The sequence below is a fragment of the Scardinius erythrophthalmus genome, assembly GCF_964197995.2.
Source record: "Scardinius erythrophthalmus genome assembly, chromosome: 19".
Classification (NCBI taxonomy): Eukaryota; Metazoa; Chordata; class Actinopteri; order Cypriniformes; family Leuciscidae; genus Scardinius; species Scardinius erythrophthalmus.
This window is the reverse complement of record NC_138239.1, coordinates 36353154-36425242: the sequence shown is the minus strand read 5'-3', so window position 1 is coordinate 36425242 and position 72089 is coordinate 36353154. Positions and strand designations below refer to the sequence as shown.

Here is a 72089-nt window from a genome sequence, read left to right as displayed (position 1 = left end):
AGCCGCAACAATGGAGAATATGAGGAAAATAATCAACATTCAAGCATGAAAACTTGATAACAGAAGACTGAATGAGGTCTAGTTTGTAAACCATGTGCATTTTTTTTCCCCAGGTATGATGAATATTATTACTACGGCCCACCGCATATGCATGCCCCAACAAGAGTGAGAGGCCGAGGCGCTCGAGGTTATTCCTATCCTCATGACTATTACAGCTATGAAGATTATTACGATTACTATGGCTATGACTATCACAACTACCGAGGCGGATACGACGATCCCTACTACGGCTACGATGACTTTCAAGCTCACGTTAGAGGAAGAGGCAACAGAGGATCCCGTGGCCCCACACTGTCCAGAGGCCGGGGCTCGAGCGCTCCCCGAGGACGGGCCAGCTTCTCCCCGCGCCCGGTTCTGGGCTCCAGCCGAGCCCGAGGATCCCGAGGAGTCCAGCAGAGATGTCGAGTGGTACGTGATGTGTGGGTGGAGCACTCCTGCAGTGTTGGCAGGAGGTTTTGAAACCCTGTAGGCTAGATTTTTTTTTTTTTTAGTCTTTTTAAAGTAGACTTTATCATGAAAAAGGACGTAGTGATCAAAACACATGTTTTGGCGTTTGTTTTTGCTTCCCCTCCTTTTCATATTGCTTACATATGCAAGGCACCTTGTGGACGAAACGGACCAAAGGTTTGCACTTTCCTTTCATTTATGGAAACTTAATTCACAGCACTTAAGTACACTGGTTTGTGTTAGTCTGCTGCATATGCAAATTGTCTTCAAGTACTCCCGAGTAATGAGGACTGGGCAATATAGCTAGAATATCATTGTTCTTCAGCTTTTTTATATTTTTATTTTTGCGCTAGTTATGCAACGAAACTCCAGCAGCGAAACAAATTCGGCTGAAAATGAATTTTCAGTTTCAGCTGAAATTGTTTGAAAGGGTTGATGAGGTCGATTTATCGTTCGTTTTGATGAACGGAGATCTTTTAGTCTGTTTTCAGCACACCGTTTTAATGTTTATATTTCAACAAAATGGAGTAGAAACATAATTAAACCAAAAAGTTGTATAAAAAACTGACTTGTGAATTTTTTTTTTTGAGTGTTGATTAAATAAACTTGATGAATTGATTAAGTAACTTATTTTTGGTTTTCGGCTAAATCAGAACTTTAATATTGGTGCTCTGAAATGGCTTTGGGTGCTTTCCCTTAAGAACCATTTCAGCAAAGTAGGTTCTCCAAAATGTAAAGTAAAACACTAAAAATCAAGTTAAAAACCAACCCTGCATGTTTTTTACTTAAACAAATGAAAGAATATTCAATCATCATGTAAATTTACCATTTAAACAAAAGTAAATCAAACTTACAAACTGTTTTTGCTCCTGAAGTTTAAATTAGAGGCTTTTAAAATGGCTGTATTAACACACTCATACGCTCAAAGACAAAGGAGGATTGTAAAACTAGTCAAAAGATTGACTCTTTATGAAGCTTAATGAGCAAAATTTATTGCTGCGATACTGTAAATGATCTTGCCTTTCAGCCTCCGCTCTAATGCATCTTAAATTGAATGATTTAATTGTAAGAGTAACAGGTGCAGTCCTGCCGCTGAACTGAACTGCTTTAGCACACGGACTCATATCGACAGAGATATTGGGTTACACTTCATTTTAAGGTGTCATTGTTATAATGTAATTATACATTTAAGTACATGTACTTACTATAGGGTTAGGGTAGGATTAGGTTGAGGGTTAGTTGCATGTAATTATGCATTACTATGGTAAGTGCATGCAACACATGTAACAAGGACACTGTAAAATAAAGGATTTAGCCACTGATGTCTTCATATAATGTTCCTTTTAAAATGCTCTGGTAACTGGATTTTTCCGAGACTTTGGATAACCATCTCCTGTGCTTTTGTTGTGAAGGTCCTGCATGAACCGGACTAATTATATACCGTTACTTGTGTTTGCATAAATAAAGCATGCGTGTCTTTTGTTCCACCAGGGAAAGGGGGTCGAGGCTGGTCCTGACCAGGTAGTATGAAGACTGACTTGTTGTATGGGGTTACACCGGATGCTACCAGTGTTCATAAGGTTAAAGCAAACTCAATGATATTCCAGCCTGTATTGAAGCATATCTCCAGTACTGCCACTCCCAACAAACCAATAAGAGTTCAAAAAAATCCCCAACTTGCCGTTTTCTCATTCGGAGCCCTTCTAAATAAATGAACTCGCAATTACATAGTCAACGCCTAAGCATGCCACATTTTGGGACTGAAGTTCAGACTCTCAAGGATACCAATACGTCAGATGTGTTTTGCACTTTTTCTTTTTTACTCCTGCGTTTGAAGTGGCTCAAAGGAGCTTGATGCTGATGTATATTTTTGTGCTAACTACATTTTTTTTTTTTGTGGGAATGTCCATGTCAACCTTAAACGTTTGGATTCTGGTAGAGAACATCTGTGGGGTTTTGGTGTAACCACCTCACATGGACAAGTCAGGCATTCCAGGAACGTGGTTCTTTTCAGAACTTGTCTTTTTAAGGGTCGGTTAACTACCTCAGTAGAGAGGATTCAACTACCCTGCCTGTACTGTAAATAGGGACACTTAAAAACAAAAAAAAAAAGCATAGGAGCAGGGCTTGTTTCTTATGAAATATGCACAAGGGCAGCAGCTCAGAAGATATTCTTAATGTAATATAGTCAATCCGCTGCTGCTCTGACATTGCAAACAGTAAAACTGGGCATGCAAATGAATCTCATATGATGAGCTGGAACAAGCCCTGCTCTTATCCTCCTTTCAACTGAATTAGCTGCCTTGCTTCTTCAGATTATGTAGTTACTGGGTGTATGATTGTATGATAGTTTGGAATAAAATGTTACTTTTGTATTGGCTTAAACATCACAAATGCACCCGCTGCATTTGCTAAGCCCTGCAGTGTCCTTTTTTTCCGGTCAGTTCTTGCGAACGCCAGTTCAATGAATTATGTAGGTTTTATAATCAATCATGACTATTGTCGAACGATCAATATTTTCAGTGGCTGCGATCACAAGCATGAGATGAATTTGTTTCTGAAGAAAAAGGGACACTGCAGCTTCAGTTTATATTCCATATATAGCAAGCAGGTGACCGAACCATTCAACCGGTTTTGTACACAGTTAACTCCCTCTCGATAAAGCTGTAACATTGCAACCTTTTGAAAAGATGTGAGCAGTTTTAAACTATTGTTGGTGGCCAACAATGTTTTTGCATTCCAGCAAATAAATTGTTTTATACTGTAAAATGAGGTGAGTGTAACTTATTTTTGTAATAAAGGTTTTGAATTCTATCTTAAAACCTGTTCACTGTCGTCATCTTGTTGTCTGGAAAGATATTTACATGCAGTTTGTGGAAGTGTTTGGTCATTTTGGGTCATGTAGAGTGAACTAATAGTACATTACACATATTTTTTGTATGACATACAAATGGCAATCCACTCCAAGAATCTCTGTGGAAAAATTAGGTATTTTTGTACAGTTTTGCTACATTATTTTCCTCTGCACTAAAAAAAAAAGTCGTAGAGATCTCAAATTTGCTGGGATGGGTATGAATCCCACCCACACATCTGTCCGACACTAGGTGGCTGTATAATGCATAACATATGATTAATTATTAAAGCAACATCAAAGATTCTTTTGTACCTTAAAATATTGTTTCCAAAATCGTTTCAGTGGTTCATCAACTCGTAACAGGGTGAACGGCACTTCTGCATTCGCTTTGCGACCCTCCATCGGCTATAACCGCACTATGCAAGTTTGCCAGATCGGGTAGCGGATCTGTAGTTCAAATGAGTCATAAACTACAAATTTGACTTGCTTTACGGCAAGCGTTACTATAGCCGATAGGTGGAGCCTATATAAAAAAATTGCCATTTCTGATGTCGCAATACATCATACTTTCATAAAATCATGCAACATACTCTACTTTGTCTGTGGACATCAGTAATTTCCAAAAACAAATAGTGTGCGTGTGACGGTAGGCTAAATTATTTACGACAGCGGTAATGGACAATTCCGCTTCCAACCTGTAGGGGGACCAAAGAAGAAAAATGCTTTGGTCTTGCTTTAAAATATTTGCTTTTTGTTCAGAATTCTCAAACTATCTAATGTTATCAAAAAGACCTTTTTAAAAGTTTTTTCAAATATCAATGCAGATATTTAAGCCAATTAATTGGCCTGGCGTCACCCATTTAATCTTATATTTGTTTGACGCATTGTCCGATCTTAATGAAACTTGATACACATGGACAGGAGGGCATTCTGAGGATGCATGCCAAATTGTGTCTAATTCTGCCCATGGATGGCACTACAATTAAAAGCCTGACACTGTCCGCAACAGTTGTTCAAAGACAGTTTGATGTATATCTTTAGGGCAAGTGTTAACCAAGCCATGAAAAATCAGTTGAAGAAATCAACAAAAAAGCCGCCAGCAGCCAATCACATTTCATCAAATAATAACTTGATTAAACAAGGTAACTGAGTCAATTTATGTGTATTAAATAAATTGAGAACTGGCCACAATTTGGTGTTATAAACAAAATACCCATAACTTTGGAAGTTTAATAGTAAAATGTGTCCTGCCTATAAATCCTTCAATGCTTCCAAATCACTTGTTTATAAGCATATCTGTTTCCTTATCATTTGGCAGATATGGGCTGATACATGTTTGGTTGTGGCCCATAATACTAAATTGGCCCGTATCTTGTGAGTGCATGAAGAAATGGACGACAGGACGGCTTGAGAGAACTCTTCACACAAACAAAAAAAGACTAAAGGCATTACATGACATTCATGATACTGACATGCCATTTATGCATCTTGTATAAGGCTGTCAAGTTTAGATTGAGAGAAACGTTTGTATACAATTTGGTAACCTACATGAAGAAAGTAAGTAGACATTTTGATAAAAAGGCACCATGTTTGTTACATTCACACACTTTCTGTGCATTTTGTGTCCTGGGATGTAGGGATCATGTTTCTGGCCAAAGTTATGGAGCCCATTGTTCCTCTTGAGCCCTGGGCCTTTCATCCTCCACCTTCTGGTTCATCGGCACAGCAAAGTTTGAAGATGTTGCTCCCAAGTGAAATTAGGTTTATAAACTGGATGAGACTTCAGTGCTTCCAAGTCAGTCAGGACTCATTTAAAAATATGACAGTATTAAATGATAGTTTTGAGAGAATTCATAAAAATATAAATAATAAGGCAGTTTTAAAGGGGAGTTTACATTAAAGCTGCTCTAAGCGATGTTGAGTGACGTCACTTGTTCGTCAAAGGCTCTTATTTTGTATTGTATTTTGTATTATATTTTTTACATATTGCGTATCTTTTTTTTTTATGTTTAATATTTTTTGTGGAAAATTAAATTTTTGATATTTTTTCCCCTTTTGATTAATTTAATCCGTTTCAGTCTTACCTTGTTACTTCAACTAGCTACTGTAAAAAAATATATATATATGTATATTATAGGCTATTATATTATATTATATTTTTTAAAGGCCGAAGCAGCACAAACGAAAATTTTACCGGCACAAACCAGCACAAACGAAGCACAAACGAACGAGACTATTTTGGGTGAATTTGGAACATACGGGGGGCTGAGTGACCTCAGAACGACCTAAAAATATCATTTTAATATCTAAATAAACCGAAGCAGCACAAACGAAACTTTTTACAGCACAAACCAGCACAAACGAACGAGACTATTTTGGGTGAATTTGGAGCATGTGGGGGGGCTAAGTGACCTCAGAATGACCTAAAAATATTATTTCAATATCTAAAAAACCGAAACAGCACAAACAAAAATTTTTACAGCACAAACCAGCACAAACGGAGCACAAACGATTGAGCATAGTTTGACGACGTTTTGCGTTGGGTGGGGGGCCAACTTCACGCAGGTCATTAAAGGCACACTATGTAATTTTTCGCCGCTAGAGGTCGCTTATTGAAAACGAGTACAGCTTGATGGCGTCGTGATTTTGGCTCAAGAGCAGTAGAGCTTTTATTATGCCTCAGACTCTTCCGGTCATATATGTGGGGTAACCGTTTAGATACATTTGAGTGTGTTGAAAGTTATGGTATAATGCTTCTCTGTGCTTTCACTACTATGAGACACTTGTTACACACTGCCGTGCTTAAAATTGAGATTTATGCGTCATCTGGAATCTGAATAAATAAGTTTTCCATTGATGTATGGTTTGTTAGGATATGACAATATTTGGCTGAGATACAACTATTTGAAAATCTGGAATCTGAGGGTGCAAATAAATCTAAACATTGAGAAAATCTCCTTTAAAGTTGTCCATTTATGTTGGTGCTTTTGCTGCATTCACTCACAAAAATAAATGTTTTTTATATATTTACGGTAAGAAATTTACAAAATATCTTCATGGAACATGATCTTTACTTAATATCCTAATGATTTTTTGGCATAAAAGAAAAGTCAATAATTTTGACCCATACAATGTATTGTTGGCTATTGCCACAAATATACCCGTGCGACGTGACACATATTCAGGGTCACATATTAGACATAGTAAGACATGGTGCTCAAGGTAAATCAAGAAAACGAGAGTTAAAAAGACTAACTGTGTTGAGATATATAATAATGATTAGTTTTCTGACGATGAATGTATCCCAATCAGTTGCTCACCTGTCTAATAAAACATAATATATTAAAGCATCTTTGGAGTTTCCATGGTTTCTACAACATAAAGCTGTAAATCGTGAGTATGATGACTTTGATAGGCGACACACAGACACGGTCCATGTCCTGGTTAAAACTGCTTATTTCAATGGATTTAAACATTCTTGGAAACATTTGGGATAAAGTACACAAGTCAATAAAATATATAACATTGTTCTAGTGGTTTTTGGATATTTTAATCCAAAAATCTTACATAGGGTGCCTTTATTGGTAATAACATCTCTTTTTTTTTGTTACAAACTGGATTGCTTTGGCGATTTTGTTACAAAGCTGCAGAGAACTTATGAAAGGCTAAATTGAGTTAGTTGTGTATGATAAAGTTTCTCCACTGAAATTAAAACAAGGCATTCTCTAAACTCACACCAACCTAAAAGAATGAACACAATATGTGCCAATGAAAAAGACAAGACTGTTAACTGATTTCTTCATTTTGCTAAATGCAGACATCCAAATCATGTTTCAATTAAAGCATTTCAAAAGTAGGATGTAGATTAAGCTACTAATTGGGTCTACTGTGTTCTCCTCTCAGACCCTCAGGAGTTTCTTGGCCATATAGCCAGGCACACTGTATTGTGAACAGTCCATTTTTACGTTTGTCTCATTGGTGACATGCACTTTTGGCAGGTTTAAAGCAATACTTAAAATGCCTTCATGTGTAATGGTCCACATTAGTGCTCATGCATGGACTCAAGTGTGCAAGAGTAGCCGTTCAACAAAACCTGAGTGTTGAAGCTTTAATGGAGAACAAAAATGGCTGTTCAATCTATGCTTACAAATGGTGCCTGTTTATTGCAAAATATTGAATAGACCGTAATTGCGCTCAAAGATAATTCATGATTGAATTGGTTTGAGTATATGTGCAGAAAATGTAGCATGAAAAGGTTTTCGACAACTGTTAATAAATAAAATGCAAGTTTTTTACATTTTTTTTTATTGATTTATTAGTAGCAGCCAAAGCACACATTAACACATCTTTCATTGAAGAAATGACTCCTAACAATCGGATAACCCTAGAAATGATCAGATTGATATAAAAAAAATTTACATTTCCCTTTCGAATGGGAACGCACTGCGTCCGAAGACACTTTGGTTCTGCTGAGGCCTTCGCTCATCTGAGCTCCAGCTAGACCGTGACGTGAAGCAGTAGCACCTCAATGACCAGGTCATTTCATGTGCTTTTACTGATCGGATAGCCATCTGATTTGTTAAAACGGTTCCATTTACACTTGCCCACATAACACGGATATCAATCAGATCTTCAATTCCCGTGCTATATGCAAATTTAACGGAGTTCACGTCAGCAAAAGCAACAGATATGAGCTGCATTTTATTGATCATCAGCTAATTTCAAAATCAAAGACCGCAATAGGAGAGAGAGGCAACAGCCCTGATAAGAACATTTAGTTTCTTTACTTTTAATGAAGATGATTGTGTGTTGAGCGTCTGCGACTTTGTTTTATTTGCGGCAGTTTGCGCGTTGCCTTGCTGAAGAAATACACGGATTTATCTATGGCGGTGCGTGTTGCTGTAGTAATATGTCATATAGCCTATAACACGTTCTCACACGTTTAGTTTTTAGCATTGTTGGGAGGAGTAACATTTACACATGTGGTTTCAACAACCAGATGTATTTAAACTTGTCCAGTTTCGTCTGGAAAGCGTCTCACACCTCCTCCTGAAGTGGTTTGAGCGATCGGATTTAAAACCGAATGTGAACCGTGTTTTGGAGGACGTTTACACCTGGTCTTTTCACGATCAGATAGCGATCCGATCTGATAAACACATGAAGTGACCAGGTGTAAACAGGCCCGAAGTGTTTGGCCTTCAGTGAGACCGTCTTGGTAAACTGTCTTTTAGGTTGAGTATAGTTGGCCTCCTCTTGCTATAGTCGTTCTGCCGAGGGCTTCGCTCATCTGAGCCCCAGTTAGACAGTGACATCAAGTTAGACCCATCTCGGGCCCTTTATTTTATATTTGCTCAGAGATGTTGACTTTGAGTCAGGCAGGGTTGAGCATGTCTTTTCAGCTCCCCTGGGGTCCTCAGGGGTCGAACCAGATCCCACTAGTATAGTAGTGACAGGCGAGGAGAACTTGTGTTTCTTTTTGCCAGTATTCCCTTAAAGCTACTTTCAGGAAGCCTGGCATCGCCAGACCTACTCTGTTCGCGTGCCGGTAAGGCTTCTTCCTTGCATTGGGCTTTGAGCTATAGGTTGTGGCCTTAGGGAACAGAGTCACTAGCTATGTTTACATGCAGAACTTGTTTCAATCTGACAGAATTCATTCCGATTGATGAATCTGAAAAGTAGTGTTTACATGAACGCTAAACGTGATCAGGTTGATGTACGCGTTTATATGTCCCAAGCTTCAAATCGGATTTTTTTTTTTTTTTTTTTATATACGTACACACTGCACGAATATAGAGTTTATATAGATGGGACATTGTCTGGCTCCACTTCACAGACATGCAGTGAAAGGAGAATTATAGAATGACGGGACACTCATTTATAAGACACTTTATTCAACAGGAAGAACAGCTCGTTCCTCATGCGTCATTACGCTATTTCTACGTCATTACGCTATTTCTATGTCGTTGCACATGCGCAGTCCTTTCAGTTTTGGTTTTCGATCCAGACAAGTGTTTACATGTTCTCTCGATTGGATTAGAAAAGGAATAAACCACCCCTTTCAATCCGATCGAAATTTCATTGAAGCATCAAGCTCAATCGGATCGATTAATGTCTTTACATGAAGGCTTTTCAGTCCAATTGAGCCGTCAATCTGATTACTAACAGATTATTTGGTTGTATGTAAACGTAGCCGCTGACGGTTCTGTGTTTGACCTGAGTGAGGGATTGGTCTCCTAATCCAATCCATTGTCCGTACAGCCGTCTTGTGCTTGTCGCAACCATTTAGGCAGCTATTCCCTCAGTATAGTGGAGTGGGAACTCATTCCCCAAAGTGTCTTTGGACACAGTGCAAGTTCCCATGTGAAAGGGAACATCTCAGGTTACGCATTTAACAATGGTTCCCTGAGAAGGGGAACGAGACACTGCGTCTCACTGCTGTGCTTCAGGCATACCTGGTCACGTCTCCTTCGGTCAGAGAAGTAGACGTGTACTTCAGGTGCCCTCTTGTACTCAATCGCACATGTAGCCACATCACAAGCTGTTGCCAGCCAATGACATTGTCATGTTTGATTCATGTGCTTCAGACACTGGAGGCGTTCCCCAAAGTGTCGTTGGACGCAGTGTCTCGTTCTTTTCTCAGTGAACCATTGTTATATGCGTAATCTGAAATGGTTTTTAGATTTTGTATGTTTTCTGAAACACAAACAGCTAACAACTAACAAACTATTGTTGGAAAGTAACACTTAAAATTTGAATAGCCAAAACTGCAAATGCTTTTATAGCGTTTCCCAAAACTTTGTTCTCAGTTGGGCTTTGCCCATTAAACCAGTAATGATTTTTAATAAAGTATGCATATGACTTCAACAAACAAATACATCATTCCAAGTGAAATAACATTGAAGTAAAGTGTTACTTATATGTTATTGCAGGTATTGAGAAAGCTTTTCATGCACCTAGAAGCTTTTTCACCATGTAGCCTGGCATACTGTACAGAAAAATGCCCAGCATTGCTAATATCAACAGAACCAGCACAATTTTGATGACCAGCCACCTGTATTGGTTGCAGATGAGATGGCGGATGGCCTTTAGCGGGCTAAGGAACCACAGCATTGTAATGTCAGGGCGGCTGGTGGGACAAAACCATTGAACAAGCTTTTAAAAATTGTGAACATAGACAATTTTGTACATGTTTGTCTTATTGATGACATGCACTTTTGGCAGGTTCAAAGCAATAATTAAAATGCTTTCTTGTGTAATGGTGCTCATGCATGGACTGGAAGGAAGGTGGTGCAAGGAAGTGTGCAAGAGTAGCTGTTCAACAAAACCTGAGTGTTGAATCTCTAATGGAGAACAAAGATGGCTGTTCAATCTATGCTTACAAATGGTGCCTGGTTATTGCAAAATATTGAATAAATGGTAATTGCACTCAAAGATAATTCACGGTTGGATTAGTTCGGGTAAAGGTGCAGAAAATGTAGCATGAAAAGGTTTTCGCCAACGGTTAATAAATAAAATGCACGTTTAGTTTTTTTTAATTGTTTATTTATTAGTAGCAGCCAAAGCACACAACAACACATCTTTCAGTGAAGAAATAACTTCCAACAATCTGATAACCCCAGAAACGAACAAATTGATATAAAAAAAAAAAAATTGGATATGCAGAGAAAAGACAACTACATGTTTTTAGATTTTGAATGTTTTCTGAAACACAAACCGCTAACGACTATGGAAGGAAAGTAACGCTTAAAATTTGAAAAGCTCAAACTGCAAATGCTTCTATAGTATTTCCAAAAAAAATTACTGTATGTTCTCAGTTGGGCTTTGCCCATTAAACCAATAATAAAAAAAAAAAAAAAAAAAAAAAAAAGTATGCATATTACTTCAACAAACACATACATCATTCCAAGTGAAATAACATTAAAGTAATATCAAATATTGCAGGCATGGTGAAAGCTTTTCAAGCACCTAGAAGCTTTTTCACCAAGTAACCTGGCATATTGTACAGAAACAAGCCCAGCAGTGCTATGATCAACAGAACCAGCACAATTTTGATGACCAGCCACTTGTATTGGTTGCAGATGAGATGGCGGATGGCCTTAAACGGGCTAAGGAACCACAGCATTGTAATGTCAGGGCGGCTGGTGGGACAAAACCATTGAACAAGCTTTTAAAAATTGTAAACATAGACAATTTTTACATGTTTGTCTCATTGGTGACATGCACTTTTGGCAGGTTCAAAGCAATAATTAAAATGCCTTCATGTGTAATGGTCCATATTAGTGCTCATGCATGGACTCAAGTGTGCAAGAGTAGCCGTTCAACAAAACCTGAGTGTTGAATCTCTAATTGAGAACAAAGATGGCTGTTCAATTTATGCTTACAAATGTATTTTAAACGGGCCTGTTTATTGCTAAATATTTACTAGACACAGGAATTGCGCTCAAAGATAATTCACGATTGGATTGGTTCTCGAGTATAGGTGCAGAATATGTAGCATAAAAAGTGGCAAGATTCTCGCCAACGGTTAATAAATAAAAGGCATGTTTAGTTTTTTAGATTATTATTATTATTATTGATTTATTTAAAGCACACAATAACATCATTCAGTGAAGAAATATAACTTCCAACAATCTGATAACCCCAGAAACGAACGAATTGATATAAAAAACATTTTACATCAGAATTGGATATGCAGAGAAATGAGACATCTACATTTGTTTAGATTTTGTAAGTTCTCTGAAACACAAACAGCTAACAACTATGGATGGAAAGTAACACTTCAAATTTGAAAAGCCAAAACTGCAAATGCTTTTATAACATTTCCCCAAAAATGTGCAACGGTCTCCTGTCAGCGTTTGATTAACTTTATGTTGTCAGTTGGGCTTTGCCAATTAAACCAGTTATGATTTTTAACAAAATAAGTATGCATATGACTTCAACAAACAAATACATCATTCCAGGTGAAATTGTGTTGAAGTAATATCAAATATTGCTGGCATTGAAAAAGCTTTTCAAACACCTAGAAGCTTTTTCACCATGTAGCCAGGCATACTGTACAGAAACAAGCCCAGCATTGCTAATATCAACAGCGCCACCACAATTTTGATGACCAGCCACTTGTATTGGTTGCAGACGAGATGGCGGATTGCCTTTAGCGGGCTAAGGAACCACAGGAAGGTTGTGTCAGGGCGGCTGGTGGGACAAAGAAAAACTCATGATACAAATCTGCGGCACAGCAGAGGGTGAACGTTAGCTGTCATATTTATTACGGATTTATTCTCAGTTTATTCAGACGTGCGTAACGAGGTTATATTATTTATATTATTAGAATGTTTCTGTAAATAGCATAACCAAATGGTTTATGGTTTATGTTAACACAGACAGCTCAACTTGAAATGTTCAATTCACTTACCGTGATTTAAGCGCATCAAGGCCTGGTTTCACAGACAGGGTTTCACAGAATTAGGCTTTAGTTTAATTAGGACATTTAAGCAGCTTTTATATAAAGGTGCCTTAGAAAAAACATTATTGGCGGGAATCTTGAGATGAAACAATGGCACTGATATATTTTATATTTAATATTTTAAGATATCTCAATGCAACAGCTCAAACATGCATTTTAGTCTGAGACTAGGTGTAAACCTTTACTGTGAAACCAGGGGCAATTTCTTATTTCTTTATATTCTAATTTCTTTCTGTTGGAAAAAATACGCTCAATATTTATGATGCACAGATTATTAACATTGTCCACACGTGTCATAGGAGAAATAGTCAGATATTTATTTTATAATTAATTTAATGGAAGGTATTAATGAAAGGAGAGATTCCCTTTAAATCAGGATATGCTGTGGCCATAAATATGGCTTTATGGCATTTATTTATTTATTAGAAATTTATTCTTCAATCAATCCTGGAAGCAGGAAAACTAACATATACACCGATGAGCCAAAACATTATGACCACCTGTCTAACACGCTGTTGGCTGCCAAAACAGCACCGACCCGCGAGACGTGGACTCTACAAGAGCCCTGAAGGAGTCCTGTGGTCTCTGGCTGCAGATCCTTCGAGTCCTGTAGGTTGTGAGGTGGAGCCGACTTAGATCGAACTTGAAGGTCCAGCACATCCCACTGATGCTCAACTGGACTGAGATCTGGGGAAACACCTTAAACTCTTCATCATGTTCCTCAATCCATTCCTGATCAATGTGTGCAGTGTGACGGTGCATTATCCTGCTGAAAGAGCCACTTCCACCAGGAACACCAGTGTCATGAAGGGCTGGACCTGCTCTGCAACAATCTTTAGGTAGGTGGCAATTTACATCCACATGACGTCCCAGCAGAACGTTGTTCAGAGCATCTCACTCCCTCCAGCAGCTCGTCATTATCCCACAGTGATCCTGGTGCCGTCATTTACCCAGGGAAATGGCACACACGTCCACATGATGTGAAAGAAAACGGGACTCATTGGACCAAACAACCTTCTTCCGCTGATCCAGATCCAGTTTCGGCGCTCTCGTGCCCATTGTAGGTGTTTCGATGGTGGACGGGGCTCATCATTACATTCTGATTGGTCTGCGGCTACGCATGTGTTGTGACATTCCTCCCATAACCATCATTAAAATCTTGTGTGACTTGTGCCGCAGTAGACCTTAGACCAGTAGACGCAGTGGACCAGACGGGATAGCCTTCATTGCCCTTTGTTGAGCCTTGGACACTCAACACCCTGTTGACGATTTGTGTTTGTTCCTCCTCGGACACTGTTGGTAAATTCCCACCACTGCTGACCGGGTCAGCACAAGCCTTGCTGTTTCAGAGATACTCTGACCCAGTTGTCTAACGTAACAATCTGGGCCTTGTCAAAGTCGCTCAGATCTTTATTCCTGCCCATTTATCCTCAATCCAACACACTGATGACGAGAACCAATTGTTTGCTGACCATCTAATCTAACTAGACCTTAATATATGACTTGTTAGGAGATGGTCAATGATATTCGCTTCACCTGTGATGGGTCATAATGTTTTGGCTCAATATAGCAAAATAAGTCAAAACCCATCAAACCTTTGCAATTGCAAACTCTTAAGGACTGTTTTTTGGGCTGATTTAAAAAGTATTTCTTCTAAAATATTGTATGATAGAATGTTTTCAGTATTATAAATAAATGTTTGAAAGTAATGTATAATGTGTAGTTCAACAAACAAGATGTTTTTAGTTTAAGTGAAAAAGTGTCAGTAGCAAATGACTGCAATATTGAAGGTAGATGTAAAAGTTGGTGTAAATGCTGCTCTTACTTTGGTTTCTCTAGAGGCTCTGGTTCATTGCGTCCTTCACCAACAGGACTCTTCTCGGCCTCGTCACCTGTCAGCAGGTGAAGCTCTGCTTCTACTTTTCCCTTAAAGGATAAAAAAAACCCATTAAACTAAACAACAGAGCTGAGTAAAAAAAATGCTGCAAGTGCACACTGGTGGTTTAGGAGTGACATTTTATCATTCACAGGGTTAGATCATGCAAAAAAAAAAGTAATTTACTAATTTAATTTATATGATTTTCTTTCGTTCACTGAACACAAAGCAAGATATTCTGAAGAATGTTCAAAGCACAGTTGGAAGATGATTTTCACTACCAAGCTCCAAAAATGTCCAAAAAGTACCATGAAAGTATCATTACAGTAGTCCATATGATTTGCATTTTTGTTCAGAATGCCGTGCATCATGCAACTGAGTTTGAATATGCAAAAGTGTAAGATTTGAAATTTTAAAGCATGGAGGGTAGAATTTTTCAGTTTTGGTTTGGAAAAAAGGAATATTGCACATATAGTTGTCATACTTAATGTGTATTCTACCAGCCAGCTGCCTCGTGTACAACATGGCATGAGCTGATGGGTCCTGATGTGTAATCCTTCAGCCAATGAACCTGCATGCATTTAAATAGTCTAGTGCTAGTGTAAGCTACACGTAAGTTCACTGTGTTCACATCACTTTGACCCTCCTCCTCCCCAGCACCACCTATCTATATCGTTTTACGGGGATTCATGCATGTCCGTTTGTGCAGCTAATTCGGATATATTATATAATATTCGGATGGGATTGACTTTACAAGGGTAGATGGAGTAATGTAATTTTACCACAGGACGTCTGTAATATTAATGACCCATTCTCACAGGATAAGATATCTCAGTAAAACTAGCAGAAGTGGGAGGGGTAACTCGATTTGCACATAGCTGTCATACTCCTGTCGTCATGTGTGTATTACGTTGCTTCCTGATATCACGTGCGCAAACACATATAACCTATATTTATATATATAAAACAGTTATGTGCGGTTGAACGATGTATTAATTAACTTCAGATTGGATTGGGTTGGTAATATGCACATACCTAATACTGAAAAGATGTTTCGTGCCTCTAACAAGTGCTTTCAATCTTTTTTCTGATCTGAATGGTACGTGGAAAACACTTGAGTATTGCCACAGACTCGTCCCAGCATCATGAACGCAACTGGATGCTTTTTCAAGCGTCTCCATACTTGAAAAAACGGGGAAAACTGCTTTTAAACAGGAATATTACCTGAGGTCATTTTTACGGACCTTTTTACTGCAGGTAAAAGTCACCGTAATCTTTACTGACATTGGCCACTGTCATGTTTGTGTATGTCTTGGTGTAACAGACGTAGGCCAGTAAGAGGTGTGCGAGTAAACCACTCCCCTGGCTTCAAGAGGTGCGCTGGTGACTGACGCTAGAGGCTACGGTCTTTAGCGTCCTTGTTAGCCTCCAACGCTGGAAACCCCGGGTCGAGTAGGACCAGTTACATTGGCATACAGGCTGAATTTTCAGCATCATTATTCCAGTCTTCAGTTTAACTTGATCCTTTAGAAATCATTCTAATATGCTATAATATTTGACGCTCAATTGATTTACAAAGTTTAAACCAGCAGGTGTTGCAAGCGTGTTCCCGCGTGTGGCGTTGCAAGCGCTTCGGAAAAGTTAATCATTTTGCGAAGCAATTGGTTCAATCGACTTCAAAAAGCTTTGTTTCTCTTATCACATTATTTGCAGGTCACTTACCGTAATTTCCATCTCATCATTTTCATCACGGGCCACAAACGGCCACCAGCCTTTAATTCTCTTCTGTTTGAAGAGGTTGACCATGGGCATATCTTGCTCATTTATGACCATGTCAATGGAGCACTGCTTCGCTGTCTTTGCACCTCGAGGAAATCGATTCAGGTCAAGTTCGATTGCACCTGAAACAAAAAGCAAACACACATGTGACTGTATGAATGAGGGCCATTAAGACAGAGCCTGAATCTAAAATGACTTTACAAAGTAAAACACAACAGCACACCCAGGAAGTCGTCTGCAGAGAAATGATCCGCGTCCCACACTTGCAAATTCAATCGGGCAGGAATTTTATACTCAGTCTCATCCCAAGAAAACATGGACTCTTTCTTTGAGATGACAATCTTCTCTTCGGCCTGTAGGTAATCAAAGGGATAAACAAAGCGCCAGTTGAAATTGCCCTCTCCGGTCAGCGAGTGATAGTGGACGTCTGTGTCCTGCTTGTCTTCTTGTTGGCCTTTCAGCCATCTGTTGGTCACAAGTTTCATAGTGATGGAACAGTTGGTTGGTACCCTTGTGATGACTTAAGAGATATGATCCTTAAAATTGAAAAATAAACTGTTTGTGAAAAGTGTATATCTTGAAATTCTGAGGGGAAAAAATTAGAATAGCATGAAATAAAGTCAGAATTGCTAGATATAAACTCTCCATTACAAGAAAAAAGTTCGAATTGTGAGATAAATACGTCTCTGTTACGTATGGTAACCTGGTAACCCCATGGCATGCAATAATTGCATCAGCTGCTCTGCCTCACGGCGCGAGCATATAATTATATAATCACATCTTTTTTTTCGCTGAGGAGCCAGACCTTGTGACTCTGTCGTAGAGCGAAGGTTCAGCAATTGTGGCGACGGGACATACTTCTCCGTTCCCTCCTTCGGGGAATGGGGGTTACCATACGTAGTGATCTGTTCCCCTTCAGTCGGTCACTTTCCACATATGTCAGAGGTGATCCAATGAATGGGGATATCTACCAACACGCCACTGTTGCTGGCCCTTCCACCACTCCACTTGAGTCTCCTGATCTTTCCCCTAGAGTTGGGGCGGAAGGTGGGAGCTCTTAGCTGAGAAGATCAGTCACGACTGTTCCACTCAGTGTGACTAATATGATGATACTGGGAAAGTGTGCCCTTGAAGGCTGCGGAAGCCACCTCCTACCCGAAGGAAGGTAATGTGGTGGTTAAGGACTAGCCAAGCAGGGTAGTGCAACATATGGCAGTCTCTGGGGTGGTTCCAGCCTAGCTCTAGGGGGGAAAGAACACCAACAGAGATGACAGAGCAGACTCTGTTGAGGGAAAGACACAGGCTCATCCACAGAGGAGCTGAACTGTGGACGAGTGTAGGCCTGGCATCAGACCCTCTGCAATGTCTAAGCAAGGCACGTCTTGGGATTGATACGCCAAGACAATAGCATCCACTATACAGTGGGCTAAGCTCTGCTTGGAGACAGCCTTTCCCTTCTGCTGACCTCCGTAACAGACAAATAGCTGGTCTGACGTCCTGAGGCTTATCCAGGCTGGGATCTCAGGACAACATGAGAGTTGGCCGGCCCGAATTCTAGGTATGATTTGTCAACCGAAAATGCTTGCAGGTCCCCTACTCTCTTGAAAGAAGCCTGACAGGTCTTCAGTGACAGGATCTTTAACTCTTACACTTTGAGGGTGGAAGGAGACAGCCTTCGCTCTAACCCATCTTGCAGGAAGGAAAGCAGAACACCGACAGGGCATCTTCGGGGGTCTTCCCGGTGGGGAGAACACTACTCAACGAACAGGTTCCACTTCAACACATAAAGGCGCCTCATAGACGGGGGTCTCTGGCGGAAGTGATAGTGTCCACCACCAACTGGGGTAGGCCACCTAGAACCTCCACTGTCTGTCCAGGGACCAGACATGGAGTTTCCAGAGGTCTGGACGCGGATGCAATTGAGTGCCCTGTCTCTGAGAAAGCAGGTCCTTCCTCAGACGAATGGGCCAAGGAGGGGCTGTCGCAAGGAGCATGAGTGGGGAAATGCATACTTGCAGTCGGCGGCTGCAGGGGGGCATCATCGCCGACGACTGGGTGGAGGCAGCAGCTGGTCGTTGGGGCAGGATGAGTTTTATCACCTCCGTCTGCTTATGGGCTGCGGAAAACTGCTGGGCAAAGTTTTCCACAGCATCGCCAAAGATGCCGGCCTGGCAGACTGGGGCGTTGAGGAACCGAACCTTGTCTGGCTCACACATATCTGCCAGGTTCATCAACAGGTGTCGCTCTTGGACCACTAACGCTGACATCGCCCTACCCAGGGAGCGTGCAGTGACTTTTCGTTGCCCTTGGGGAGAGGTCCATCGCTGTATGCAGTTCCTGCATAACCCCTGGGTCGGAACTACCCTTGTGCAATTCCTTGAGCGCTTTGGCCTGGTAGACCTGCAGGAGCGCCATGACATGCAGGGCGGAGGCAGCTTCTCTGCAGGCCGAGTAAGTCTTGCCTGCTAGAGCGGACAAGAACTTGCATGCCTCGGAGGCGAGAAGCGGATTACCCACCAAGAGGTAGCGGTCTTGGGACACAACTGTATCGCCACAGACTGCTCCACTGGGGGGAGCTTCACATAGCTTCAACTTTTAGCCATTCTGCCATTGAGGATAGTGAGGGGGGGAAAGGCACCAGTTTCTGGCAGAAAAAGGTGCCGTCCACGATTTAGTGACCTCATCATGCACTTCCAAGAAAGAAAGGCACTGGGGCACTGGCCGCCCCAATTGTCCAGCCACGAAGGTTCGGGACACAGTGGAGGGTTCCACTCGAGCCGGACACTTGCGGCGTCCCGGGAAAGCATAGCCGTGAGCTCTGGGTCTGACTCGGCAACGCTGCCACACCTGAAGAGGGCAGTACAGCCGAATCTTCATCCCCAGAGGACATTAGCTTAACCTCCAATGTAGTGACCGACATTTGATCATCTGGTGGAGCCCCAAAAGGACTGGCAAGGGCTAGCGTGCTCTCCTGGAAGCTCCACGCTTTGCAGCGTTAAAGAGGAGTGAGGGGCCCGGGGAGGTTGACTCGGCGGGGAAGTCCTCACTGTGATCCTCAGGTCACCAAGGCTATTAACTGAAGTAGGCTTCTTCTGGCCAGAAGAAGAACTAGATCTGGGAATATGCAAAGGGTCTCCACCTCTTTCAAGGTATTGGAGTCTCGATCGTAACGCCACGATGGTAATGTTCCCACAGTGAGAACATGAGTAATCCATGAACGCTACCTCAAGCGGGCCTATAACCCAAGCACGTGATGCAGCGATCATGACCGTCAGCCGGAGTCAGACATCGACCACATCCAGAAACACACGGTCTGACCCTGCGTCTTTTTCAAGATGTAATTCAGACCGTGTGTTTCTGGATGTGGTCGATAGAGGTGTTAGCTCTTTTAGAAAGTTGCTCTCTCTGGTGCCGAAGCACACAGGGAGATGGCCGCAGCCACACAACAGGCGATAGTGCAAGCCTGTGTGGGCATGAACTGAATGAACAGTAACTTGTTGAAGGCGCCCACTCTGACGAGCTGTGAAAACAGCTGTTTTATACTGCAGCTCTTTAGAGAGATTGCGATCACCACTGCTCACGCTGTCACACCAAGACCAACTGGTAGAGGCTTCTTCCACAAAGAGATTTGTCCAGCAGACACTCAGAAACAGATCCTTTTCAGAGCAGGAACAGCATTCACCATCTGGCTCCGAAGCGAAAGACAAAGATGCAACGCTCCTGCTGCTCATTATATGCTCGCACTGCGAGGCAGAGCAGCTGATGCAATTATCTCATTTAGCTCGTTTAGTTTACCCTCGAAGTGGATAGGTCTCTCGAGCAAGATCCCCATTCGTCGGATCACCTCTGGCATACGCCGAGAGTGACCGACTGAAGGGGAACTTGGAACTGCGTTAAAAATGTCTGAATTGTTACGTATAAACTCACAATTAGAGTTCTGACTTTATTTCTCACAATTCTGACTTTATTTTTCGCAAGCAACTTTTTTCGCACTGACTTTATTTCTTCCAATTGACTTATCTCACAATTCTGACTTTATTTCTCACAAAAAAAGTCAGAATAGCAAAAAATATTGTCAGAATTATGAGCTAAAAAGTCACAGTTAGCTCTTTTTTTATTCCATGGTGGAAACAAGCGTTCATAATATACACGTACTGTACAGAGGAACAAGTGATTTCAGTGAAAAAGATCCCATACCCTCTAACAAATATGTCACTTGATTTTTCTCCTGTGAAAATGTCATCGTCCTCCAGAACGACTTCATCTGTGTTCCACACGATCACCCTGAGCTCGAATCTGTCAATGACAAAAAGGTATTTTGAGTATGCAATGTTCATTTGTATTTGGCCAAAAGCTTTCACCAAGTGGTTCCTACTTTTTTGGCTTCCTAGGTGAAATATCAATAGCGGGTCCAGGTGCAGGCATATCCTTCGGGAACATGTCCACCCACATCTCAATTCTCCCCTACATCACAAGCACTCATATTCACTAACGGCTCATTATCGTCATTTCGTTATCTGATAGTGGTGCTTTTGGGACATTATTCCTGACCTGCTCAATCCCAGGTTTATCAGGATTCAGGAGAGGCCTCGTCTCCACATGCTCTGGAACCAGCTTGCAGCCTATTCGTGGAATATCTTCCCAGTGTTTTAGTACAGCAAGAGCCAGGTGCTCATCCGTCTGTTTCTTCAGTCCTGCCGTAGAAAAGTATGTGCATTTGTTCTGATGTGCTGCTCTCCGATGGGAACTCAGCAATTCAGAAGACCACCCTTATATTTGTTCCCTTTCGAAATGCTTTGTGAAAATGTACATACCATTTTCATCCTCAATTTCAGTTGGTCCCGTGTAAACTCTGTTTGCCACTTTCACTCTTCCTCCCGGGCCGAACTGGGGGGGATCCATTTTCCCATCTTTGCAGAGTTTGCTAAGGATTTGCGTTGGCTTCAGTGGGTCCCTCCACACATTATAGCCATGACTAAAAGAAACAGTTGGAAAAGTTTTGTCCATCCATCCTTTTTTGAAGCATTATTTAGGGGCTATTTATAAATTTTATTTTAGTAAATTTAGAATATTAATTTAAACTAAATGAAAATGATGAAAAAAAGTTATAATATTTAATTTCAAGTAATAAAATGTTACATGCAGTTACACACTTCATTTATACACTGAACACCAGGGTTATTATCGTTCACTAAAAACTATTTTAAAAAATCATTACTTGAAATAAACGTGATCTGAAATGGGAGAAAATATAAAAAAGTAACTTATTTGATTTCAGCTGATTGCAACATTTCTCATTTTCATTTAGTTTAACGTAAAGTACTAAAATAACTAAAACTGAAATAAAAGTTAGGAATGCACCGAAATGAAAAATTTAGGATGCACTTGCCTGAAAACCAAAAATAAGTAATAAATTAATACTTTATCAATATTTAGATCTGGTGACTTTGTTCAACTCGTGGACAGCATGTAAAAACAATATGACCACTTGTAGAGGGAAATCTACTCACCTTCAGTAAAAAGTTGATATATTTAACATATTTACAATATTTGGAGGGGACTTACATGTTTAAAAAGTTGTTGTTAAGCATTGACCTATTACCTTCATGTTAGAATTGTATTAATTTAATTTATACAATTTTCATAATTGGTCTGTTTTTATCCCCCAGGATACGTCGCCCCTTTAGGGGTATAAAAATAGACTATGTGGTCTATAGACTTTATACTTTGAGGCCTGTTTTAGAAAATCAGTTCAATACCTAAAGGTGGGGTAAGTGATATTTGAAAAACTATGAAGGTAAAATGATGCCATAAAGTATTGCATGCGCAGGGTAATATTTGTGAAAGTGTACATAAGATTGCAAGCGTAAATTAAATTTGCATGCGCAAGAGAAGATTTGTAAAGGTGTAAATCGCCTTTCAAGTGTAAGAAAAAAATATTTGCAGCATTTAACTGTTATTCGTAAGTGTAATTCATGTATTGTGAAGCTGCAGCTTCATGCTAACGCAAAATAAATATGATCTGCATTCCTCTGACTTCAATTTTTCCGCGCTTACACTTTTGGCACGGTTTTTGCGCTCAAATACGGCCAAAAGTATTGCAGGCCCGTGAACAGCAATTTGCGACCGAAAACAACAGAGTTAGGAACTGCAAAACAGATTCACTGCATAAAATCAAACTTTGTGTAAAAAATAAACTGTTGCAAATGTCTAAATGTGTGCATAGGGCAACAAAGTTACCGAAATAACCCGATTTGTACAGTTACGTCTTTCTTTTACCTGCGCTTCCAGTTTTGGCACGATTCTCTCACTCACTGAGTTTTGCAAGCGCGAAGAGGAGGGCGGGTCCACCTTCTTCATGTAGCCAATCAGATGAGCTTCTCGCTGACTCTAGGTTTACTCTTATCTGATTGGTTCAATAAACACGCCAGTCACCAGAACACATCTTTATCTTCATTTGGCTCAGAAACCTTCTGGTTGCCGAAATGGTACTTTTAATGCACACATACATGTTAAATAAATATATAAACAAATAAATAAACAAATAAGTCATGATTGCTTAATAAGCTGTGCACCATTAAGCTGATTAAAGCTGACTAACATTCATACTGAATTTCAAGCTGGTGTTAACGTTACTGGATTGAAATTTGATATATTATATAATCTGTTACACCACTGAGCAGATGTTAAACTTTACAATCAAAACATTTAATACCCATTCTTTATGTAATAATACAATTCTGATGCAGTGTTTTTCACATCATGTCTCTGTTCGTGGCATTTAACACTCAATTACATATTTTGAAATATGTCTTGGTCGCACTGCCAATATTGATTCTGATTTAGTGATTACTTTCGTGTGACTGATCAAGCTATTATATGTAGCTAGTATAAATAACTTAATGCTTTCTCTGTGTCCAGATTTGACTGTAATGAAAAACTGATACTAAATCAACATAAACTCAACTTTGACAAAAAGTAACTAATTATGTCTGAATAAAAACCCAGCAACCAGGGAATATACAGCATCTTGATATGTTCATATATAGGGCTATACAGCCATCTAGTGGTTACACGATGGCATTACAGGTGATAAATGGTGCATAGAGATGCTCTTAAATACACGAAAAAATATTATTGTAACATAATAGTGGAATCCTACCAATCAGTAGACAGGTGAAATTATGCATGCAGTAGTTCAGATACTATTTTTTTTTCTTAACACACCAGCTCGAAATTCAGTATGTACTCATATAGTCATCCTAATGGTGCACAGCTTATTAAGCAATCATGACTTATTTGTTTATTTATTTGTTTATCTATTTATTTAACATGTATGTGTGCATTAAAAGTACCATTTCGGCAACCAGAAGGTTTCTGAGCCAAATGAAGATAAAGATGTGTTCTGGTGACTGGCGTGTTTATTGAACCAATCAGATAAGAGTAAACCTAGAGTCAGCGAGAAGCTCATCTGATTGGCTACATGAAGAAGGTGGACCCGCCCTCTTCGCTTGCAAAACTCAGTGAGTGAGAGAATCGTGCCAAAACTGGAAGCGCAGGTAAAAGAAAGACGTAACTGTACAAATCGGGTTATTTCGGTAACTTTGTTGCCCTATGCACACATTTAGACATTTGCAACAGTTTATTTTTTACACAAAGTTTGATTTTATGCAGTGAATCTGTTTTGCAGTTCCTAACTCTGTTGTTTACGGTCGCAAATTGCTGTTCACGGGCCTGCAATACTTTTGGCCGTATTTGAGCGCAAAAACCGTGCCAAAAGTGTAAGCGCGGAAAAATTGAAGTCAGAGGAATACAGATCCTATTTATTTTGCGTTAGCATGAAGCTGCAGCTTCACAATATATGAATTACACTTATGAATAACAGTTAAATGCTGCAAATATTTTTTTCTTACACTTGAAAGGCGATTTACACCTTTACAAATCTTCTCTTGCGCATGCAAATTTAATTTACGCTTGCAATCTTATGTACACTTTCACAAATCTTACCCTGCGCATGCAATACTTTATGGCATCATTTTACCTTCATAAAAACGCTGTCTGAAAGTTGGTTGGACCGACACAACCAGACACAACAACAAACATGTAGTCAATCAGCATTAGGGGGCGTATGACGGTGGAGGAAAGAGAACGAGCAAGAGGGAGATTTGAAGAAAGACTGTAGAAAGAGAAATGGCTGAAAGACATTACAATATCACTGGAAAATGAAGGGTTATGATCAGGAAAGAGCTTTAGGACCCATGTTAATATTAGAAAAGCTTTCCAGCGCTGGAGATAGCGCCAGTTCTTTGATTCTGCTCCACACGTAAGTAACACTGGTTTTGAGTGTCATTGTTTGTCTAGAGCTGCTGTGCTGTTGGCAACCAACAACCAACTCTTGTTTGTATTTACTCTTGTGTAGGTTTGTTAATTTTTTGTGCTTCCTTGTCGTTCGTTCATCATCATTCTTCGCTTTATTTTTCAGGAAACTTTATTTTTATATTTTTACTACAATATATAGACATCAACTCTTTCAAAGACTTTGAGAAATAACATACTGCACCTTTAATACTCTTCAATTGAAAATGCAACTTTTAATAACTTTTGCAATTTCAAAATTATTCAGCCCCTTCATGGCAAACATTTTTAGTACTTAGTAGAATACCTTTTGCTGTTATGACCTGCTGCAAACGAGATGTATAACCAGACAGCAGCTTCTGGCAGCGTTTCTGAGGAATCTTAGCCCGTTCCTCATGAGCAATGGCCTCCAGTTCAGTAATTTTCTTGAGTTGGTGCTTTTTTTTATTTTCTTCTGCAACCAAGCCTTGATGGAATTTGAGGTATGCTAGGGATCATTGTCCTGTTGAAAGTTTCAATGACACCCAAGCTTCAGCTTCCTCACTGACGGCATTTTCTCCTAGGATTTCCTGACAATTCAATGAATCCATCTAGTCTTCCACATGCTACAGGTTTCCAGTGCCAGAGGATATAAATATCTGCAGCCGCAGAGCATCACCGATCCACCATGCTGAACTGTAGACAGTGTTCTTTTCAGCATATGCTTCATTCTTCTTCCTCCAGACATAACGCTGATCCATAGGGCCGAAAAGTTCCAGTTTTGTTTCATCACTCCACAGAACAGAATCCCAAAACATCTGTGGCTTATTTATATGATTTTGAGCAGTTTTCTTTCAGTTTGCTTTTGGTTCAGTAGTGGTGTAGTCTTTGAGTTCTGGCATGGAAGTCACATGCGTTTAGTGCGCGCCTTACTGGGCAGCTGAAACCTCAGTGCCTGTTGCCACCGTGCCCTGTCCAGGTAGTGTTAAAGTTCCTTTAACTTTGAACATGCAAACTACGCTTCCAACGGTGTCTTTAGGAACATTTAGTGCCTTCGCTATCTTTTTGTATCCTGTTCCTTATTTGTGAAGGGCGATGACATCTTCTCTTAACTTTTTGGACCATTCTTTTGACTTGGCCATATTTCTAACATGCAGACAAACGTGACACTCAACAAACTTAGCCAGTTCAGATATACCAGTGGTTTCCAAACCTGTCCTGGAGTACCCCCAACACACCTGATTTAACTCATCAGCTCATTATCACATGGGTTAATGAGCTTATGAGTTGGATCAGGTGTGTTTGATTAGGGAGACAAAGAAAACGTGCAGTGTTGGGGGTACTCCAGGACAGGTTTGGGAACCACTGAGTTATATCATGTGTTCTAGCTCAAGCACACCTGTTGCAACTAATGAAGCCCTTGATTAGTTACGTCAGGTGTGCTTGAGACAACACCTGTTTTGCAGATTTGTGCTGTTGTGAGGGATTCTATTCAGGGGGTTGAATAATTTTGAGACTGCAGAAGTCATTAAAAGATGCATTTTCAGTTTAATAGAATCACTTGAAACATTTGTTATGTTGGTCTATTTCAATTACTTTTGCTTGAAGTACTTTTGCATAGCAAAATTGAATAATTTTGATTACAACTCTACATTAACATGAAAAAATATTAAAAAATAACTTTTAACATTAAAAAATTATGTATGAATAATCAAGGAAACCCAAGTTACAGTCCAGTAAATGTTTATCTAACATTTACTTTATAAAATTCATTAAAGATTTCTAAGCAAAAAAATACTTTACTTGATAAAAACAAAGTCTGAACTATCAATCAGAGGACAGGAGGTATGAAGTAGATTATGTACAACAGGTTTTTCAGCAAAGTTTTGGTGATATTGATCATTTACAGGCCCTATTAATATTTGCAAATTAAATATGATACAGAAAGCTAATATACTGATAAATAGGCATTATGCTTATTGTTAAACAACATTTTACAAAGAATTTTAAGTTTAAGTTATGAGAGAATAAATGTTTTAAAAATTTGGCTAAAATGTTGTCCTGGGGAATACAAACATTAAAATAAAAAATAAAAGTAATGTTACAAACATTTAAATTGCACATAAGGCATTTTTTTATATAAAAATAAATTCTTGCTGATTAATGAGGTTATGGACATTGAATAGCTTTTTTGAGGTTAAGTGATTGTATAGCTTTGAATTTTAAAGTTCAGAGATTGCTTTATATAAAAAGTAACAAACCATAAAGCTTATTACGTTTATTGGATGACAGGCGTGCTGAAAATGTTTACTGAAGTTTTGTTCACGCTGCGCATCAACAGAAAACAGCACAGACTAAAAGATTTCAGATTTAAGAAACAATATCATTACCGATTAAAATGGAGAAATTAATATTATCAATCCAGAGCTAGTGTCCAAACAGCTGACATGTATAACTGTTGTAGCTTATCCATGTTGTTTGCATGAAATAGATGTTGAACACAGTCAAAACATGGCATCGGAGAAGTGCCAATTAAAAGTGTTTCGGTCCTTCAAAACCATTTCAGCCCGAAAACAAAAAGAGGTGTTTTCGCACGAAAAGTAGCCGATAGCCGAAATTTCAATGCATCCCTAAAAATTATAATTAAAATGACAAAAACACACAACAAAATTACTAAAACTTTAAAATTAAAACCAAAATTATAAAACTATAATAGTATATCAATGATACTAAAATAACACCACCGAACACAAACCCCATCAGGAAGTCACAAAGTGTTGATGTGTTTAAAAGAAGAATTGCATACATTGCATATTTGGAGCTGATACCACATGTTGCTCTGTGTTTGCTGTAGTAACGGTTCTCCAGGTCAATCTTGGTCTCCCCAATCAGGTCATCGGTTCCCACCAAATCCCAATCATAGATGGACACAGTGAGGGTAGAATCCATTGGGAATGTCGCTTCAATATCAAAAAACCTGGGAGTTTGAAGACAGTTGATGTTAACATTAATATTATCTAGTAATGAATGAGAAGTCTTTAATCAACAGGACTAACTTTCCAAACACAGGGTTGAGTTGCTTAGAGATATAGTTCTCTTTGTCCTTGATGTCTGAATTTCCGAGCTTGATGGCGATATATGGGTCGGCCTTCCCATTGATGTCTGCTGGATGCAGATCTGTTGCCTGAGACAAAGACATAACAATTGTACAAATGGCCAAACACAAAAAGACTCAATGCACTGCTCTAAGGTCTGTGGTACTACTACATACCCTGATGACATAGACCCGGACGAGGATGTTTATCGGATCGTTGTGTGGGATGTTCTGGAACATGCCCATGTTGGAATCAAATCCTGTTTCTCTGTACGCCTCATCCGATACAGGGACTTTGTAGATACACAAGGAACCCTACAGTAAACACAGCAAACAAACTCAGAGATAAGCTTCAGAATGTTGAATGTGTTTAATTGATTTGCGGATCATTCTTTGGTTCACATTATTTGTATGGTAGAATGTTTACGAAGTACAAATCGCACAAAAATTTGACTTTGACATTTACTGTATCAAACTGTTAAAGCACCGGTTTCATAGATTGATGATATACAGTTTCATGTTGTTGATATAAACAACTCCACAAAATTGAAATCATCTGGGGCCAGATTGACATCCTCTTACGAAAGAAGTTTAGAAAATTTTGACTCATTTTTGTAGTTGTTACTCGAATTCAGCAAAAAAGTCTCATCACATTTTTTTGGGTATAACATTAGTTAACTACATCGGTTAAAATGAACTAACAATGAACAGTACTTCTACAGCATTTATTAATCTTAGTTAATGTTAATCTCAACATTTACTAATACATTTTTAGGATCAAAAGTTGTATCTATTAACACTTGTTAACACTGTGAACTAACTTTAACAAAGGTTAATAAATGCTGTAAGAACTGCTTATTGTTGGTTTGTATTATGTTAGTAATGTAACAAATGAAACCTTATTTTAAAGTGTTACAACTAAATATTTTGTTGTTTATAAAAGTTGGTGTAAGAACTGCAATCTATTCTAGAGCAGATACTTTGATGAAGCTCAAATAAAACATTTCTTCTCATTAGATTTGGTCACTACATAATTCCATTTTGTGTTATTTAATAGTTTTGATGACATTACTATTAATCTAACATGAGGAAAACTTAAAGTGCCCCTATTATGGTTTTTCGAATATTCCCTTTCATGCAGTGTGTAATGTAGCTGTTTGTGAATGCAAACGTTCTGCAAAGTACGAGTCGTTTGTAATTATCTCGTATCTCGCTGTGTGATACTTCTACATCACTAGAAAACACATTTGCATAATGCCCGCCTATGTTGTACGATCTACGCCCGCGAACAACTTGTCCCGCTTTCAAACACATCATTTTGTAGAGTTCAATGCGGGATTCGCAAAACACTTGTTAGTATTGGAGAGAAATATGGGTCAGTACTCAGTTTATTTGGACCAACTTGCTCCTCAGAATTACAACTTGTAAGTATGATTAATTATTGTTGTATATATATTTTCTATCGGATGTTCAAAATATGTTCAAAATAAATATTTTGTGTTTTATATTGCGTAAGTTTCCGGCTGTCACGGTGGGTTGCAGGAAGGCAGACGAAGAAGAAGATCATTTCCAATACAATGTTTTAATAATAATAATCCAGAAGACAGGTAAACAGGCCGAGCAACACAAACTTACACATAACGGTGATCGGACAGAGAATGGATGTGAGGGACAAACTTATAAAGCAAACACAAACAAGGATGATTAATCAAAGACAGCTGAACCAAATGAACTCAATGATGGTGACCATGGTAACAAAGGAGTGGCGGGAAATTTGAACAAAGGAAAACATGTGACTAATGAAAACAAACTGTGACACCGGCTAACCGCCTAACTCACGTTATTACTGTCTCACTGAAATAGTTCTGCAAATCAGCTGTGGGCCACTATTACCTAAAACTGTGTCCATAAATGCAGATTGTCTGTCGTTCTTACTTCTTTGAGTAAAAATAAAGGATGGACTAAAGTTGATTACATTTGATTGTTACATTAGACATTCACGTTAGTGCTCGGCTTATTGATACAGTTCCTGCTTGTGCACCGCAATAAATTAGAAATATAGCTACACATCGGTTTGTTGATGGACATACACTTGTTAATGCTGATGGTGAGGGATTACAGTTGAAACATCTCATAGTGTACCTCAAACTGAGTAGCGTATCACTGAGAAACGTCCGGCTCAAGCTGTCCTTGCGATGGATGAATAACTATTTCATCATCGTCAATAGTTCATCATCAATGTTTCATCATCGCTTCGCGCTCGGTTTGATGTGGTAAAATCGACATCATCGTTATTGTCTTTACTGTGTGTACAATCGCTAAGCTTTAGGAAGCCTCCGTAGCTGAAGTTTATGGTAATGGGTGGATTGTTTCCAGAATCGGCGTATACGTGCACTGTAAGCGGTAGACTATTCACAACATACTGGGTCATCTGGCCAATCAGAGCAGAGCAGGCTCGCAGAAAGGAGGGATTTAGAGAGACTGATTCATCTGAAGAGTCATTTGAGAATCATTGAACAATGTAGTGATGCACAATGTATATTATGAGAAAATTAAAGTGCTTTTTGACCTTTGATGCATGTAAACCTGTATTAGGAGACCTCCAAAACACAATCAGGAGCCTTTAACATAGCATAATAGGGACACTTTAATAATAATAATAGTAATAGTAATAATTATAAAGCATGAGTAGATGTGTCCAAATGTACATGGAGAATTAGCAAGTCAGAAGCAAGAGGAAAGATGGCAATTGGGTAATGATTGATGACAAACCTTGAATTTGCCAATAAGTCTGTCTTCATCTGCTGCATTCTGCTCAACATCAGCATCATCCGAACACTTCCCTCGATACAGGTTAAAGGTGTGAAGCCAATCTTCAAAGGTGCCGAACTCGTGTTCAAGCTCTCTGTTGTACACCTGTAGAGGAAACAAGAATTCCCATACTCTTTTACACCCACAAGGCACCTACTGGCAGTCGATTTCCAAAAAGATCCTTTTTCAGTTATACAGAGCTAATCCTTATTCTTCCTCTCACTTGCTAATAATGATTGGAAGTTCAATTCATTTCTGTGAACAGGTTATTTTGGACGATCTGTTTCAATGAACCGGTTCAAAAAAAAAAAAATCTTATAAACTCAAAAATTTAGTGTTACATGGTAAGATTGGTTTATGTCGTCCACAATTGAAGGTTTTGAACCTCATTGCTGCTGGAACCTAAGCACACATCAACGGTCTCTCTTGTCATTTGCATAGATAAGCGCACATAGTTCCACTGGTTGCATCAGCTGCATTCTACAAAAGGCAATTTCCTTTATAAAAGAGCTACACTGTGGATTGCATCTGGGCCACAAGCGCTGTCTTTAGTGGATGGGTCGTCCTCGTGTTGAAACAACATTCGTGGATGGGCCATGCACTCATTGCGAGAGCATGCCCATGGGAACGTTGCAGTCGTGACTATCGTACTTCTTCTCTGAAGTTCCTCAGATGGAGCATGCGATTGCAGTGCATTTATGCCCACAAAATGTTGCCACTTGGAGGAATCATCCAAGGCTCCCATCCAAAGCTTGTACGTTTACCTTATCTCTGATGGTGAGGGCTTACAATGCTGAATGGCCAGGCCGCCTCTGCCCTGCATGCAATGTCCATCCTGCAAGTTTATCAGGCTAAAGCATTGAAAGACCTACACAAGGGTAGTCCTGATCCAGAGCTCGGCAACTGACTAGGCCCTACAGATTCGCACTAGAACCTCGGCGGACGCGAACACTTTGCCTCCCCGCATTCTATTGCAATGGGTCTACACAGAGAGAGAGGTAAGCGTGACAAGCATCGATGCGGCACAGCCCCCTCGACTGTAATCAATTGCCTCCACAGCGGACCCCGGGAGCAAGGTAGGTGTTTTGACGACATTCACCATGAGTACCAAGTCTCCCGACATGGCAATCCCCTTGCCACAAGCTACACATACCAGTACAAGGTCCTCCCTTCGGGTTTTCCCTGTCTCCTTGAGTCTTCACGAAAGTCACAGAGGCTGCCCTTGCCGCGCTAACTACCTTGATGACTGGCTAATCTTAGCCCACTCAAAAGAGCACCCAGCCACTCACATCCCGGATGACCTCAATCGCACAGCCGATGCGCTTTGGAGACTTCATCCCCAGGTGGTCCAAGGAATCTAGAGTCAGTTTAGGGAAGCACAGGTAGACCTGTTCGCCTCACATAAATCCTACCACTGTTCACTGTGGTATTCCCTGACCAAGGCCCCCTCGGGAAGGATGCACTGGCTAACAGCTGGCCTCACTTTCCCCAGTGAGCCTCATTGCAAAGACACTGTGCAAAAACAGGGAGGAAGAAGAACAGGTTCTAATGATTACGCCGTACTGGCCCAATCAGACTTGGTTCTCAGAGCTCATGCTGATGACATCAACCCCTCCCTGATGAATTCACCCAAGGAGGGCCCTTTCTCAGGGGCAATGTGGCACCTGCGCCCAGACCTCTGGAATCTCCACGTCTGGTTCCTGGATGGGATGAGGAGGAATTCAGAGGCCAGTGAATTCACTAGTAGTGATAGACACAATCACTCAGACAAGAGACAAGGCGACTGTATGCCTTGAAGTGGGGCCTCTTCACTACATGGTGTTCTTCCCAGGGTGAAGACCCAAGGAGATGTGGCATCGGGTCTATCCTTTCTCCAGCACGGCCTTGAGAGGCGCCTATCCGCCTCCACCCTGAAAGTGTACATCACTGTAATAGTCCTTCAAGACCTCGTCTCATCCTCTCTTGGGATTTTTTTCTAGTCTCTAGGCCTTACAGAAAGATCAGTTTTATTACAATCTGTTGAGCTTAGTGCCCTCTCTATGAAGACAACCCTCCTGATTGTGTTTGCCTTTATCAAGAGGGTGGGGGACCCCCACCACTCTGTTAGTGAATCGTGTCTAGAATTTGGGCCGGCAGACTCTCAAGTGGTTCTGAGACCCTGGCCCTGATTTGTGCCCAAAGTTGCTACTACTCCATTCAGGGACCAAGTGATAAACTTGCAAGTGATGTCTCTATTGAGTCTGGTGCTCACTTTGCACATACACTTGGACTGCACACAGAGCTTCAGAAGATCTGAGCAGCTCTTTGTCTACTTCAGAGGTCAGCAGAAGTGGAAGGCTGTCTCCAAACTACTAGATTGTGGATGCCATTCTCTGGGCTTACCAGGCCCAAGATGTACCGTGCCCATTGGGAGTGAGCGCTCACTCCACCAGGGGTATTGCGGCCACATCGGCTTTGGCGAGCGATGCTTCATTAGCAGACATCTGTAGATCTGTGGGCTGGGCAACACCCAGCACCTTCGCGAGATTTTATAATCTCCGCATGGAACCAGTTTTGTCTTTTGCCTTATCCCTCTCTGACGTGGTAACGTGCACCTTTCGTCTCAAAGAGTTCCCCAGATTTGGTGAACCAAGGACATCTTTTTTACTTCCTAGCACTCATGGTCAGCCTAATGTTGACCCCGTAAGATGTATTCTTCCACTGTTCGGTTTCCCTATCTGACCCTGTGTCTTCCCCCTCGAGCCCACCACAGCGACTCTTCCATATGTAGTACACCCCATTAGGTGAGTCCATAGGGTGTACTTTCCATATTCTAACCTCCCCTTTGGGTAGGATGTGGTCTCCATACATTTCCTTTCTCAATAGAGGAGTACGCTTCCCAATGTTAACCAGGTGTTCTCAGTTGTAAAAAAAAAAATCCTTTTTGAAAAATCAGAAGATGCCCTACAGCTGGAGTGATGTCTTCCAAACTTTGTGGCATTTAGTATAGGGACCCCTAGTGTCGGTATTTCAACACAACGTCGAAAGTGATCGACAGAAAGGGAACATCTCAAGTTCCTAGTCTAACACTCGTTCCCGAATGGTGGGAATGGAGACATTGTTTCCCTCCTGCAACAACTCTGAACTACCGCTGAAGTGGTTGGGATGTTGTCTCAGCTCCTCAGCATGCGGTGTGTGGTGTTGGCTGCCTTTTATACCCGTATGTCCAGGGGCGTGGCAATACATACAAATTACACAGGCCAGCTGGCCTTTTCTGAATACGTGAGAGGTGTTTGGGGCTCCCAAGGGTGACCCCTAGTGTCTGTATTTTGACACAACATCTCTGTTCCCTCCATTAGGGAACGAGGGTTACACTAGTAACCAAGAGGCTAATGATGTGGTTATTTTTAGCATACAGTTTACTTTGTACATTCTACGCAAAAACATAAAGTTAAAGTAAACTTTATAATTTAATTGAACTGTGCACATGCATTTTAGACAATATTTTTCTTGCACCATCCCTGCAATAAGTTCATGTCCTTGAATGAGCGTAACATTTATCTTCATATTTGTGAGCCTTAATATTATGAGAAGGCTACTTTCTATGATCTTTATATCTTGTGGTCATGGCCAGACTAAGTAAAAATTTCTCCTATCTTTTAATTGCAAAAAAGAATCGCAAACAACAGTGAGGAATCGATTCTTGAAATCGAGTCCATTGATTCCAGAACAAAGAATCTGAAGGTCAATTCCAAAACATTTTGAATGGAACGGCCCTACACATCTGCTATCCAAAGAGATGAACGACTTCACCTATGCCTTACCTTTTCAAATGTACTATGGTTGTTAAACACCTAACTACAAATGTACCTTCAGCTCTTCTATTTTATGCTTCTTCTTCTCTGGTACGCCATCCCCAGTCATGGCTTTGTTCTTGTTTCCCTTTCCTCTCTTCTTCTTGGTCCCTTTCAAATCAGAGGCATTAGGAACATATTTGGTTATCAGTGCAAAGAACAGAACAGAAGAGAAGAGAACAAACAAGCATGGATTTTCAATATTGCGAATGGAGATTATACAACAGGATAATTTGTGTAATATAAAGCCTACTTTTTTCTTCTGCGTCAAACTCACGGTGTAGCTACGTCTTAGGCTGTGTGTAGCACGCGTACACTTCGGCGTACCCTGATGTGCACCTCTCCAAAAATCTAACAACACGTCAATTCTACGCGGACGCAAGCGATGTGATTGGTCTACTAGAACCGCTCCATCGGTTTCATATGCTCCCTCTGCATGTGTAATTGCGCGTCAATGCGGACAACGACGCAGAAGTATAAATGAAAACCAACACGTAGCCTACAGCGTAGAGACTCTGGTGTAGGTCCGACACAGAAGTATGAATCAGCCTTAAGTGTGGATTATATGTAAATAAATATCTGTCAACTAACTTCATCTGGGCAGTGCTAAAAAAAATATATATTTTTATGGAAATTGTAGATATATTGTCTTACATCATTAATTGTCTTATGCATTTACAGTATATATATTGTATGCTAATATCAAGGTATGTCCAATTTAATGGGGAAACTCACATTTTAACGCAAGAATAACTTTTATATTTTGAGTAATATTTTACTGGACTGAAGCAGCTTAGGTTTACTTAATCTTCCAGACATCATTTTATCGAAAAATTATGTTCAAATGTGAGTCTCAAATATGATGACCAGGCTTTTAAAGAGGGTTTATTTTTTCATCTCTCAATCATCACTGTATTGCATTGCATTATGTAAAACTACAGAGCTTTGATAATAAACCTAAGCATTTAAATATCATCTTACTAAGACATATAATTGGCAGAAATAGAGTGACGACTGATATTAATTTGCATTTTATGTAAGTAATCTGCTAAACTGTTATAAAGATCTCACTGATTTACACACATCAGAATTTCATCTTTTTGTTCATATAAATATCAGCATTTGCACCAATTTTTGCTCAGTTTGGGCCTCTGAATAAAACTGAGCTGTTTTTCCTTCATATTCTCACTGTTATCAGACTATATTAGCCATAAACACCTGATCTATCAAATATGATACGCAACAAAAAAATACTTTTTTTTTATTTAAAAAAAAAATATTTTGCCAAATGGTTCCATTTCAAAACAATATTTCATGTCAGGCATTACAGGATTAAATTTAACACTGATCAATTTTATTAGATTTCTACAGGTGTCTTGTATTAGAGACATAATAAATGAAAACTGCTTCAGTTACCTCCACCCTCTCCAGAGTCAAAATCGTCCTTTTCCTCAGCTTCTGATTCTTGTGCTTTAAGGACCTAAATCATTCATAAAATAGTAAACAATTTTCTCAGTTAAAAACACCTGAATCATACATTTTTATGGATTTCAAAGCATCTTTTAGCAAATGTAAAATAACCTCTTTCAGTGTTTCAATTGAGGAAAAGTATTTGGACCACCAATCCAGCATGCTTTCATCCAGTTCCTCCTCTTCAAGCTCATCGCCCTTCTTCCGCTTCTTTTTCCCTTTCCCACCTTTGTCATCATCTGGCTGCCACAATGTTTAAGACACAAAATTCAAAAAGCCCTTTTCACACAAAAATAATGAATTTATGAATGTTAATTTTTCCCAGCTAACGGAACGTTCTCAGAACTTTGGCTAATGTTCTCTCAAAGTTATGAACAAACGTTCTACCAGTAAGTCAAGTTAAGTCACCTTCATTTATATAGTGCTTTTAACAATATAGATTGTTTCAAAGCAGCTTTACAGTTATAATAGGAAATTAAAGTAACAGAGATTTTTTGGGCTTTACAGCAGCTCTAGAATAAAGTTATTGTCCAGCTAAAGTTAGTTTTGATTGATTCACTTCCGACGCAACGATCATTAGTTATTAACTTAGGGGCCGCTGACACGACACCGTTCTAACAGAAAACCCTTAATGTGATCCGGCCGCTCATTTGCACAAAACAGCACCTGATGGCTCGAGAACACAAACCATGAAATAGAATCCAAGGTACAAGCCTTGAAAATTTTATAATACAGAATTTTCTTCCGCATAGCCACGTGAACCGCAATTATCCCGACACAGTTTTATCTGTACAGAGGTAAAGGGAAAGGAAGGAGGCCTTCACAGGGGAGGGACTAGTTGACACTTCAGGACTGCGTTGTCGTCGTGTCTATAATGTGTTACTGTATGTGAAAGCGAGGTCAAAGAGACGTGTTTTTAGTCTTGATTTGAACTGACAGAGTGTGTCTGCTTTCCGGACAATGTTAGGAAGACTGTTCCAAAGTTTTGGTGCTAAATAGGAAAAGGATCTACCGCCAGCAGTCGATTTTGATATTCTAGGTATTATCAACTGGCCGGAATTTTGAGATCGCAATAGACGTGAAGGACTATAATGCGTTGAGAGCTCGCTCAAGTACTGCGGAGCTAAACCATTTAGTGCTTTGTAAGTAATCAGCAATATTTTAAAAGTTATACGATGTTTAATAGGGAGCCAATGCAGTTTTGACAGAACCGGGCTAATATGGTCATACTTCCTGGTTCTGGTAAGAACTCGAGCTGCTGCGTTTTGAACTAGCTGTAGTTTGTTTATTAAGCGTGCAGGGCAACCACCCAGTAGAGCATTACAATAATCTAGCCTTGAGGTCATGAACGCATGAACTAATTGTTCCGCATTTGTCAATCAGAGCAAGATATATTTCTAAGATTGGAAAAATGCGGTTTTACAGATACTAGACACGTGACTTTCAAATGAAAGATTGGTATCAAAGAGCACACCCAGGTTCCTAACCGACGACGAAGACTTAACAGAGCAGCCATCAAGTGTTAGACAGTATTCTAGGTTATTACGTGAGGAAGTTTTTTGTCCAATAAAGCAGGAAATTACTAGTCATCCAGTTTTTTATATCAGCTATGCATTCCGTTAATTTTGTGAATTGGTAAGTTTCGTTAGGTTTTGAAGAAATATAGAGCTGAGTATCATCGGCATAACAGAGAAAACTAATGCCATGCTTCCTAATGATATCTCCTAATGGTAGCATGTACAGAGTGAACAGCAGCGGTCCTAGTACTGAGCCTTGTGGTACGCCATACTGAACTTGTGATCGATAAGACATTTCTTCATTTACTGCTACAAACTGATAACGGTCAGATAAGTATGATTTAAACCATGCTAATGCAATTCCACTAATGCCAACATAATTTTCGAGTCTATTTAAAAGAACGTTGTGGTCGATAGTGTCAAATGCAGCACTAAGATCGAGTAACACTAATAGAGAGACACAACCACGATCGGATGATAAGAGCAAATCATTTGTGAGAGCACTCTAATGAGAGCAGTCTCAGTACTATATGGTATAAATCCTGACTGGAAATTCGAGATCGGCCTGTAATTGACTAATTCTGTAGGATCAAGTTGCGTTTTTTTAACAAGCGGTTTAATTATAGCCAGCTTAAAAGTTTTTGGTACATATCCTAATGACAAAGATGAATTAATGATATTAAGAAGAGGATCTATGAACTCTGGAAGCATCTCTTTCAATAGCTTAGTCGGTATAGGGTCTAACATACATGTTGTCGATTTAGATGATTTAACGTTAATGTTGTAACATTAATGTTTGTTCAAAGTTATCTGGTCTTTGATAATGTTCTCAAAGCGTCAGCACAAAACATTTATACATTCAGGAAACTTTTTTTTAAATGTTACTAGTTTTTTCAGAATGTTCAGAGAAAATTCAAAAGTAACATTTGCATAATGTTTACAAATTGATGAAATGGAATGTTCCCTTAACGTTTACATAACCAAGAAGAAACATTTTTAAAAAGAAAAAAAAAATTCTAAAACTTTATGGGAACATTAGCAAAACATTCTTAGAATATATTTTGTTAGCTGGGATGAATGCTACAGGCACTGAACATAATTAGAAAGAAAGAAACACATCTGATATCTGTATACTTACCATATCAACTTTAACCACAGCATCAGATGCCTGAAAACAGATTCAATAAAATTAACAAGTTCAAAAGTCAGCTTAAAGCATAAGCTCTTATTTAAATATATATATATATATATTTTTTATGAAATCGCTATTGAGTTAGAATATGATTTACCGTACCAGCCAAAAGTTTGGACACAACTACTTACTGTTTATAATATAATAGTTCCATCACAAAAAACTGTGTAATAACACACATACAGTCTGCATGATGTAGTGATGAAAACATGTGACACAAATGGAAACTCTCTAATAGTTGATGGTATGAACAATAGTGAAGGAGAAACATGCATCACTGCAAACTTTTCCTGCTTTTGCTTCACTATTCAATTCAACACCTTAAAAAAATTTAAATTATATGTGACTCCAAATGTTTGACGGATAAAGTTAATATGCATATTTAAATTTTAATTTTGTAAAGTCTCCTACTGAGTCAAGTTTGACCACTGTCTCAGTCTTCTTTACGGTTGGTTCTGGCTCTGTGTGGATCACAACCTCCTCTGTAGAGGAAAAACGACGTTACTTACTAGCTGAGAAATAAGGGATATAAAAGTATACACTACCAGTCAAAAGTTACTAAATCTAAAGGTTCAAATATTTTTCCATTTCCATTATTTAACAAACATGACAAATGTTTAATTATTTAAATGTTTTTAGATGAAGGCTCACATCTATGCCATGCATGCTATAAGACTTATCAACTAAAGATACATACTGAACAGTATCATCTCAGCCCTGCATACACACCCATAGCAGACCAGCTATTGACACTCTTGTCCGACGGCCTGTAAATGAATTTGCGTAGAGTTGTGACGGCATGAGAGCCGACTAGCGTGTAACGCCCAAACGCCCGGCAGTCCACCACCCGAATGTTCAGAGGGGGATGGAGAAGCTCATTCTCAGGAAGGTCCTGGGGAAAAATCCTCAGCATTATCAAATCTTTGTAGTGCGATCAACATAATTTTGAAAATCCAGAGATATAAAAGTGCAAAAACTCACCACTTCAAACCATTTGACCAGAGTGCTGAAGTTGGGATTTTTCTTGTAGTTCTGAATTAGCGCTGACTGAATGCCTTTCCCCGCACACTCGATGTCCACACGGGGACGGTCAACTTGGGCCAGGTTCACCCGCTTCAAGTCCCGTAGGCCCCAGAAGAGAACCTGCACAAATATTTTGTTCATTTAATTTTTTTACATTCAGACATTTTTATTTGTCCAAAGTTTTTTAAAGCTGAGTGCATCTAGCTTTTTTTTAAAAGGGCACCAGTGACGTTTCTGGCACTTCTGTGGTGTAATTTTGTAGGATGCATTTGGGACAGGCTCAAATCCTGATACAGTATACACATTTCAATAATAAACCAAGCAAAATTGCAACTTATTGCGCTGCATTTTCATGCATGGAAAACAGTGGACTTGACTTTTTTATCATATTTGATCAAATCACCATTATTTTTTTTTAAAGATAAGTTTTCACTGTAATAATTACTGAAATGTCTTTCAGAGCCAACTATATTCTTTTGAATTATAGCCAGAAGTGAGAATATAGATTATTAATGCCTTTAGTGCCACTATGCCAGCATATTACAAATATTACCCAACAAGTCTTTTTAAATTTTCGACGTATTATGTTTAAAGAAATAAATAAATTAAAACCAACAGCATTGTAAACTGCACTGTTTGGAGGCACAAACATTTATGAATAAGAGGCTGGTCTCTGTAGTCTAACTTATGAACATTTTCAAAATTTCTGAGATTTTGAATTTGGGGTTTTCATAAGCTGTAAGCCATAATCATCAAAATTATAACAAATAAAGGCTTGAAATATCTCACTTTGCATGTAATGAGTCTATATAATATATTAGTTTCACCTTTTATGTTGAATTACTGAAATAAATGAACTTTTGTAAAAAAAAAAATCGAGTTTCACCTGTAAACATTACAGTTGCCACGAAATTAAAACTGATCATTCTTATTTTTTAATAGAATATTGCAGAATTTATCGGTGCACATCATTGTTTTAAGTTCATGTTCCTGGTAATCTTGAATCAGAATTACGACGACATCTGTTCCCCGCTGATGTAGGGCGGGGCTATAACCTGTCACTCACATGAGATCCACCAATAGCAAACCACAACCATCCAATCAATTGAATATATGAATAAGAGGCTGGTCTCTGTAGTTACTGTATGCAAATAGTTATGTTATTGTCTCTGTAAATATATGCATGCATGTGTGTGTATTTAGATTTACTTAATAATTATACACAGTACACACACATATATTATGTAAACACAAACTTTTATTTTGGATGCGATTAATAGTTTCACAGCCCTACTTCACTTGACTTGACACAATTTGGCTTCAAACCAACAAAATTCACCAGAAGGCAATGAAATCTGTACCTAAATACAATAATTGTGTAACGTAATTACCAAAGGTAAAAAATATTGAGGTTGCCAAGGCCTCAAAATGACACAAGATAACGATCAACTCACCTCAATTCGGTATTTACTCAAGACGGGTCTTATGCCAATAGGAACCGGCAGGATTGGACCGCGATCGATATCTGTAGGTCCATCTATTGGAGGCAGGTCGGCCTTTCCAGCTGGTCCAATCTGAAAGATTTACACAGTACATTAATATATATACGCACTCACACGCGTTTACATAAAATGGGGACATTCCATAGACGTAATGGTGTTTATACTGTACATTCTCTCCCCTTACACTAACCCGACCCCTAAACCTACTCATCACACACACACTAACCCGACCCCTAAACCTAACCCACACACACACACACACACACACACACACACACACACACTAACCCGACCCCTAAACCTACCCATCACTCCCACACACACACACACACACACACACACACACACACACACACACACACACACACTAGCCTGACCCCTAAACCTACCCTTCACACTCACACACACACACACACACACACACACACACACACACACACACACACACTAACCCGACCCCTAAACCTACCCATCACACTCACACACACACACACACACACACTAACCCGACCCCTAAACCTACCCATCACACTCACACACATACACACACACACACACACACACACACACACACACACACACACACACACACACACACACACAGTGTCAGGTGCACCTGTAGCAGTTCGAAGGCGGCGAGCATCTCTCCCGCAGTGCAGTTTCCCCGGTAGATCTGGTAATACTCTAGTTGAGGAGGGAAGCGTGGCGGCCCGTAATGCTCATCTGACATCTTGGTTATAGGTTTAGCGAATGTCCTACCCATGAAATCAGCTTTTCCCTTGAGAAGCAGAATGAGATCGGAGCACATTTACGATTGTGAAAGCATGAAAAGCAGAAGAAAATGAACAATTGTGAGGATATCGACACTCACGACAGTGTCCTGGTCATAGATCTCGATGACGATTATAGGAGGATCGTCTCTCAGTTCGCCAGCCTCACCATAGAGCTCCACATTATCAAACACCAGCAGCTGATCCCATGTAGGACACAACGTCTCATTCAGGACCTGAGAGAAATCATACACTTATTACATCTTCCTTTCAACTTCTTTAAACTTGTTCATTGCTCATCTGCTCAAGCAGTAAAGCAGCGCCAAACTACTTTTTTTTCTGTATATATTTTCAGTTCAAGCCCGTCAACCTCTATATGTTCAATGTTTTATTTTTCCTCATTTGTGGATCACAAAACCAGTCACATGTCGCACGGGTATATCTGTGGCAATAGCCAACAATACATTGTATAGGTCAAAATATTTCTCTTTTATGCCAAAATCATGAGGATATTCAGTAAAGATCATGTTCCATGAAGATATTTTGTAAATTTCCTACCGGAAATATAGAAAACATTTATTTTTGTGAGTGAATGCAGCACAATCGCCAACATAAATGGACAACTTTAAAGGAGATTTTCTCAATGTTTCGATTTTTTTGCACCCTCAGTTTCCAGATTTTTGTCCAAATATTGTCCTATCCTAACAAACCATACATAAATAAAAACCTAATTTATTCAGATTTCAGGTGATGTATACATCTCAATTAAATTTGTTTTTTACCCATGTGACTGGTTTTGTGTCCAGGGTCACATTTGGCCTGATGGTGTTGACATTTTTTGGGGGGGTTTGACGCCATTAGGAATGTAATTGACCGTCTATTATTTGATGTAGCAAGCAGGATGTGGAATTGTTATTGAATTCATCTGTTTTAAGTGTAGTACAGAACATTCAATCATATTAAAATGAAAAATATTAAATAATACTTTAATTTTCGAATGAATTACCTATCAATGTCATCATACACACAACACAAGGGGTATTAATAATATCATATATATTAATAATAATAAGGTAAACTACTTTCGATAGTAGACATTTTACTAACTATAAGTAACTTTGCAACTACATGCCAATTTACTCATTAGAGTATTAGTAGACTGTCTGATTAATATCTGCTAACTCTTTATTTTGATTATCCCCAACAGACACTCTACTGACTATAGGCCCTAAGTAACTTTACAAATACATGTCAACCCGAACCCTACCAGTCTACTAATACTCTGAGAGTTAGTTGACATGTAGTTGCAAAGTTAATTATAGTTAGTAGAATGTAGCTAATAATAATGATCATGTTTGAAATGTCACCTAAATTAATTGAAATGTTATGGATGATACTGGAAGAACACTTGAACTACTTTTATCTCACCTCTGTGACATGACTGTGAGTAGAAAAGAAAACCCTGGCAAACGGGTCTGATAGGCCTGAGCTGTCGGCCGCAAACAGACTTCTAGCCTGATACATGTGAATCCTCAGCTGGAAGATCTGCTTCACTGTTGGTGAGAAGTAAGAGTTATCACCGACTATTGAATAGACAATTTGTAGCCAATGATATAAACGATGGGTCTCTTACTGGTGTACATCAGGCTGGTGGGTGGCGCGGACTGTACGCCAGGCCCTTTCACTGCCATGTTCTCCTCGAAGCCGTTCGGCAGTCCGTTCAGGTAGTCCTTCCGCTGCCTGCTCAGGCCGAGCCACAGGTACAGCTCAGTCTTCGCCTGAACCGTCCAGCCTGCAGGTCCAAAGCTTTTCTTACCAGGAAGCTAGAAACACAGGTGAGCAGAGTGGAAGTAAATTAGTACTTCTATCTATGGAAGAATGTTTTCGCCACAGAATGAAAAATAAAAAAGGTAATTGCGACTTTTTATCTCACAATTCTGACTTTTTTTCTCACAATTGTGAGTTAACATCTCGCAATTCTGACTTTTGTCTCGCAATTGCATGTTGTAAAGTCAGAATTGTGAGATAAACTCAAAATATATAGATAAATATATAGATAAATTCGCAATTGCGAGAAATAAACTCAAAATTCTGACTTTTTTCTCAGAATTGCATGTTTATATCTCACAATTCTGACTTTATAACATGCAATTGGGAGATATAAAGTCAGAATTGCGATACGTAAACTCGCAATTGTGAGAAAAAAAGTCGCAATTATCTTTTAAAATGTTTTATTCTGTGGCCAAAACAAGCTTCCATACATATCAAGTAAAAGTTCAGAACAAGCCAATTAAAAGTATCATATCATATTTTTTTATTCCTTTTTTAAAGGTTGTTTCCACCACGGAATAAAAAAAGGTGTAACTGCAACTTTTTATTGCGCAATAGCAAATTTATCTTAAAAAAAAAAGCTCAAAATTGTGAGTTTATGTGCAATATGTAATGGCGATCTGAGCCATTTTTCGTCCTTCACCATTTCCACAAGGGTGTTGCACAAAGGATTTGACGTGTGAATCCATAACTTGTCTTGTAAAGCTTTACTTTTCCTTTGTCTTGGTACATTATAAGAGAACTCAAACTCAAAACTACTTTACACTTATTCACGTTCCAAAAACATTCATTCTTTTCCACGTTAAAAAAACTGTCTTGCACAAACCCTTCCTTCTTCTTTCTTCTTCTTCAAAATTGTTACGTGTGCGTAACACGTACTGTATAAAACTAGTCAGTCACGTGATACAATACAAATAACACAAAATCTACATTTATCAAAAAACATAATCACTCTTAATCTAAGGAAATATATTTCAAAATTATGTTATGGCTCTAAAACAATACATAACAATTTTTCTCTCCGAATTGTGAAATATAAACTCTAAATTGAGAGTCAGAATCCCAATTCTATATAAAAAAGTCTGAATAGCAAGAAATAAAGTTGCAATTCTGACTTTTTTTATCAAGTTTATATCAAGCAATTATGACACTTCCATTTTGTCATTAAGTCATAATCCCAATTCTGAGGAAAAAAAACAATGTTACAATTGCGAGTTATAAAGTCTGAATTGTGAGATATAAACTCACAACTGCGAGAAAATGTCAGAACTGTGGGATAAAAATATATATTTTAAACATTTTTTTACAGGGCTTCTATATTCTCGCCTTCACAAGTGAAATTAGCACCAACATTTTTTTCCCATTTATACAGTGTTTATACTGTATATATAATATGGTACTTGCTGTTTATGAGATATGTTCAGAGTGCATTCATACCAACCTTAAAAAATAACGTCTGGACCTTCCCACAGTCTTTCCCGTTTTCTTCCTCGATAGAAGAGAAGAGGATGTCTTTGGAGGGAACGCGGGCGTATGCAATGCGTTTGTTGTTGCTTATCATCCATATGTAAATATCTGGAACGCTGTGTTGTGGCTATGATGAAAAACCATAAGGATTTACATAAATATTTTTACAGTTCTTTGAATTCATCAATATGGCCATATAACTCAAGCATGTTGTGCACTACCTCATCAGACAGGAATCTCAGCTTGAGGAGGAAGTTTTGTGCCAGTTTTATTTTGTCCTTCACGTTGCTTTTCTTAACTTGTGACCGCATGGCCTTCGCTTGCTGGCTCATGTTTTCCTGTCAGAAACAGAATGATTTTTTTAAACATGATAATAGTATATAATAGTTATTAATAGCATGTATTTGTAACATTTTTTTTTTTTATTGAAGTCTGAGTGTTTTACCAGTTCCTGCATGCATAATTTCACTCTCTCCCGGTCCAGTTTAGTCTTCCCGGCCTGATTCTGGTCATTGTTTGCCAAAGTTACAAAGGTACTGAAAGAGATATGAAATTTGCTATATTATATCCTTCATCTAGACTATAGATATAAAAAATGGTTCTGTGATAAAGTTAGGGTTAGGGTTAGGGTTAGGGTTAGTCAAACACTGTCATTTGTGCCTCAAATTTTCAGGCATTTTTTTTTTCTTCACATTGTATTTCGAAATGTTACTGCTGAACTATCAATAAATCATGCTTTATCACTTTACAAAGTAACCACTACTGTATGTAAAAATATAGGGAGGTAATTCCTCTAATATAGCTGACCCAAGATTAGTGGTCAAAGACAGATTAGTGTTTTTTTTCATGGCCGATCATAAATGTGGTTAAAGCCTTGCAAAGTACTATTAGTTATTTATTTGTAACTAACTCTAGACTTGACCTTAAACCTGTCAATTGCATCAGTATAAAAGAGGACCTATTGTGTTTTTTTTTTCATGTTCATCTTTCTTAAGTGTGTAATGTTGCTGTTTGAGAGTGAAAAAGCTCTGCAAAGTCCCTCCAGCGGGAGTTATTCTCTATAACAGTGTCACTTTTTTTTTAACTCCCTGAAACGGAACTTCTTCCAGGAACGAAAACGTCTCAATATTCCTCGTTTCAATAATTAATATGCAGAATAAAGGGGCGGGGCCTGGTTGAGTTAGTTAGTAGTGTGTTAAACTGGCCGTTATGGTAAGGGGCGGGACATTTCCCAAACACACTCGAAGCGCTCGACCAATCACAACACACTGATCCAGCCGACCAATCAGAGCACAGTGTGCTTTTCAGAAGGAGGGGCTTCATAGAGACAGGAAGCAAACAGGGGTGTGTTTTCCATACAACGATGTAACTCGCTGCTTAACTACCATAGTGTGATGCATCGTTGAAGAAATCAACTAGCTATAGTCACGACTGTTTCCCGAAACCACGTTGTCGCAAATGTGTCATTCAACCACGTTGGTTAATGATTTCACGCAGGTGGTGGAGTAATAACTTATTTTAATGAATCTGTTTCAGATCGAATTATTGCCAGCTTTTTGCTATAAATAATGGACATGGAATCTGAGTGTGACGTGTATGTTCTGTTTTGGTTTGGTTCTGTTCTGTGTGCCAGTTAATCACTAATTAAGTTCACCTGTTGCTCATTTTGTTCCCTCGTTTGCCTCTGTGGATTTATAGTCCTCAGTTTGTACAGTTCTTTATCTTGTGTTGTTTATGCTGCCACATGTTTCCTGCATTCTTCTTCATTGTGGATTAGATTATCTTCTTTGTTTTTGTTTAATAAAAGTGCTGCAATTAGATCCTTCTCCTTTTACCTGACCACACTGTGACACAGGGAATATCCTTTTTCAAATGTTATTTTGCTCTATTTCCAGATTAGATCATAGACTCGTTCTTGCGTACTAGAGCACCAAAACAGCACTTTTAATCCCTTGACAAACAAAAAGACATTAATGACATTTGTAGGTGTTCTTAATTAAAGATATAGATTGTACTGAATGTCATCTTGCTTATTTTGCTCAAGATCAGGATTTATTGAGTCCACATGTCATGCAAACCATAAACTCTTCTTCTAACCACAGGTCAAGAGCTGTCGCTCCAAACACACAACTTTACGATGCTGTTTGCGAATGTTCGTTGGGACTATGGTTTCAGGAAACACCGACTCGTTGAACTGCTGATAACGACATAACTTGCGAACACAGTTGGATAACGATGAATTCGGGAAACACCCCCCGTAACTGACAGACTGGGAAGAGAGAAGGAGCTGCAACAATGTCAAATATGGGGAAAATAATGTTTTTTGAACATTCCAGCGTGAAAACCTGTTCTAGTAGAGCCCAAAAACTATAAATCAAGACTTAATAAGGACATAATATGGCCTCTTTAAATCAAGGAACACAAAATGAAGCACAAATTGCACAGTTTCCAGAGAACGACTCAAAATTGGCTCATGATCTACAAAATAATACGTTTGCAAACCTGCAGCTAATGCTGAGTTCCTCCAGGACGCCTCTGAGTCTGCGCTCAGGATAGGCCTTCTCGGTCTTAATGATCTCCTGCACATCGTTCAACCCTTCTTCCTATAAAATGATACAGAGCACAGGCTGCAATGAAAATGTATGGATGTATTTTCACAGAGGTTGTTCATATATCACTTGATTTAACATTGTATTCCAAAAAATATGGTGAAAATGTACATATTTTCTGATTTATGGAGTGATAAGAATAGAATCTGTGAAAAAAATCTAACATGTTAAAACGAAACAAGAATGTCGAACCTGGCTTTAGTATTCAGATTTCTGTTCTCCATATTTATGCAATATATTGCATATTTAATTAGATAATGCCTCATTTGCATTTTAAACATATAATTTCAGAAAACTTGTAATACTACACAATTTTCTTAATGTACTGTGATTAATATACTGGGAAAAGTATGGTGATATTCATTAGAGTTTTAGTGGCTTGCCTTAAGATTTTAAACATTTTAGTGAAAAATTAAATAACAAATTATGTCAAAAATGAGAATGTGTACAGAACCATACAAAAATCAATATTTCACGAACTCAAACACTATTTCAGGAACTGATATAACCCATATTCACTGATGTATTACCAGTTTGTCTGCAATGTTGTCCATGATGTTGGCATTATAAAGACGTCTTCTTTGGTCCTGCCACCAGCTCTTGATATAGATGCAGGGCTTCCTCTCAAAGTACGGGAGGTGGAAATAGTTTCTGCACAACAAATAAACAAGATATTTCACATGAATTTGCACCAAAAGTCACAATAAAAGTAAATGAGATTTGGATCAGCAGTGTTGAGTGACTGAACCTGTCAGTGATGACTGGCTTCATTGGAGGGGTGGAGGAAACTGAAGACATATCTCCACCATCATCATCCTCCTCGTCACTGGAGCCGTGAATGAGCTCAGACTCTTCATCCCCATCTCCACCCTTCCTCTTTTTTGTTTTTGGCTTGGTTGGAGTATCAAGGTCACTGCCGTAGTTTCCTGGTGTCGAGAGGATCGTTTAATGAGGCAGGTCTCTGACACGCTTCCCAGATTCATCTCATTACTTGCATAAAGCTCAAGTGTTTAATTTCTGGGCCACTAAAAATTATTGTTTTCAAACAGGGAATCAGTCTACAATTGTACATAATACTTATAGTTGACTTGTATATTAAACTAGGATTTGACATGCAAAAAAATATTGTAATACATTATACTAAATATAACTATTCAATTTAACTAAGTTTAGATATCAGGACTGTTATGGCAATTAATTTGACTTCATGTTATATATGTGCTTGCATGACAACAGAAAATAGTTTAGTGGAAAATGAGTGAACTTTGTCCAAATGTCATCTACGAGCTGAAGATGTTTTTGCAACAGAAGGTGTTGCATGTCTACTCGACATCCTGCCATTTCTTAGAAACTTGCTGTTCTTAGTTTCTCCTCTTTAACATGGCCAATATTTCTCACCAGTAAATGATTTGCATAAACCGCCCTAATTTATAGAAGCTTGATTAGTGACTAGATATTAGAATTTTGGCTGATGTTTGGTGACATTTCTGTTGATATTCCAAATTTGTTTTATTTGCTGGATTCACAACAATGCATATATTTAGTTTGTGTTAGTTAATGCCAATTAAGTCCCTTTCAATGAAAGTCTGTTCACTCGGCGTCATGTTTGCAACGCCTCCGTGCAGCAGTTTCAAACGTTGTAATAGGGGAAATCCTGAAATCTCAAAAACTGCTTGCCGAACTCACAATTAAATGACATATTTCAAATCAGCAGCAAAATCTGACACGGACTGTCCCATAACTGTTGTTTCTTGTGCTCAAATAGAGTTAAAAAAGCGTATTTTTCAGGCTAGACAAGCCAATGCACATGTGCAGTCCTAAGCGCGAGTCTCAGGTTTCTATAGGAATCAGAGCTTCTAACTGCAGATACAGTGACACAATGACTTTACAAATCAACGATTGGCTCTATTATTTAGAAGTAATTATTTAGTGTTTAAATTTGTTTTGAATCAACCAAAACACGATAAAGATCGTTTCATTCAAATTGACTATAAACTATGTATTTTAAAATAATTAATACCTTTTTAATCCTAATTTGTTTAATTCTGCATCCTGTTTACTATCTCAATTCAGTAACATTCTGAATAGTAGACACCTCTGACTGCAATCTTATTGCAATAGCTTTTCCTGAAGCTCAAACAGTAGACCATGGCGCTGGCAACGTCAAGGTCATGGGTTCGATCCCTAGGGAATGCATGAACTGATAAAGTGTAGACCTTCAATGCAATGTAATTCACTTTAGAAAAACGTGTCTGCCAAATTCACATCTATAACTTGAAAGGCTGATAACTGGTATAACCATAGACTTTACCTATTGTAACCTCAAAGTGGATGGGTTTGTCTCCAATCTTCCTGTCAATCATAGTGGCTTCAAGGAAACATCCGAAGAGAAAGAATTCCTCAATTTTTCCTGTGGCATTCTAGATATAAACAACAATCAATCGATTAAATATTGTTTTGTGCATAAAGAGGGCCTTCCTAAGATTAGATAGTCAGTGTGTTCATAAATAATTCTGACGGAGTTGTGTAAATTTTCCCAAATGATTAATTTAAAGTCACATGAAGCCTAACTTTGGCTCTGACTGTGCAGATCATTGTGTTGCACACAAAGAACTACTATAAGTATTACTGCTAAATAAATAATGTAGGGAGAAAAATAAAGGATGAATGAATTATTCACTGTAATTTGCCTGTCGACCTCCCCGTCTGTGGATCACTTACATCTGAGATGTTGGGTATCCCCTCCACCTGCACCTCGGTGGAGCTCATTACTTCAGGAGACGAGGTGTCCAGTATCTCCACGGCCAGACTGATCAACAGACGAGCCCGGAACGAAACCCCTTCCCCCTGTCCTTCATTCAAGTCCTGGTACTCATCCATGATCGTGTAACTGCGTGTGGAACCGTACATGTTGACCCAAGCCGGGCCCAGAGTCGGAAGAAAGCCTACGAATAGAAGCCGGATGAATGTTTATTTTGTACCTTTGACCTTTTATATAATCAGTTCAATAACCATGTAAACTAGAGTTTATCAATTATGTAATTAGTTCAATTCAGCTATAAGCAGCGCTGCAGAAGACAATAGTGCCATTATTCAGTTCAATCCAGATGTTGATTCAATTCAGTTCGATAACAGTGTCGATTTTGCAACAACAAAATAAAAAAATTATAAAACTAATTTGATTCAGTTACATTGCAAAAAGCTGTAACCTGAAATTATCTTAAAGTGTTGTTTTTTATACTTCATTTAATCCCCCCAAAAAATTAGTTGGTTTAAATTAATGTATTTAAAGTCCCCCTGTGGTGAGAATCCAGTTTTTAATGTTGTTTATATGTCTATGTGGTGTTTTTAATGTGCTTCAAGACAAACCATGTGTAAATTCATAAGTCGACAGCACTGCTGAGTATTTCCTCCTTAAAACTGCAGTGAACCAAAGACAGTCTCAAAAACACGCTTTGAAATCGCTGGTGTTTCTGACGTCACAAACTACCTTGTAACCAATCAGATCAACGCGTGATCGTCAACCAGTGGATCTCTGAGCTGAGTGAGTGAGTGGAGACGGGGCTCATTTGCATTTTCATAGAACCGTGCATACTAAATGAGGCAAGGGTGTCGAGTTACAGTCAAGATATTTTAAGGCATGAAGACTTTTTTTTTCAAGGAAAAACTTTTAAATATGTAATTTTGGTGATCAAAGATGAGTTTTAAGGGATATCATTTTAGATAACAGAGTTGATTTAGCAATATTCCTAAATACTATTTTGGCTTGAATAAAATGTTTGTTTTAGAGTAAAGCAGCCGTACAGAAGACAATAGTATCATTATTCAGCTCAATACAGTTCAAGCTTTGTTCTCATTCAGTAGTGTCAGTGTTACTGTATTAAAAATAATCTTATAATGATCTTGAACGGCAATGTAGTGATGGTTTCTGTGGTTGAGCATCCAAAGCTAAATGCAATAAACAACAAGAAAGACAAAGGAAATATTATTTTGCAGACCTTGCCAACTTAGCCCTGTTACCTTTGTCTCCATCATTAGCAATCTTCCGGAGGTCAATGAAGTGCGTTCCGATCGCCACATCGTTCACTTTATCTGAATCGCGGATCTGGACTTTCATTCTCCCGCACAGAGGTGGAAACTGCTCAGTGAACACGATCTGCTCATTCCAGATCGGCTCGTAGCTGCTCTTCTGAATTGAAGTTTTCCCCTGTGGACAGATAAAAACATCAGTTCTCGTATCTGCATCGCCTGTGTCCACTTGGCCCAATAAAGAAATACAATTGTGTAACTTTTAGTTCATGTCTGTTAGATTTGACGTTAGAGTACTTCTAAAAGTGAGGTTTTAGCCAAAATGCACACTTAAAATGTAGTCTTTCTCTTAAAGGATAATTTTCTTTTAGCATATTTTAAAAGAAGTATTTTTTTAATGAAATGATATCATTTAAAAGAATATAGTTAAGTGCAAACTGAATGTAATATTTTTAGACATTTAATTGCATGTTGCAAGTGTACTGTAAAATATACTGTTAAGTATTTATGGCAAATTAAAATTTACTTTAATGTCATTTCTGTTGAAACTTGCATGTAATGTATTTAACTACATTTGTAGATTACACATTTATAATGATGAAGTTGCAATTTAGTACATTTAAAACTTTATTTTACAGTGTCCTTGTTACACGTTACATGTAGTAATAGCCATACATTATGCATAATTACATGCAACTAACTCTAAACTAAAGCCTAACCCCTAAAACCCTATAGTAAGTGCATGCAGTTAATTATTATTACTCAGTACCTAAATGTATGATCACACTGTAACACGGACACCTTAAAATAAAGTTTTAGTTTTAAAGTACTTCTTTTTCATAAGGGTCATCTTGAACTACACAAGGTTGTTGTTCAATCAAATGTTCTCTAGAATGAGAATGACCCTTCCTCTAATACCACTTGCTACTCACTAACAAGTAGGAAATAGTGATTCAGCTGTGATGGAAACAATACAAAATGTAATGTGTATGTATATATTAATAAGAATTCTGCCCACCTTCTGTCCTGCAAATAGCACCTGGACATAAGGATCAACCAAGTCCTTATTTTCTCCAATGAAAGCTTTTTTGACATTTGCCATGATGCTGGTGTTCATTTTGGGTAACCCCTCGGCTCTGTATACTTTGACATAAAATCTTGCCCACTGCCGCTCAGCTGGGACATCTGCCGGCAACAGAAGGTTACTGGAACAAGAAGAGAAATTAATAAAAGAAGTGATATGTGTTTCTGCAAATAGAATTGCCTTTATGTTGGCTTTAAATATATTGTTACATGAAATTATCTGGGAGATCTTTTTTAGCATTTTTATTGTTGTGTGACAGGTGAAATACTACACTAAACTCATATTTCACATTTCCTGCAGAAATTGTGTATGGTGAAATAGTCACTAATATCACTAATAGTCACTGCCACGATTGCCAGTGCATTGCTAAGGTGTTCTGAACGTTTTTCGCCAATAATGGCCAAAGACGAATCAAATTGAATGCAAATGTATCTATAAATAAAATAGCATTGCAAGTAAATATTTAGTTCATAGTACTGTCCAAACAAGTTGGGAACACTGGAGTTTAGAGTTTGTTCAGTGTAAGAATCAGAAAGAGTGATGCTTACCTTAGAAAACAACACTAATAATAACATTAGCAATATTGGATAGGTTTTTATTACCCCTCAATGTCATCCTCATCGCTTTCATTTGCTTTGTGTGGAGTCTTGATTGTGTCGCCCTTTGCAACAACTGCAATGTCACACTTGACGTATCCTTTGCATCCTGCAGTGATGTCATCGGGATCACATAAAGTGGCCCATTTGTGGAAGAATTGATGTTCTGTAAAGAAAAAAAAAACTATTTCTGAAAATCTGAAGTCTTCAGTGAAATTGTGAGCTTCATATAGAAACATGTAAAACCAGTTACCAGGTTGTGTATATATTGTGCCCACGTCCAGCTTGAAGCTCCCAACCAGTGTGCCACTTCGCAAAAGATTCTTAGAGTGAATAACCTGAATGGACACATTATTTTAAAACAGTTTAAAACGAAGCTTAATGCTACACGAAAAAGATAATCTTTTATGAATAAGTTCCCCCTTATTTAAGAAGTGTGCTTAATTTTATTCAATGTGCACTTGTAGTGTACTTCAGATCTTAGAAGTATATACAGTATATATATATAAATATATATATATATATATATACATATTATACTGTATATATAAACTGTACTAGCAGATAATATAATATTAATGAAATAAAAGGCCACTTAGGTGTACTTAGGTGAAATTAAATTACTTTAAATTATATTTTGTTTTACCATAATCAGTCACAGTCATGTTTAGTTTCTGTCTTGTTTAGATTTCAGTCTTCTTTTTTTTTTTTTTGCACCATTTTGCCGGAGTTCTAGGCTGAATTAGAAATCGCCCCCTACAATCTCAAATAGGGCGTTATTTGAGGGGACAGCTATTTGTAGTGTTGTCCGAATCCATAGTGGACGTTATTGAGTGCACTTATTCAATCCCACATTGCACTGCAATAACGAGTGTACAACCGATGTACGCTCAACAGCTGTCCGAATTCGCTCACTTGTTTTCATTCACTCATTCAAATGAACAGTATTAGTGGACTAACGAAGGGAATAGTGATGAGAGTTTAGGGGGCGATTTCGGATTCAGCCCTAGTCTTTCATGCATTTTCATGGTTTCTAATTAGTCCACACCTGCCCCTGTTCTGTTGATTACCTTCCCCTGTGTATTTAAGCCTTCATTCGTCCTCCGGTCTTACATTTAACATAAATTTAAATTAAATTTAATTGCCATTTATATGCAATTAAGTGTCTCAAAACATTACATTCAGTTCTCACTTAAGTATATTCTTTTAAAGTATATCATTCTCTTTTAAAGAATTACATTTTTAAAAAGTATGCTAAATTGTACTGTACATCTTTTTCTCAATGGGAGGCTTTATTCTATAACTGTTGTTTCATGATACTTACGGACACTTTCAGGATCTTGTCAAACATGACATCAGGAGGAACGTGGAAGTCAAAAACGAAATACTACAAAAAAAGTGTGCATACAATAAGCTTTAGGATGAATCTTCTCAAAACATTTCATTTACAATGCTTAGATAACCATAGTTCAGTAGACAACACACAAACCAATTTATGCTTTGGTCATTAATTTTACATAATGGACAATATTACAATCCCATACCTCATTGTAGTAAGGGCAGTTGGTCGATTCCTTCATTGAAGTGTATTTTTTATCATCGCCAATTTCCACACACACCACTGGATCCATGTTCAATCCCACCAGCTGTCTAGCCTCGATTACAGTAACACTAACCTGGAAAGTGGGGCATAACACAAATTTACGAAATAATGTATGTGGTATGTATAATGTATCTGAAATATACAGTGCCCCCAAACCATCACAATTAGAAACATACAAAATATTAAAGCATGTGTCTGTATCTGTGGGTGTAGTATATCACAGGTTTATCACATTTACTATGAACATATTCCACTAATGCTTCACCAATGCAAAAATCACACAATAATGACAGCCTTCATTAGCAGCACTTCATCTAATTTTTTTAGCATTTCAAACCGAACAAACTTTTTGTAAAATGCTTGGCTTCTTCTGTCTTTCTTTACAATAAATGCCCCTGCTTTGATATGCTTTGATATTTTGTTATCTAACTCAATGACATTCAGTTCCCTTTCGGCGGAACTCACGCTGCGACAGAGTAGTGGCGCTATGGGAACACATCAGGGGACGTCAGCCAGTAGCGTGTCAAGCATAGACTGTAAAAAACTATGGACGTAGTGTCCGTGACGTCACTCGTAGGTTTCTGAAGACCGTTTTTGAAGCCTAAAGTGGGCGTAGCCGACCGTCGCCATCTTGGTAGCGCGTCACTCCCAAATTTATTTATTTTTACAGTCAGACAATTAGCTGAGGTAACGTGACGGCTAACAAACAGCAGACAAATGGCTAATGATGACTAATGACCACAGCAGCGGGAATCCACCTGTCACTCAAAAGTGGACACCCTTAATTATGCAGAAATTTAAGGCTTAATATAATTTAAACGGATGAGTTATAAAAAAATTCACCCCTCTCACAGTTGTCATGAAGGGCAGAATTAGCTGTGTAGACCAAAGCCACTTTTTGATCTAGGCTTTCTGCTGTAAAGTTGGGCATTTTAACATGGGGGAGATGCAGATTTGCATCTCCCCCATGGCCTGCCATTTTATTGAGGTGTTGAGAATGCAGAGGAAACCATTTTCTGCTCGTGTTTTCAGCCCCCAAGTCACAAATTATACAAACATAATGGGGTAGAAAGACACGGATATGGGCGATGCGTAAGGTGGAGCAGACTCTTGCGATGTACAACAACATTTACCTTGGTAGGTAAAGCTTATACGGTGGCAGGTCAGGCTGGTGCATGTCTGCATACAACGCCAATCTTGCAGACGTACCAGGCTGACCTGTTAAGAGACCTTGACAAAGGTAAGGGGGTGATTTCCGGTAAGAATTTCACCAGGCCACAGATTTGGATTCCTGACGACTAAAGAGATGGCCATAGCCATCTGCCGTTCTATGGCAGCCCTGGTGGCCATTGAGAGGCATATTTAGTTAAATTTATTGGGAATAAAGGAGAAAGATAAAGCCTTTCTGTTGGACACCCTGCTTTCCTCTCCTGGCCTCTTCAGCGGCGCTATCACCTCAGTTGTCGATAGACTTCCAGAGGCCAAAAAGCAAGCGGCAGCATTCATACATTACCTCTCTAACCGAGCTCAGGTCTCAGAGCTGCTGTGCGGGAGTAGCCCCAGCCGTCAACCAGCTCCCCATACAAGATGCAACAGAAGCAAAGCGTCACTTCCTGGGCCTCTCCACAAAAAGAATGGGGGTCGGGGCTGACCTCTCAGCCGAGGTCTTCGAAGGGTTTAGGGCGGATTTGAGGACCTTCATTATTCTCAAGAAGACTTCGGCTCTGAGGGCAGCCTCCTCCGGGGAGAAGTGGCTCACACCTCATCATACGGTGCCCACTTCTCCTCTGTGCCCATTCTGCCATCCCATTGGCAGAATGGACCATTCAGGACCATTCTGCCATCCCCGCCACTCTTGGTGCTTCAGGGCGCACCAAGCGAGTTCAGTTCTCAGTGTCCGCCCAAAGATGTTATGCCACTGAGAGACTCTCACCCTCCAAGGAGGGTTTTAGAGTCAGTTCGGTTGCCTGCTGGTCATCAAGTTCCTCAGGTTAATTTTTGGGGGTAAAGCATACCAGTATCGGGTTCTTCTTTTCGGCCTAGCCTTGTCACCCCGCACCTTCACAAAATGCGTGGATCCAACGCTGTCTCCTGTGCGACTCCAGGGCATTTGCGTATTGAATAATATTAACAATTGGTTGATTTTGGCTCAACCGGAGCATATGGCGGTTCGGCATTAAGGTGTCATCCTTGTCCATATGAGGGAGCTGGGGCTAAGCCTGAACGCCAATAAAATTGTGCTTTCTCCATTACAGAGGACTACTTTTCTGGGAGTGGTATAGAACTCGACAACAATACAGGCACGTCTGTCTCCTGCTCATATCAAATCGATCCTGGCAGCCGTAAACAAGATAAAAGTCTGAGTCACTCACTGTCAAAAAGTTTCAAAGACTGTTAGTTCTGATGGCAGCTGCATCCAACGTGGTACCTTTTGGCCTGCTGTACATGATACCCTTGCAGTGGTGGCTCAAGACCAAGAGGTTTTCCCCAAGGGGCAACCCATTCTGCATGATCAAGGTTCCCGCAAGTGCCTTCATACCTTGATGATGTGAAAGAAAGATTGGTTTCTATCCCAAGGCCCGGTGTTGGGGGCACCCTGTTGTTGCGGATTGTTTACGACTGATGCTTGCCCTATGTGCTGGTCACTCGAAGCAAGGTCTGTGGAGGGAGTCATCATTTCTCTTGGCACATAAATTGCCTGGAGATGATGATTGTTTTTCTAGCTCTGAAGCATTTCCTAATGGGGCCATCATGTGCTTGTCCGGACAGGCAACACATCGGTGGTCTCCTACATAAATCATCAGGGGGTTCTGTGGACTCACCCACTTTACAAACTGGCACACCAGATCCTCCTGTGGACTCAGGGCAGACTGCTCTCCCTGATTCTCGTTAGGAGGGACTTTCTATCTCAGACAGGGGGGCACAATCCTTCACCCCCACCCAGATCTGTAGGTTCTTGCTTTGGTGCTAGCCCCTGAGGGGGACCAGTTCCTAAACTCTGGTTTCTCATCTAAGGTTGTTAACACCATTCTACACTCTAAAGCTCCCTCCACGAGGAAACTATATGCCTTGAAGTAGAGAGTCTTCACTTCATGGTGCTGAAATCACCAGTTGGACCCAGTTAACTGCCTGGTTGGTTGAGTGCTAGAGTTTCTTCAGGATTGGTTCTCCGCGGGGCTATCCCCCTCCACTCTGAAGGTGTATGTGGTGGCCAATAGCTGTTCACCACGCACCTTTGGGTGGTGAGTCATTGGGGAGAAACCCACTGGCAACTCATTTCCTACGTGGCCTGCAAGCCTTGTAAGGATTCCGGTTTTGGATTTGGCCGTGGTACTAGAGGGTCTTTGAGCCTTTTGAGTCAGTAGGAAATAAAGTCAGTCTGACTCTGAATGGCTCATGGTTAAATCACTTCCGTTCCCTAGACTTTTACGTGCCTAAGGTTCCTCCCAACTTTGCATGATCGATATCCTTGCAAGCCTTTTGTCCTCCTAGATGTCCTCAGCTGTTTCTGCCTTTTGGGTCTCTTAAGAAGGGTTCTCCAGTGACCAAACAAACTATGAGCAAGTGGATAGTCCAGGCTATTTCTCTTGCTATTGAGGTGTGGCCCATGGCCCATAGGTGGCTTTCTCACTTGTCAGTACAGTGTAATGGGTGTTAACGTTCCCATTGCATCGCTACTCCGACGCAGCATGAGTTTCCTTGAAAGGGAACGCCACAGGGTAACAACTGTAACCATGGATCCCTGAGAAGGGAACAAGACGCTGTGTCACCCAGCCATACTTACTGCATACCTGTGACCGACTTGCTTCGGCCTATCAGAAGCTGACATTGTTTGGTCCAGGTTCTATTTATAGAGCTTTCTGGTCGTGATGTCACACAGTACTTGCTGATGTCCCGCCACATTATTGGACTGATTTCACACGTGCTTCAAGACGCAAACATGCAGAGGTGTTCCCATAGTGTCACTTCTCCAACACAGCGTCTCATTCCCTTCTCAGGGAACCATGTTTACAGTCATAACCTGAGACAATATTTGGGTAACACTTTGTTTTGATGGTCCCCTTCAGGCATTTACTTACTATAAGTAACTTTGCACCAATGTCACCTAATATTAGAGTATTAGTAGACTGTCTGCTCAATATCTGCTAACAGTTTATTTTGACGCTCCTCAACAGACATTCTATTGACTATAACTAACTTTGCAGGTACATGTCAACTTATTCTACTAACCCTAATAGTCAACTAATACTCAACTAATACTCTAATGAGCGTTGACCTGTAGTTGCTATGTTACTTATAGTCAACAGAATGTCTAAAGGGGACCATCAAAATAAATTGTAACCAACATTTGTAAGAGTGGCTATTGGGTGTTTGATGAGATTTATTTCATTCTCTTTCTGTTTTACATACTTGGAAATCCATTGGTCTTCCAGCACTAGGTTCAATCTTGATGTCAGGCTTTGATCTAAAAAATATATAAGGATTTTTGGATAAAGAAAATACAAAGAGTTGATCGACAAATATAGTAATATATCATGCTAGAACATATCATAATAATATATAAAATAAATGTAATGTAGAATATCATATTTGATATTTATGTAAATAATTTTGGTCACCTCTTGTTGGAGACATTGGTTGTGACAGCAGTTACTGATGCTAGTGAGATGGTATCTGGGTCTGGCATCCTCATATCTTCGGTCTCAAGAATGGCCGGTTCATCTTAAGACAAATATGATGAAATGTCATCATGAACAGCACTATGTTTTTTTTTATTATTTTTATACACATTCCCACATAAAATACTTAATACAACCTATCAAATATATTATTATTATATAAATATCATATAATTATATAAATATCCACTATAATTAATACTGAAATAATTGTTTTTGAATTGTGTCAAAAGAATTTATGATCATTTTAACATTTTCACACAAGTTCATAAAAGCTTTCACCCTGACCTTTGCCATCATCCTTGGAGGCACGATGCTTGCTACGCTTCATTGTTATGAATTTGATTTATCCTCTGGATACATGATCGTTTGGAGCATGAAAAATGAAAAAAGAAAAGTTAAACGTGTCATAAACATCTTAAATGTAACATTAATATCTTTGGAACTTTGTGTTGCTTTATCCTCTCATGCATTCCATTTTAACTGAACTTGTACAAACAACAATAACCAGAAAAAAAGGTAATTTGTCTTCAGAATTCAATAAAGTTGATTACCCTGACTAACCCATCAATAATTAGCATAGATACATGACAAATTTTATGTTTTTAAAACTAACAATGAAAATGCTAAACGTTGTAAATTAGCAAGAAAGAAAGAAAGACAAAGATTATCACCAACTACACATTTAAATCTGAGAACGATGGCTACTTCGAGCTATTTTATACAATCTAATCAAGTCATCTTTATTTATATATTTATACAGCAGATCTAGAAGAAAATAGTCTCATTGTCCAGCTTAAGTAAGTTCAGTGTTGATTCATTTCTGTTGTAATTTTTTTTTAAATTTTGTTAATTTATCAATACAGCAGCTCTGGAAAACAGGGATGTCCTCGTCCAGCTCAGGTCAGTTCTCACACAATAGGTTTAATATTCAACAATAATATTGATCTGCCTGCATTGACACCATTATATGAGAACTGAACTGAGCTGGACGATGACATCAGGGTTTTCTCCAGAGCGGCGTTATATATAAATGAACTAAATTAATAACTTTTTTTACAACAAAAATGAACCATCACTGAACTTACTTTAGTCTTCTTCTAGAAACAAACTTTGTTGCATTATTTTCCTGTTATCACTGTAAAGCTGCTTTGAAACAATCAGTACTGTAAAAAGCACTATATAAATAAAGGTGACTTGACGACACAATGCTGGCAGATCAATAATATTGTTGAATATTAAGGTTCCCCAACTCAGCAAGCAATAGGCAACATGATGAAAACAGAGCTAATGGATTCCGTGCAGACAAACCTTCTTTTTTTTTTTTTTTTTACTGGATTTTAATGGTTTTTGGTAGTTTTTCTTTCTTAAACAGCAATTATAAGTTAAGATTGTATAATGCAAAGAAAATATTCCCATTGCATTTTTAAGGTATTTTTGGACACAATTAAATATGACTCTTTTAACTGTACCCTTTCACTGAAACTTCCTTAATTTCACACAAAAAAAGTGAATTAACTCCTAATACATTTCCTATTATGTTCAATGTTTTCCATTATACACCAACACCACAAACAGGTATGCCAAATCTGAGAGCCACTGTCATTAAGTTACAGCCATTAGGATTGCAATGTTTGGTTTCACACAAAGCAAACGCAAGTCTCACATGTAAAGTCTGATGAGATACTGTAAACTTACCGTACAATGCAGCTGGTTCTCAATTTTTCTGAATCACATCTAGGAGTTTGCAGGAAGAACAGAATGACTCCAATATTGAGATGCTTTTAAAATAACTTGCCTACAAACTCATTATTGGCATTTGGAGGACAGAAACAGAGAGGCCACAAAAGTAACTCAAAAAGAGTCTGGTTTGGTCTAAGCCTGAAGATGGTCAGGAGAGATGTGATATGGCCATGAATAGTGTATGAGTGTTGAACCCGAGACACTGGTAACTAGAACTAGTTCCTGATGAGAGAGATCATGTGGGACTTTGACAAGCCACAACTATATAACACCATATCCTCAGAGTAACAAACCAGGTAAAAAGCAACTAAACGGTAAACTGCAGAAGCAACATGTTGTATCAATAGTTCAAAGAATGAACATAATGCCCTACTAACCTCCAACTCTCACCAGTGATGGGCTACACGTACTCTAACTACAACTTACACAAGATTTGGAGGAATTGGTAAGATTTGGAGGAATTGGCAGTGCAATGGGTTTACTTATTATACTCCAATTACGCTTTTATTGTATATAAACTACTCGGTAAGATTTGTCTCCTCTGCTCACCAAGGCTGCATTAATTCAAACATTGTGAAATATAATTCCAAATGAAAGAACTGTTTTCTATGTGAGGCTATTTTATTCCTGTGATCAAAGCTGAATTTTCAGCATCATTACTCCAGTCTTCAGTGTCACATGATCCTTCTGACCGGTAGTGTATTTACCATAATAACAATAAACTACACATAGTTACATGCATCTAACTCTAAACCCTAACCACATAGTAAGTACAGGTTTCAATTAATATTACTCTGTACTTACACGTGTAATACATGTATGTAACAAAGACAAAATAAAGACCAATGATTCTCTACTTGTTTACTTCGACGTTCCTTTCTTGTCTCTCACTTTGTACATTTTTCAATTAAAAATATCATTGTTTAAACCTATAAATACAAGAGCTGGTCTTGAATACAACTGGAAAGCAGTCCATGTAGAATTATCTTGCAAACATATGGCTTTCATAAATGAGCGTGTGAGTGTTATATCCTCATCTGCACTGAGAAAAGTAACCCGTTATATAATCCACGAGGTGAAAATGGTGGGTCTGATCACTTGGTAAAGTAACAGCACACTCAGCTCAACAACCCCACATGATTTGAGGAATCATTCATTCAAATCTAATTTTTGCCTCATAACTGTCTGTAATCGCTTCAACTGTAAGATGCTTGAACAGAAGCATGTGTAATTGTCAGGAGACAAATCAAACTGACTCTGGCTTCAATAATTGATGAATGTCTTGTTCCAACTGCAACTTTCAGACTAGCTGACGACACGTAGCTTCAGTAACCCAGCAGTGTCGTGTGCTAATCTACAATGCAAATGTACTGAAATGTGATACTGGCTCAACAGTTTATTCACAAAGTTCCAGAAAAAATAATTAAAAATATTGCACTTAATTTAGGTAAATTATTTAAAGAAATATAATAATAAATAAAAAAATAATTAGCTAAGGTACAAACACCGATAAAATGTGTGTCAGTCTTTACACGTAAATCCTGTTGGAAATGATAAAATGTGCATGAAGCAAAACACTTGCATTGTGTATCAACAATGCTTTAGCAGACAGTATATAATACAAATGCTTTTGAAAAGTCAGACTAAAGTAATCAGCTCATAAATAAGACATGATGTTTGTAAGGTATACGTTTAAGGTCTAAAGTTGCCTGTATCCAGTGAAATGTCTTAAATTATTAAATTGTGCCAATCAGTGTTGAATGAGTCATCCACAATGAGGTAGCATCATTTGTATTGTCTTGACAGACATGTATGCATCATTAGCCAATAAAAGAGAATTATATATATATTGAATAAACAAAGTTCTACAACAACATTTTGTTTTTATAAGGTTTCTGTATATACAGTAGAATATAGATGACATTAGATAAGACATCGGATTTAATGTTCTATTGCATTTTTGCATAACCTAAACACTTTATTTTGAAATATTCATGATTCTTTGAATAAACAAAACAAAACAGACCAAATTGATATGGTGATATGTCCTGATAATGAGCCTATAAGAGGTTTGAGATGCTCTGAAGCGGTTTATTGTAATGACTGATGATTTCATTTCTGTCATCAAAGTCTCATGTGTGTAAGTTGTGAAATTATTTTTACCTCTGACAAATGTATGGAATTTTGAAAATATTATTTTTAGAATGATAACAGGGCTTAACAATGTTTAAATTAGCTGGGTATCCTCTTCAAAACTGACACAAAACTTGTAGAGTTTTTGGTAAAATAGGGCTTTTTAAATGACTTTCAAATGACAATAGAAGTCAAGTCATGCCACATTTATTTATATGGTGCTTTATACAATACAGATTGTTTCATCAAAAATAAATCAATAAAATTATAAAACAATTTCATCTGTAAAGCAGTTCTACAAAAGATAATAATGCCATTATTCAGTTCAATAACAAAGTCGATGTTGCAAAGTTAGTGATGTTGTTTTGTTCTCATCCGATTGTGTCAGTGCAGTTAAATCGATAATATTACTGAATATTTATTGTCTTTTAAGCCCTTCTGTTTTTTTTTTTTTGTTTTTTTTTTGTAGTATGGTAGTGGCCTAGGAAAATTTATATCTTCACCCTTTATATCTAAATATTATTAAAAATGTGTTAAAGATTTTGAAATAATATTTTGTGTTGTGTTTGGAGTCAATTGTTTTATTTGTGATAGTGCAATGAAACATGTCAAATTGTACGTACATAATTTTTGGCCAAGCTGTCATACAATGAAATAATGAACACATGCAAAAACAAGAGAGAACAAACGAAATATTAATAACTGATTACGTTGTGGTCAATGTACGCTTTTTTCCTTGTTTTTAGTCAAATATAACCTGTAGCTATAGGTTTCCTTTTTTGTTGCCTAGTTTAATGTTTTGTTCTTCTCTCAATTTTTAAATATATAAAATATTTCCTCTTATTTTGATGTTTTAATCAAAAAAATATATATATTCCCTCTGGACATCACTTTTGGCCACTGTATATAACTTTTTGTTTTTCTTTTTTTTGCCAAACAGTTTTGTATGGTTTGCTTCCAAAAGATGGGTTACAGAATTGAGAATATAGTAAATATAAATGAGTGTGTAACTCAGTCTACAGACTGACACCTTTCACAATGTCATCCAGGGCGAACCAGAGCCAACCTGATAGCAGGTTGCAATCTTATACCTTCTTTCTTGAAAGCGCTTTCTTGGCTTATTATCCTAATCTCTTTGTGCTCCAGTGCCTCTATGGGTGTACCATCTGACTGTGGTGTAGTATAACACTAATCTATTCCTGTGCTGTTTTTACGTGCTATTGGTCAGCTGTGGCCTGTGGCAATGCTTCCCAATGACTGATAAATATAATTTTGCTTTTTGCTTCTTAAAAAAAAAAAAATTCTTTATTGGCATTGATGCTTCTGTGAAGAACCTTTAAAGGGATAGTTCTAACTGTCAAACCTGCAGGAATGTCTTTCTTCCACTGAACACAAAAGAAGATATTTAGAAGAATGTTGATAACCAAAGAGTTGATGGTCCCCATTGACTTCCATAGTATACATTTCTTTTAATTCTACTTCACGAGTTCACACTTACAAATAAGTCAGATAGAATAAATGCGTATTTGGCGTGCTGTCTGAGGAGAGGGCTCCGGGCTCGGTATTCGGCCCGAACCCAGAGTGTGAAAGAACAAGCCAAGAGTGAGGAGTCGGGGTGGTGGAGGGATGCTGAAAACTGTCAAGGAATGTTAGGAGAGTTGATAGAGTGAATATATATACTTCCTCTCATGCTGATAGGGTAGACATGGTAATTGTTTGATGACGAGTTGATTGATTGATTGATTGATTGATTGATTGATTGATTGATTGATTGATTATTTGAACGTGCTCCTCCCGAACTTTGTTTATAAAACATCATTAATATTTTAAAGTGCTGATATGACACAGACTGTTTGTATCTCTCCACTTGTTTGTGTGTGGCATATTTTAGACAGATTGTCCATGTTACACATTAACATGCAACCTGTATCTGAACATTGTCCACGTATGCATTGGCAAAGACAAGTGTAAATGCATCTGTGTTCGGAATGTTATTTGATCTGTGTGTTCCACACATTGTGATGGGATCTCATTCCAATCTAAATGCAATCTAGCCATCATATCTGAATTCAAATGTCGTCATACAAAACTCACCGACTACCTTTACTCCCTCCTCTCGTATGTTCCTTTCCAGAGAACTCGCACTGCATAATAGTTGCAATGCTCTGGAACGCCTCTGCATGATTGTGTCTTGAAGCATGTGTGAAATCAGACCAATGGCATGGAAGAATGTCACAGGCAGGGTGACGTCATGACCAGGACGTTTAAAAGCCCATCAGGAACAAAGTGTTAGCTTCTGTGCCTTTAGCAAGTGTTCTGTGTGAAATTGTCTCTGTTTGTTTATTGTTTATTTGTCACAAGCACCTTTTATTAGAAAATAGTGAGCAACCAGAAGTTTAAATCGTGTGTTCCTCCTTGATGTAGAGAGGCTACATCAAGGGTGGGGATATACACAATTTATGTGTTGTTTGTTTGCTTTCAAGGGGGCTGACTGTGGAGCTGGTGAAGGTTATAACTTGTGCTGTGGACAAGCTAAACATCGACTGGCCGGCCGAGAAGCAGGACGTTCGTCACAAAAGCAAATTAGTTGACTGTGTTTCCTGCCTATAAAATCACAACCTCCACATTGCCGTTTTTCCCGACCTCCACACAGAGGTGTCAAGGTCGAACCGGTCGATACTGTTTTCAGCCGGCTCTTCAGTCCCCAAGTCAAAGACTATTCAAGAGCACGGGTATGGGGCAATGCCTAAGGTGGAACAGATGCTTGTGAGTTATCTGTCCCCTGACATGGTGTCGTCCGTCAAGACCCCGAGTTTATGCACCAGGCCATGTAGAACAACTTTGGTCTTGGTGGGTAAGGCTTATATAGCAGCAGATCAGGACAGTGCTTGTCTGCATTTAATGTCAAGGAGGTGGGTCTGGATGCAGTTAAGGAGTCACCAAGGAGACAACCATCGGTCCTTCTACAGAGTGGCATCTCTGGCTGAATTTGTCCGATCTGAAAGAAAAGGAAAAACGTTTTTTGCTGGATGCCTAGCTGTCTTCTTCTGCACTCTTCGGCGATGGTTCCAAGCGGGTAAAAAGCAAGCGGCAGTGTTCCAGCACTACCTCCCTCGGCAGGCTCAGGTCTTGGGGGCTCCCCAGCCGTCAACCAGCTCCTCCTGCGTGCATCTCTGTCACCCCTCACCTTCACAAATGCGTAGATACAACTCTGGCTCTGCTGCGACTCCAGGGCATTCGAGTATTAAATTATATTGATGATTGGCTGATATTAGTGCTGTTGGAGCAGTTGGAGGATAGGCATCAAGATGTTGCTTTCATCCACATTAAATAGTTTGGGTTTAGGCTGAATGCCAAGAAGAGTGTGCTTTCTCCGTAACAGAGGGACACTTTTCTAGGTGTGATGTGGAATTCTATGACAATACAGGCAAGTCGTTCTCCTGCTCATATTGATTTGACCCTCGCAGCCGTAAACAAGATGAAGCTAGGCTAGTCAGTTTCAGAGACTGTTGGGTCTGATGACGGCAGCTTCCAAAGTGGTACCCTTTGGCCTGCTGTACATGAGACCCTTGCAGTGGTGGCTCAAGACCAAGGGGTATTTCCTGATGGGCAACCCATTCCGCTTGATCAAGGTTATGCACAGATTTCTTCGTACCTTGGTAATGTGGAAGAAACCTTGGTTCTTGTCCCAGGGTTTCGTGCTGGGAACTCCTTGTCACATAGGCTAACACTGATGACGGATACATCTGTCATGGGCTGGGGAGCGATTATAAATGGTCGCTCAACACAAGGTCTGTGGTGGAGTCATCATCTTTCGTGGCACATAAATTGCCTGGAGATGATGACTGTCTTTGTAACATTGAAACACTTCCTCTCTGACCTGACCTGACCTGACCTGCCATCATGTGCTTATCCAGACAGACAACACATCGGTGGTCTCTTAGATAAATTACATCGGTGGTCTTATACATACGCAGACAGCGGTCACGCCTGGCACACCTGATCCTCCTGTGGGCTCAAGGGAATCTGCTGATTTCTACCCTGAGAGCAGTCTACATCCCTGGGCATAAAAACAAGGGAGCAAACATCTTGTCGAAGCAGGGGTTGAGACCCGGGGAATGGAGGCTCCACCCTGAGGTGGTGGAGCAGATATGGAGGGAGTTCAGCCAGGAGGAAGTGGACATATTTGCGTCTCTGGAAATGAGACTGCCCACTCTGGTTCTCCCTCATGCATCCAGCCCCTCTGGATCTGTATGCATTTCTCCTGATCGCTCTGCTCCCAGGAGTTCTGGGGAGAGTCTGAGTCCGTCTGTTGCTGGTTGTGCAATTCTGGCCAGGCCAAGTGTGGTAATCGGACCTTGTGTCCCTCCTCGGCGGCTCTTTATGGGAGATTACCACCCGAAGGGACCTTCTGTCTCAGCCTGAGGGCTCAATCCTGAAAATTGATAATACAGTTTATTAATTTGTTCCCACTTAAACAAATGTTTATTGTTTTTTGAGCAATTTTGAGCAATTTGTTTTTCCAGCTGATACCTAAATTGAGGGAACAAATTAAAATGTGGCCATAACTAACAAGAGAGAATTCATAAATAAAAGATACTTACATATTAATTATTTCAAGCCACAATGTCTTTTTTTTATTTATCTTTTAATATCTTTATTTCAGTTTTTTTCCCCAGCTATCACTCACGTCAGTTCAGTGGGACTTCACTGAGCTCTGCACTCTTGCATGAACAGTTAACATATGTACAACTTCTGACAAGTTGAGTGGAGCAAAACTGAGTTTTGGGTGATGATTGGTAAATATAACTACATAAATATTTTTATGCAAAACTAGTGTTACAAATGCTGTCATTTTTATTACACCACATTGCCATAATATGTCAGGAATTGTTATAAGAAGACTGGGTCAAATTGTCACAAGGTCAATTTCTAGGTAACGATGAGGTCAGTTGTCAGTTGAGTCGTTCACAAGCTACACATGCAGGTGTTGATCTCAACTATCTCTTCAGTCCTGTCAAACAATCAGGATGCATTTCAGGTTGCTTTTCAATGGATTGTTTTTTGTTGTACTTGTTGTACCAATTCCTTTAACTCTTTATGGTACAGCGTTGCCGTTGCCTCACTTCCTTGTTATTCAGAAAAAAAATACAATATATTGCTCTATGGGAATTAAAAGGACAGGCCTTAAGGTAGCTAATGATGTGCTGATTTTAAGTCACATGACATATGATTGTCCCTCCAAAACTCTCTTTCCCTTTATCACCCTCATAAGGAAGACCTGTTGAAGTGCTCCAGAAATTGCTCTATTAACCTAATTTCTAAACATCTCTTCTCAAGGGGGATTTTTTCGGTCCCACTTTATATTAAGTGGTTTTGAGTACTATTTATTTACATTGAAATTAATAATTTGATGCAGTGTACATGCATGTTTTTACATTGTACTTATATTTTGAAAATACCTGCATGTAATTACAGCTGTAATTAATTTATGCAATTACATTTGTAATTACACTGTTGACCCTTCCCTTACACCTTAACCCATCCTTAAACCGACCCATACAACCACACCTGTCCCTAACCTTACCCGTATCACACCTCAATAGCAGCACAAGTGTTTTACAATACAACCTGAACACAATAAGTACATTGTACTTATTTTTCGATGTAAGTACATAGTACTTAAAGCCACTTAATATAAAGTGGGACCCTTTTTTCTTTTTTTACAGCATCTTTGATTATTAAATTAAATATTTGTATTCACAAATCAACTTTGTCTGACATAGTTTTATTGTAAATTGAGAAAATATCAATGTTTCCATATGGCAACACTGTACCACTATGGAAAATAAGTATGTTGCCATATGGCAACGCGATACCACAGTAGCATTGCAGTAATGTATTTCCCCCTTGGGATTTCTTTTTTAGATAGTAGCATCAACAATATGATTGCAGTTATTTATTTATTTGAAGTGTTTATTGTAGTTTAGTTGTATTTATGTATAAATAAATTGATTTATTCTTTTCAGAAAATTAATACAGCAATATGTTATGGACAGGGCGATAAGAAGAGTGAAGAGTTAGCTCTCCCATGTGATGAGAGTGAGGATGAGTTAGCCAAATGATTGGGAATGATTGGAATTAGGGATTAAATTATATGGATCTACTTATTTTTGGTTTGCATGAGCTCCAAGTATATAAATCTATCAATAAAAAAAAAAAAATAATAATAAAAGAAATTAAGATTAAATCACAATTTTATAGAAAAACTAATTTTTTGACCATTTTCCATTGTGGTATATGGCAACGTTTCCTGTCCTCTCTTGTGAACTCACGTCAGAGGCCCACATAGAAGAAAATGAATAGTTGAATAAAGTTGTTATTTTTGTTTTGTTTTTGCGCTCAAAAAGTATTCTCGTCGCTTGATAATATTAAGGTTGAGCCACTGTAGTCACTTGGACTATTTTAACAATGTTTTTACTAACTTTTCTGGACCGGCAGAATGAAATTGCCTAGAAGCCTATGGAGGAGTGAGACAGCTCTCAGATTTCATTCAAAATATCTTAATTTGTGTTCCAAAGATGAAAGAAAGTCTTACAGGGTTGGAACAACATGAGGGTGAGTAATTACTGACAGAATGTTCATTTTTGGGTGAACTAACCCTTTAAACAAATTAATCATTCACCATAGGAATTGCTAGATTGGCCAAAACACATTGTAAATAGAAAAAGTTTACTCTGGGTGCGTTCGTCTATATAACTGTGTAATTTACACTTTTCATAATTATTTCAGAAGATTATTTTTTCGATTAATTGTGCAACCCTAATTTAAATATTGCCCAGGAAAAATATATCCAAACAGGTTCCTGGATACAGAAGTTGCTGATGTGGACAAATGTAAACGTGTTCTGCTTCGGTGAAGATCCAATGGTTTTACTCAGATCAGCAAGGTTTCTTTGTAGACTGGTACAGTGACTCTTATTGCACTTTACATCAATACGCAAGTAGGTGGCAAAAATAACAGTCTAGGAGTGAATTGTTTGAATAATTCATTCAACCGATTCGTTCAAAACTCGAAATGATACACAACTGTGTTGCTCTGTGTTGCGGTTCGTCTGTGGAGTGTGGATTTGTCTGAAATTATTTTTTGTTAGAATTACTAATTTTTTTTTTATAAGTTACTCAATATTAAAGTCCTGATGCACGACTTTGGGATACTGTTTTTTTTTTTTTGTTGTTTGTTTTTTTACCATACTAAATTGTTCGTATTTGTACTTTGATTTACAAAAGTAATATCACACTTGCAAGTGTCCACTATGGACGTAAACCAGCATTGTGTGAAAATAGTTTGATATTGCTTGTAAGTATTCTTGCATTAAAGTTGTTGACTGAGACCCAGACAATTATGTAGATCACTGCACATTGAAGTGGGAAAGGAGAAAGTATTTAAACATTGAAAAATTAGACACTTCATATTTAAAGAAATGAAAAGTCGAAATAAGACACAACACTATGAACAAAACAAACAACTCTGGTGTAGTATTGAGAATTCTGTGACACAAATGTTTGTGTGTGTGCACATGTGAAAAGTATTAGAGAACTGCACACTGTGAAATATATAGAAGCAACTATAGCCCAAAGCTTTGACAAATATCTTGAGGTGCTGTATTTTTGAAGTTTCCTGCTTGCTGCCTTCTACTGCCAGCTGTCCAAATCAGCCATGAAACTTGTCAGTGGTACAAAATCTTTAAAGCCAACTGTCAGTCTTGCAGAGATAATGTGCTTTCTCCTTTGTTTACTAAACACTCATTTACTGTCTAAAGGTAGTAGGTTCCCTGTGGATACTAATGAGCCCTTATGAAGACCAAGGAGCCTGTCATGTGAGCATCTCTTTACTTTACTTCACTATCTCTTTATTGAAAGCAAAGACATTCTCCCAATCTGTGGTCTAGAATAGCACTTGTTTTTATGTATCCTAATCAAACAATATTAACTCAATTGCAAACTATCAATTGCATGAGGTACAATGTCATTTTCCCATGACTCAGGAATTTCTCTCACTGGAACAGACTCAGGAATTTCTCTCACTGGAACAGACTCCGGATTTTCTCTCTCTGGAACAGACACCGGAACTTCTCTCACTGGAACAGAACAGGAATTTCTCTCACTGGAACAGACTCTGGAATTTCTCTCACTGGAACAGAACAGGAATTTCTCTCACTAGAACAGACTCTGGAATTTCTCTCACAGGAACAGACTCTGGAATTTCTCTCACTAGAACAGACTCCGGAA

At 38.8% G+C, this 72089-nt stretch overlaps 2 protein-coding genes across 3 annotated transcripts in view; one reads left to right on the top strand and one right to left on the bottom strand.

Annotated features, from left to right (window-relative positions):
* The window catches only part of syncripl (synaptotagmin binding, cytoplasmic RNA interacting protein, like), a 24402-nt gene extending 21079 nt beyond the window's left edge, over nucleotides 1-3323 (top strand). Inside the window, exons 11-13 of one of the 2 annotated variants that reach the window (XR_014032205.1) lie at nucleotides 114-468; nucleotides 1999-2379; nucleotides 2774-3323. Coding sequence is in view for 1 of the 2 variants with exons in the window: in XM_081394352.1 (XP_081250478.1) it covers nucleotides 114-468; nucleotides 1999-2037 (394 nt within the window). In the remaining variant the exon portion in view is untranslated. Of the gene's footprint in view, nucleotides 1-113; nucleotides 469-1998 lie in introns of both variants that reach the window. The other variant, XM_081394352.1, reaches the window with a different exon arrangement.
* Nucleotides 3324-12372: 9049 nt separating this feature from the next.
* Nucleotides 12373-60253, bottom strand: LOC308707722 (otoferlin; the record flags this gene model as incomplete). Its single annotated transcript, XM_081394335.1, has 41 exons — nucleotides 12373-12553; nucleotides 14650-14750; nucleotides 16423-16601; nucleotides 16703-16944; nucleotides 20677-20775; nucleotides 20855-20943; nucleotides 21031-21173; nucleotides 21294-21454; nucleotides 27620-27790; nucleotides 27870-27997; nucleotides 28085-28222; nucleotides 30680-30823; nucleotides 34568-34662; nucleotides 35974-36031; nucleotides 36133-36264; nucleotides 38677-38706; nucleotides 39142-39212; nucleotides 39460-39622; nucleotides 39712-39873; nucleotides 41208-41327; nucleotides 41872-42033; nucleotides 42127-42261; nucleotides 43454-43578; nucleotides 43659-43848; nucleotides 45297-45449; nucleotides 45544-45660; nucleotides 45768-45858; nucleotides 47825-47925; nucleotides 48462-48582; nucleotides 48680-48857; nucleotides 50243-50351; nucleotides 50653-50876; nucleotides 51952-52138; nucleotides 52979-53165; nucleotides 53647-53806; nucleotides 53894-53978; nucleotides 54965-55027; nucleotides 55185-55316; nucleotides 59654-59708; nucleotides 59863-59965; nucleotides 60205-60253. 41 exons carry the CDS (start codon nucleotides 60251-60253, stop codon nucleotides 12373-12375), a joined length of 5334 nt encoding a protein of 1777 aa, XP_081250461.1.
* Between the last annotated feature and the right edge of the window lie 11836 nt (nucleotides 60254-72089).